Source organism: Carassius gibelio, chromosome B4, assembly GCF_023724105.1.
Source record: "Carassius gibelio isolate Cgi1373 ecotype wild population from Czech Republic chromosome B4, carGib1.2-hapl.c, whole genome shotgun sequence".
NCBI classification, from domain to species: Eukaryota; Metazoa; Chordata; class Actinopteri; order Cypriniformes; family Cyprinidae; genus Carassius; species Carassius gibelio.
Genome location: NC_068399.1, coordinates 22912150 through 22984238, shown reverse-complemented (window position 1 = coordinate 22984238; position 72089 = coordinate 22912150). Strand labels below are relative to the sequence as shown.

Sequence of the window (72089 nt, the reverse complement as noted above, 5' to 3'; positions counted from 1 at the left end):
GAGTGGGGCTGAAGCTGGACTTTTCTGCTCTGTGTCATTTGAGAGGTCTGATAAGTGTTGCATGTCCCATTGTTTGTGCCCTGAGACTGATGTCCAGCATTATGATTATTCTGAGGCTGGGTCGCTGATACACCTGGACCTGCATTTGACCTAAGTTCTGGCCAGTTCTGATCAACAGGTCTTTGGTTTAAATTATTGGAAGGCAATGAAACATTGCTCTGTGCTCCAGAAGGTGGTGTTGTAGAGTTGCATGAGGTACGATATGTCTCAGTTCTGCTCTGAGCTTGATTGTTAGGATTTTTTTGGAAGGTCTGAGAAGAGTATTGTTGGTTGCATCTTCGTTTTTTGCCTGAATATTGTCTAGAGAACTCTTGTTGTTGTTGTTGATGATGATGATGAGCAGCCTTTCTAGGAGCTTGAGATTGTTGCTGATTGTTCATGGAACAAGAGCTTCCTTTGTTGGAAATGTGGGAACTCCAACCTCTGGTGTTACCCACAGAGCTGCCATCGTCTGACTGTGGAGACCAATACATTGGAGCTTTACAGCCTGTGTTTCTGTGGTTCTGTGGGGAGAAATCATGCCATTGAACCATTTGGCCATGACATCTATATGCACTGGGGTTGTCAGATGGGTGTTGCTGCCATGTGTGGGCAGCTGCAAATGGTTGCTGGCAATGGATCTGGTTTGTCCGTTTTAACCAATCATATCCATTTGAGTTTTGTTGAAATGTAGAAGAATTTGCACTGCCTGAGCAAGCATTCCACTGATTTGCAGCCTCTTGTTGTCCATTGGAATATCTTGTCTCTAATGTGTTATGATGTTGCGGGATGAGATGTACCTGAAATGCACTGGATCGATCCTTTCTGACAGCACGGTAATTAGGTGGGAATTGTTCTTGGCACTGAGGTTGAGACCTTTCATGGTACTGAGGTGGAGACCGATCTTGGTATTGAGGTTGAAGGCATTCTTGGTATTGTGGTGGAGGCCGATCTTGGATTTGGGGTTGAAGTCGTTCTTGGTATTGTGGTGGAGGCCGATCTTGGTACCTTTGTGAAGGACGTTGATTTGAGCTCCATGTGTATCCCTGCATGGTAAAGGCTCCTCAGTGTCTGCTGACGTTTCTCTTTTGCGGAGTTATCCAATAAGACTTCTAAAAAAATAAAAATAATAATAATAATACAGAAATTAGGTCACATAACACTCAAAAATCTAAGAAAGAACATTTATGTCATATCAAGTCACATTTATTTCTATAGTGCTCTATAGTGCTGATGCAAAAAAGAGACTTCAATCCTGGTCAGACGGTGTGGTGTTTTTTAGTATGCAAATTTATTCAAAGAAAATAAGAAGTATGACAACAACTCATTTCTTGCAAACAGATTATTAAGTATTAAAATCAATTTCAAATATAGAAAATGCAAATCCAAAATTAATATAGTTTTAAAAGCAATCCATATATAGTGGATTTTACTCATTTAAAATTAATGCAATACCCTTGATTACAATATGCAAAAGCAATTCAAAATATTAGTAAAATAATACAAAGTATATAACAAGCATATAAAATACCTGCATTTCAAGATAACAACAATAAAGACAATGTATCTGATATGAATAAAAACCTGTAAGATGATCAAAGAGTTCAAGTGAGCCCCAGAATATGGGAAGAAAAAGGTGAGAAAAGACTAAGTACAGCTAGAAGGGTCTAGTCTGAACTCAGTCTGAGCTGAGCAAAGAGGGGTGAATTGCCTCCTCTTATAGTCCTGCAGATCCGTATCAAACCAATGCCACGTCTCTGCAGCCACGTCTCAAACAGATATCAAAGCATTCGTCATCTTTCTCCGAAAATACATACTAGCCCTTGCAGCCTAATTTCAGCTCCCTATTTCTGAAGGTCAACAGATTGTTTGTTCAAAGTCCAACTGTCCTACCTCAGAAGGCCAATCATCTTGTTCTCTCTTATTAAGAACCCACAGGGGGGATTAAAATAACTCCAAATAACAGACGTGCGATGAAATATGAACGCCTCCGAATCATGCGGTTTATAAGTATAGAAGTCTTCTAAGTCTAAAGTTCAGCTGAGACCTTACTTTTAACTTCTTAGAAAATGTACACATGACAGAAGTCAAAATTTGGGTTACACCAAGTGCTTTATACAATACAGATTGTGTCAAAACAGCTTCACAGTGATAAACAAGAAAATAACAGAGATATTAGCATAGGAATAAGGATGTCATCATGTTTGCATAATGATGACACTATGGTGTATTCATGCTATGGTTTTTTTTAGCTAATCCTCTTTATTAGTTTAACTAATACTTCTATGTTATTTATTTATATATATATATATATATATATATATATATATATATATATATATATATATATATATATATATATATATATATATATATATATATATATATATATGTATATAAATCCACAAAAATCTATAAATTGCAGTATTGACAGGTCACACTGACCCAGTCATAAGATGCATGACCTTTATATTATCTGATTAGAACAAGGGTCTAAACAGTGTTTAGTTATCATGAGTGCAACACTTTCTACTCTGTATCAAGGGGTCCTTTTGTCTATTGCTTTTTCGGCTAGATACTACATATTCTTTTACTCACTTTTTTTTCTTTGCATTTAATCTCATTGGTAAAAAAATGGTGATTGCAATCAATCACCTCTCCACTGTCAATAGTTATTTTTGATTTACTATAAGTTTGACTCATTTTACTCAAATGCATTTTTTATTTGTTATTTGTTATTCGTTTCTTTATATGACTGGATCTCTCAATGCGTGACAATAAATCACAGATTTCACTTTTAACATACATATTTAGCCAATGTATGCAATCTCAGCAGATCTTTGTTAAATGAAATATTAAAATTAAAAAGTTCACACTACTCCTCTTTGAACTTCATATCACATTGAAATTAGCTTTTTAATGTCCTGGCCAATCTTAAAAATTTCACTAAAAAAATGTCACTGAATGTCACTTAAAGGGACAATAAGTAACTTTTTAGGTATTTTATTATCTAAAATCAATATTTTTATTCATAAATATGCCCTCAATGGTGTACAAATACCTATGCCAATGTTTAAACTAATCCTCGTAAATGAAGAATTTATTATCTTTATATACATGGGACGGGTAGGTCGACGGAGGCTTCCATGTAGTTCGCCCATCTTGCAAAACTATAATAGCAGAGAGGGACAAAAAGTACTAAGCCAACGCGTTTTCGGTCAGAGCCAGAAACGCAGGTGCAGAGCAGTGAGAGGCGCTTGAAACTGCACCGGCAAGTTTAAAAGTCTGGATTGCATTCTTATTATGGACCATACATATGCCGCGCCACAGGAGAAGAAAACATCGTCGCCAAAACAGTCAAAAATAGAACGTAAAAGGAAACGTGACCCTAGATTACAGAAAACAAGAGTTAATGTCGGGGAAGCTTTTTCTAGGTGGAAAGAGCTAATGCTGGATAAAGATTTCAAAAGAGACGCTGAAGTGGCCAGTTTTCTTCTCGACAGGTAAGTCAGTGTTACAATCTATATTACAATATTTTTTTTATATCTAACAATGCACATTATTCAGAAAATATAACGAATAAAGAAGACATAACTACTACAATATTTCATGTTTTCCACAGTCAGTAATTCATACTGTAACATTCGTTTGTTTATGGTCATGTTGCAGTTTGTTTGAAATAACACACCTGTTCAACTGAAGGAAAACTCGACGAAGTGCTATTAGAAGACATCCCGTCAAAGCTTTTTGGTACATATCGCCTACCGTAGATGCAACACGCATTTGAAAAGCGAGGCGCTGGAGAGCTAAATTAGTTTGAATGCAAAATACAATTTCACCACTAGATGGGAGTAATTCCTACTTAGTGTCCCTTTAAAATAAATGACAGCCTTAGACTCAAAAACAGCTAAAAAAAAATCATAATGTATATATAATAGTAGTAATATATATATATATATATATATATATATATATATATATATATATATATATATATATATATATATATATATATATATTTATTTATTACAGTATATAAGTTGTTACTTTGTGCCCCTTTACATCAGAACTAGGCTAATTAATTGCACACAGATGGTGCAATAAACCCCCCTCAAACACAGACAGCTGTTGTTCATAGCTCACAGGAGCTCTGGCTCATATAGTGCAATATGAGACCTCTGAACTTGTGTCATGTGGAAATGAAAGCACAAAAGAAACCCATTTAATTCAATGTTATTGGCAGAGAATACAAACATCCTCGTCTCATTTGCGTTTAAGTAATTATTGCAAAACCACCCCGTTTTAACCTTTATTGGTTCATTTTGAATTAATAAAATAAGAACTTATTTTTTAATTACAAGCAAGTAACACCAAAGTAGCCTATAAAAACTAATTAATAAGAAGTACCAATATTTTAGGGGGGGCTATAATGATGAGTTTATTCCTGTGACGGTGAAGCAGGATTTTAGCAGCCATTACTCCTGTCCAAAATAACACGGTATTGTCTTTACCTGCGAACATTTTTTCATCGCTTACATGATGTAGAGTTGGTTTCAACAAACTGTAGGTGCTGCTCTTTACTTTGTCTCTGTTAAAAAATATCCCATTCAACCCCTAAACAATTCGGAGCGAATCATGTTTCGTTTGTACTAATTAACAGATTAAAAATACGAAACAAAAGGCGTCGTTACAACATTGTCATTTCTAAGCTCATTTAATACATAAGTAATTACATTTAAATACATCCATGCGACGGATAACGGTGTCTGCAGGGGCGCCACTGGGTTTTCTGGACCCCCACAAATCACTCCCTATCAGGAGAACTGTTTTCTGAACGCCCCTGGACCGTTTGCATCTAATAAACACATAACCTACTACTTTGAACCAACTATTTACTATAGAATAGCATACTGTTTTTTTTTTTTTTAAGTATGCGCTTAACATAAAACATATAGCCGGTTAAAGCGTCTTTTTGCAACTTGCAAAGGGTGTGACCTGAAGTGGGTGTTTAATGTAAAAATGCATGAACAAAGAAGCGAGAAAACAGAGCAGCGCACTAAAAACAACACATACTACGAATTATTTAAAAGACAGAAACTGTAGGTAAACAAAAAAAGAGGCGCTAACTAAGTCACATCTAAGTTTTAATATTCTTAACTCCGTATATATATAGCTCAGTAGGGCTACTCACGATTTACAACGCATCTCCACATCGACTCCGTGTCCAAACTTCTCCTGTTCAAAACAAATGTTTAATCCGCGTTAGAATCCTGGAGACTCTTTGTTTTAACGCATTGAACTTGCAAAACGCGCATCCAGTAATGCCATCAAAGTTTAAGGCTCACGGATGAAACTCAAACCGCTTCGCAATCTTCTGAAGCTGCGATGCACGCTCATGCTGTGAAATGCCAGTGCATGACAAAAGAAGGGGCTGTCTTAAGACACATCCTCCGCCCACTACCCATCAAAAAAAATTTTTTTTAAATACCCACATTGAAGGTATTAAGCTTCTTTTTGTTTTAAATTGTGATATGCTCTCAACATTGTAACATTCACCCTGCAGAGACGGCGATCAAATATTCATTCACAATCTCTTAACACTTTTATTTTATTGTTTACTCGACCTATAATTGATATGCAGAACATATTACTAAATTTAGTTTTGATTCTGCGTTTGGCAGTAATAATCAGCCTTATTATTAAACAAAAGCAATATAAAAAAATATATACATAGAGGTGTAAAGTATTGGAGTAGTTACTGTACTTGATTATCTTTTTGGATACTTGTTAGTATCAAAGATATTAGCAACTTTTACTTTCTACTTCACTACATATTGAATGAGTATTTGTACTCTTTACTACACTTCAAAATGAGTGTTGCAATGACACATTACATTTTGCATTGACCTAGTTTTTCATGCAGCAGTTTATTTCTGCTATGAAAGACGTGATACTGCCTATTGCAAGTCACTGAAAGTACTGCTCCTTGTGCATTTTGCATGCCCTTACTCATCCAAACTTTTCAACAAGGCTACTTTACGTGAATGTGAGTTCCTTAGCAAGTATTTGTGAATCACAGATGTTTTATATATGAGATAATGACATGACTGCAGATGGTGTGGTGTATTTTGCCCGTTCTCCCAAGAATCGAACTCAGTCAGGGATTTTTTCTCTCAGAAGAAAATACTTTATTTTAAGCAAAACAAAGCCGAGAGCTCGTTTTTCCTTATATACACTATATGGGGCGGTTCCACATAGTCAACAACTTTATCTTTAGTCTACACATTTCATACATCCCTAGAGGAGAGGCCCTCTGCTTGATTTACGCAGGCCCTCAATGTATATCTGACCCTGTGTTTCTTATCAGTTTGGTACATTCCAGGGCGTAGGCAACTTTCTATTAGATTTTAATAGAATAATAACTTAAAGCAAAAATGGCTAGATTCACATTGATTATATACTTGATTAATTAAAACCTTACTACTAAAAATCTTCCACAATGGCAATGAGGCCCAGCTGTGCCTTGCCCTAGACTTTCATGTCACTTCCTGTCTCCCGTGGTGTTTGTAGTCAGTTTGTAGTCCATTTGTTCATTAGTCTCCCCTGGTGTGGTGTGATATCGTTAAGCTTGTTAGCCCCTTGTGTGTATAGTCCTAGTTTTTCTTTAGTTCCTTGTGAGTTGTTGAATGTAATGGTTTTCAGTTTGTCAGTCATTATGTTCTTTGTTCCCTTTGTTTACTAGCTTATTGATTTTTTTTTCCTTTTCATTAAATTCCTGCACATAGATCATTGCTTCTGCCTTTTCCCCCGGCTTCTCCACAACAACACAGTTTTCCACTGTAATGGCTCTTTGACTAGTGTATTTTTTAGCCAGTATAAGAAAAATACTTAAGTAGCCTATTGTTAAACTGATGTGACATACAGCCAATTATGGTGACCCATACTCAGAATTCATGCTCTGCATTTAACCCACCCAAAGTGCACACAAAGCAGTGGGCAGCCATTTATTGGGGTTCGGTGCCATGCTCAAGGGCACCTCAGTTGTGCTATTGCCAGCCCGAGATTCAAACCCACAACCTAGGGTTAAGAGTCAAATTCTCTAACCACTAGGCCACGACTTCCCATCATATTAAATCAGATACTGTGTGTCTTTAACTCAAGTTGTTTTAGAATTAGTGACTTGTAGTATGTAGCAGAGTAATTTTCACTGTAAGGAACTGTACTTTTACTCAAGTAGGGTTTTTATGTACTCTTAACACATCTGAATATGCATTGTGATAGAAAGTACATGTTTTCTAAAGAGGAAAAAAAAACCTCAAAGTTACTTCCAGATGCCATATGTCAGAGATTCAGAGATCCAGACACAGAGCTGAGATGCCTTCAGAACATCTATTACTTTTGCAGCTTTTATACAGTACCAAAGATCTCATTGCAGTTTCATCTTGCAATCTCCCCAATACTCCCAATACTAAATTTTGTTGCAAAAAGATAAAAAAGGAAATTGTTCTGCAAGGCATTGAAGCACAGCTATATGAAACCCACAACATCCTCTGCAGAGCTAGAATTAGTGTGCATTGACATCATCACAGCCCAAACACCACCTGAGGTGACGATATCACCCCTGACAACAACATTAACCACTAGGGTTGCATTATATAAAGTTGGACACCAATGCTGTTCTTATTGTTGTTGCAACAGTGCAATGCATCACAAAGGATCCCACATCAGTGAACTGCACAATTGCATTTAAGAAGTTTTCCGAACACTTTCTTAAACTCCCAGCCTCATGAGTCATATGTTCTGTATCATGCAAATGAATATGAAACTTTAGGTAACCATGATGACGCTGCTCAGGGGGTGACAGGAAACTACTGAGATGGTTTTAGTTTGAATAAGACAGCAAGAGCTTTGTTTCAAATTCTCCTTGAAGCAAATTCACGAAACAAAGACAGTGTTGAATGAAGTTTTGTTTCTATTACACATTTACACATTGATAATGCATAATCAGCTGGTTTACTGTAATGATAATAATCTAATTATGAAACAATGCTTTATTAAGTACATTTTCATGTCCACATAATGTGTTAATATTTTAGATTATATTCACAATTTATTAAAAAGATCAGCACTGAAATCTATTGTGTGATTTTGGTGTATTTGACTCACTATAGTTTTTATAATGCAACACGCTGCATTAAGTAGAATATGGTTTTCAGTTTAAGATCTAGTGAAGTGAAGTGAAGTGAAGTGAAGTGACATTCAGCCAAATATGGTGACCCATACTCAGAATTTGTGCTCTGCATTTAACCCATCCGAAATGCACACACACAGAGCAGTGAACACACACACACACTGTGAGCACACACCCGGAGCAGTGGGCAGCCATTTATACTGCGGCGCCCGGGGAGCAGTTGGGGGTTCGATGCCTTGCTCAAGGGCACCTAAGTCGTGGTATTGAAGGTGGAGAGAGAGCTGTTCGTGCACTACCCCCACCCACAATTCCGTCCGGCCCGAGACTAAAACCCACAACCCTCCGATTGGGAATCCAACCCTCTAACCATTAGGCCACGACATCCCCCATTCTAAAGAATGTAATGCACTTGGAAACGATGCCCTACATGTCTGCTGTCACTGTTTAATGTATGATTTACTGCTTTATCTTGGGCACTTTGTACACTTGTGATTTATTTTGAAACAAGAGTTTAGTTCCTCTCAGCTCTTGTTGTCTTGACATGAATGCAATACATCTCTCACCGTTTTTGCTGTAGAAAGTCTTCACTCTTTTCCAAAAAAAATCTCTAAAGACAAGAATATCCAGATCCTTTCAAGAGTTTATTCATCCAGCCAAGATGCCATCTAACAGTCACACTTGCAACTCACACTTTTATATAATTCTTTACCATAGATCTCATTGCAGGTGCTCCTTTTTGGAATTTCCCCAATATTCATGCCACAGTTATTTCATTAATCTTCTGGCTTGTTTTTAATCATGGCATACATTCAATCAGATTAAGGAGGTGCAACATGAGTGAGTGCATAAACATTGAGTAACTAACCTCACAATGTCCTAGATTTGCTTAGTGCTTTTAAAATGTTGTGCATGAAAAATAATTAAAACTATTTGCACTGCAAAAACTCCTGGAGGATATCACTCATTAACAATACTGGTTAAATTAATAGGGTAATTACAATAGGTACATGGCAAAAAATAAAGGCCTACTTATGCAGTGAAATTGCAGTATTTCTAATTCACCATATGCATTTACAGCAGACAAAAAAAATTGATTATTTTACATAACAGTTTAAAATAAATTTACATTTTTAAAAGGAAGTTTACAAAAAAACAGCAATAAATTTTTGGATACATTTTAATATGATTTGTGATGCACATTTGATATAATTTTCAAATGCATTATTTAAGACACAAATAGCAGTGTCATTGCTTTTTTGTCCATGCTCCTTTCACTTTTCCTGTGGGCATGTCCCATGAGTGAATGGGGGATGGGGACTACATTCTTCAGCGATCTGGTGGTCATTGCCTGCCCTAAATCATCTGAAGTGACAACGAGGGGCCATTTGCATCAGTACTGGCGCCCTTTTGCTAGCCAATTGCTCTGTAATGTTTATGACCTGCAGGATCTGCATTATTTATTACCACATTGGTATTTTACACGATTCATAAATCTGCTCGTGATTAGTCGTATTCGCAAACATCAAATACATGCCGCTAAATGTATGCTAAATATGCTGTTTACTTATACTTTAGCTCCGTTTTGCTTTAATTGAGAAGTGTTTACTTTAACCCCTGTAAAACAATAATGTTTTAGTCGCAAATGTGGTTCCCTGGTTAATTTGACATCTGTGTCTGATTCGACTAGGAATCATTCAAGTGATTCGATTCTTTTCAGTGAATTGGTATAATAGATAAGTGTAATGAAAAAATTATTTAAATCGTTTTGTGGATTTTTTATTATTATTATGTAAACATGTTAAAGGGATACTCTACACCAAAATGTAAATTTAAATTAATCCCTTAACTCCCCTATCGTTTCAAACCCGTAAAAGCTTTGTTTGTCTTCGGAAAAACTTTTTTGTATAAAAATATCCATAACACATCTTAAGCATTTATAAGTATTTTCAACTACCAAAGTCACACTTGCATGCTGATAGAGGTTCAATCTCACAAAATTATTGTGAGATGCATCCCCTTCCTTTCCACTGTGTAAATAAACATAGCACACATCAAGTTAAACCGCTAAGTTTAATACTTATAGAAATGGGAAACAGAGGTGCGATCGAAACATACACTTGGAGCTTCTGTATTTTCAGAGCTGGAGCTTTAATTTTTAATGACTCTAAGTCATCTTTTATCGCTTGCAGTTGCAGCTCAAGATTAATCCTATTACACTCAGCCATTTCTCTTATCAGTTTCTTTATTCTCTTTTGCAAAGTTTCCTGTTTTCACATTATCACAGTTCTCAACTTGAATTCATATTGTGCTGGTATTCCTGCTTTCTTCTTTGTCGGGTGATGTTTCTCCACTTTCGCTTGCTTTTTGCCTTTTCGACTTTCTTCCACTTGGAGTCCTTTAATGATGAGATCACCAAAGTCAACATTTATTTTATTTGCTTCACAGTCTCTGTTCCTTATAGAAATTGGTCCAGCAGGGGATTGGTCAGAAAATCACGTACCTATATTATTAACCGGATACTTAATAGCATACAACAAATTTTACAACAAATAGTGGAGCTTTTTAGATTACAGTGAGAGTGCTATACAGATGTTTCTGTATTTATATGTGCGAGAAACGTTAGAACCAAAAGTGACAACTTTTGAGGTCTGGGACTTGTTTAAGCAAACTGGTATTTTCAAAGGTGCATTCTGGTTTCTGCCACGTGTTAATTTGCTACGTGCTTAAAGGCACATCGCTTCAATAACAGTCTCTTCCAGAGGCTTTAGAGGACCTCTGCAGCCATATAGAGACAGAAATAGATATAGCAGTGGCTTTACATTTAGTTACACAATGTTTGTATCTTGAGCTATTATGGTTCTCTATGTCCGGGTTTTAATGAGAAACAATAAATTAAAAAAATTGGTAATCATAGGACGTTCTAAACATTGGTTAACCATAGGATGTTCTGACCTTCCAAAATGTGGGAGCGAAACTGAACCGCAAGGCATAATCCTGGGTATTGGATTGAAATTTTTTGCATCACACATACTGGATACTACAGATACTATTACAGTGACACCTGACTCAGAGGGAACGCAAGCAGGATCATTGATGTACTGTACATAGTGAGATTTAGGTAATTTTTCTGTAATCTTTAATATGTTAATAAAATGATTAGGGTTATTACAAGATTAAAATGGTAAAGTGAGAAAAAAAAAAAGAAAAAAAAAAAAGATTAAAATGGTAAAGTAATATTTTTTTTTATAATTTAGTTTTTCCTCAGCCACTTTGGAACATTAACAATCAGAATCTTAACATTTGCAAATCATTGTGTATTTCTCAAAACAATTAAAACCAACATCACAACACAATGGATTAACTGCAACTTTATGGATTTAATTTACTGGTATAACCCAAATTTTGACCTCTGTCTTGAGGGCATTTGATACGTGCTTAAAAGTACAGAACCAGTCTGTTCTGAAGGTCTCAGTTGAACTTTAGACCTTAGAAGACGTCTGCAGAAATTGAAGAAAACAAGCTGAGTATGTGCATCATGTATTTAAATTTGAGGTTAATTTACAGTCTTCTGAGCAATGCTCAAAGTCCAACAGCAACAACTATCTGCTGACTATTCTGAAATAGGGAACTGAAACGAGACTGCAGAGCTCATCTGATATTTTTGGATTAATGATTTAACACCTCTTGAAATTTGCTGCAGAGACGGTTTTTAGTTTTGATCACGAGTTCCTTTGTTTGGCAGAGCTATAAGAGGACGCAATGCACCCCTCCTGGTTTAACTCAGGCTGAGTTCAGACTAGACCCTTCTAGCTGGACTTAGTCTTTTCTCACCTTTTTCTTCTCATATTCCAGGGGCTCACTTGAACTCTTTGATCTACTTACAGGTTTTATTCAAATCAGAAACATTGACTTTTTATTGTTATCTTGAAATGCAGGTATTTTATATACTGGTTATATACTTTGTATTATTTTACTAACAGTTTGAATTGCTTTTGAACATTCTAACCAAGGGTATTGCATTAATCTTAGATGAGTAAAATCCACCATATATGGATTGCTTTTAAAACTATATTAATTTTGGATTTACATTTTCTATATTTGAAGTTGATATTAACCCTTTCGAGTCGATTAACGCATATATGCGTTTTGAGTCATTTTCACCTGATAACCCCGAAAAGAACTTAAATTACACTCTCAGTTTTAATCGTACAGATAAGAGCAATACATCAATCGAATCTGTAAAGGGTCTAGTTTTTTTTGGATACAGACATAATAACAAAAAACCTTTGTGCACTTATAAAATAAAGATAACAAACAAGGTGCGCTGTCTACAGTCTTTGTCTCCGCTGATCGTCATGTACAAACATTTCATTAAAATGTAACTCCGTGAATACTCAACGAAGAGACATGAGAGAGATATCTATAGAAAGCCTGGAATGTCTACTTTTAAACTAAACAAGTGCTGCCGAAAACAAATATTCTGAGATAAAGTAATCCATATGAAAACAACGCGATGTCTATTTTTCATATCTCCGCTCATTATATTTAATGTGACCACGCCCCCGCGCTGAGCGCGCTATTCAGATTCAAACAGAAGCGCGCGGCTTGCATACGCCCACACAGAAGAAAAAGCAGCGAGACTGTTCTTCAAGTTTTTATTTTATTTTACTGTTTGCTTCGCGATGAGAGGACTAAGACATAATTCACCCCAAAAAGATGTGATGTGGTTGAGGATTTGAGAAATGGATTTCCTCAGAAAAAAGAATGAAGCACTTTATTCAGCAGAGATCATAAACAGAGTAAGTCTCTCTTTATTTATTTGTACTAGTTTTCACATAACGTGTAAACATTTTACTAGTTAGACTTTTTCCAAATACTTTTTCCAAACTATAATTCCTGACTAAATGTATAATCAAGTGAAACATTATGAAGTTTCAATAACAATATACAATACTATACCATTCAAAAGCTTGATGTAAATAATATAAATGTGACAAATAGAGATAACTCTAACAAATGTAAAAACAATGCAGTTCTTTCGATTTATTCCCCCTTAAAAAAACCTGAAAAATATTATCAGCTCTTTTCAACATTAATAATAATAATAATAATAATAATAATGATGATGATAATAAATGGGGTTTATTTGGTAGAAAATAAGATTGTTAAAAGGATTTCTGAAGGATTGTGTGACTAGAGAAAGGATGCCAAAAAATTTGAAAGTCAGCTTTGATTGTTCCTAATAAACCGTTTAACTGCTCCCCCAAGTGGATATTAAATTATGTTGTGGGATAATTAAATATATTCTTAATAAACTACAAACATAAAATTATATACTTTTATTTTGTTCTCTTTCTTGTAAGTCCTCCCTCACAGTGGCACAGTTGAATGAGAGGCTCATTATGCAGCTCATTATGCAGGCCTTTGTCCTCTCAGGTGTAAATCACAATGATATTCATGATAGTTGACGCCTACTCGCATATGACTTTTACCAACAAAAAGTGTTTTAGAAAATTTAAATCAATATATTGTTTTCTGTGAGTGAGTAAACAAGATGATTTTCACATCATTCAGAAAGAAAAATTCTAGGCTACAAGCTCCAGTTCTCAACTTTTCCGGGAACCAATGTTATGTATGTGTTTTATGGCCTTATTCAAGTGATTTAACATTTTTAGTTTTTCACTAACCATGCATAACATTTTTTTTCTCAAAAATACAATCATGCACATGCATGGGTTTCACATATTATTATAGCCCAGTTTGTGCTGATTACAGTGATATTAGACTTTACCCATTTAGATATTTATAAGAAACTGAAAAAAGCACAAATGTCAGGGCATGACAAAACTTCTCAAGGCCCCAAAAATACCCTTAGACTCCAGAGGGTTAATACTTAATAATCTGTTTGTAAGAGATGAGTTTTTGTCTTACTTCCTATATTCTTTGAATAAATTTGCATATTGAAAAACCCTACACCGTCTGACCAGGATTGAAGTCTCTTTTTTGCATCATTTACCCAAAATCCTAAAATCATCTCTCAAAAGAAAGAGTTTATGTCAATGAATGTATCAGTGCCATTAATGACATGTCATGGGCCTCTTCTGCTTCTTCCACTTTTTGTTGTCTCTTTACCCTTCTTCCGCCGCGCATCCTTCTCTTCTTTGTCCTGGCTGTTGAGTCTGTTTGTTTTCTTATTGTTCCATTATAAGATATTGTAACACTGTTTTGCTCTGTCTATATATATATATATAGACAAATTAAGTTTCATGAGATGCACCTCCAAGTTAATAAAGTAAAAGTGACAAAAGAACTGGTTCGACTTTGGTTGATCTAATGCTTTAAATTTCCTTTCATTAGTGAAACTCAAGATTCACCTGTGCAAGTCATTAATTCAGGACATATATGCAAATAGAGTCTAGTGAAAATGAATAGAAAACATGCTTCACGGCTAGTTCAGCCATTTTGCATTTAATGACTCGTGCAAGGAACCGAAACCAGAATAATATATTTTGATCAACATGACAAAAGCATTTGACAATGTAGGAAACAGCAGATATTAGTGCATAATCATCTGCATGAATGTACAAAAGCATTTTCATTTTGTTCAAAAGAATATGCTTTTATGTTGTGCACAAGTGACTGTATGATGTGGCTGATCAACAAGTAGTTTTGATGATCTGAGAAATGTACTTGGAAAAACTACTTGGCATTCAATATATTTTATAATATATATTTTAAAAATTGTAAATGTTAGATATTTGTATTTTTCTTTTTCCTTTTGAAGTGGAGGAAACATTTCCCTTTTTTTCAGCAGGCCTAAACTTATGTTAAAAAAATCAGAGATGTTCTAACACTTAGTAGTGTTTCAATAATGAAACATGGACAAAGGTGAGAAGGCTAGACGTCTGTCTGACAATAGTAATCTCATGATTTGGTAAAAAGGTAATTTGCCATATAAGTGAACAATATGATGTAATGTGACTGGTGAATCGAATTCTGACTTTTACCATATATTAACTTGCTACGTGTTCAAATACACCTCAGCTTAAATAACAGGTTCTTCCCAGAGATCCCTGTAGACCTCTGCAGCCATGTGAAGAGAGACAGATTAATCAGTTGATCTTCCAAAAGGCTTCTTATCTTAGGTTATTTATTATTTAGCTATGTCTGGGTTTTTAATGAGAAGCACATTCTCTTGACGTATTTGTAACCCCGTATTTAACTGAGCCTACTCCCTTCGAGGAAATTAATTTTAAATATTGACAGTCATAGACACTTAGACCTTCCAAAACGTGGAAGCGAAACTGGACCACAAGGCACATCTTGATATTTTTGTATAGACTGGAGACATATGACCAATATCTCTTATCTATTTAAGACATGAGTTCAACCCAGATCACAAGATCTTTTGTTAGGAAGGGATATAAAAGAGGTGCAGACACCCTCCCTTTTTCAGACTTTAATTTCTCATCTTTGATTTCTCTTCTCGCTTTTGCATCTTCAATTTACTTTACTTTTATTACGGGCTCACTTTGAAGACTCCGACTAAGAACTTTTACAGGTTTATTCAACTCAGATACTTTGAATTTTTGATACTTTGACTTTTTGAGATACTTAGTATTCTTATATACTTTGTATTATTATTTACTTTGTATTTTAACAGTATGGATACTTTTGATATAGATATTTTTTTACTAAGATAGATGGGCACAATTCATTATATATGGATTGCTTTTAAAACTATATTAATTTTGGATTTGTATTTTCTATATTTGAAGCTGGTTATGATAATTAATAATTTTGTTTGCAAGTTATGATTTGTAGTTTCTGAATAAATGTGTAAACCAAACCACCACCAACCCTCTGACCTGGATTGATTTCTGCATCAGTGACATATGATGTTACCTTTGCTATGGACTTTTCTTTTTCATTATTATTGACTTAATTCTCATTTTTGGGTGAACTATCCCTTTAAGTCAAGTGGCTAGGGAAATTTCTAACACACAGTAAAAAAGAGTTTACAGTATTGTGAAATATCATTACAATTGTAAATTACTACTTTCTATTTTATTATATAAAAATGTATAGCAATGTACGGAAAGTTTCACTGTGAAAATAAACTAAATAATAAAATACATGAAACCTGAGGTGAGAAGCCTTATGGAAATCTGTGCATGGATACTGATGCTATACACAGCTGATTACTCCTTGGAAAAGAGGTGAACTTAATTTCACAACATAACCAGTGTATGCTGTGGTGTAGATGGATAGATTGAAACGGCAGTGCATAAAGCCTCACCTCAAACAGTTTCCATGGCTACTGCAGATACTGGCACTCAAACATGGGGATAAATCCACAGTGAATCTGATGGGAAACAAAACCATCAGAGATTTTTTTGTACCGGTTATGAGAAAATGTCACAATGTCCTGCTTGTTTCCGCTATTTTCTGAGGAAAACAAGATATCACGAGAAAGCTTGAATGATGCTACGTGGCAACTGAACTTAACCATATGGCAATATTATGGAGACTTCTTGTGAAAACAATGGAGCAAAAGGGTATATAATCAGAAAACCATGCTCACTTGTCTTGGTCACATGTTCAGCAGAACTGCTGTACTGTTTCACCTTCTTCCAAGAATAAAGATTTGAAAAGGATCTGTCTCTGACCGTGTAAGATCATTGAAAAACACACTTCAGATCACCGTAATAATGTGAATGATCATTATTTCATTCTCTTTTTAAATATTTTAATATGTTGTTTATTCTCGCGATGTCAGCTGAATCATTGCTCCAGTCTGCAGTGTCACATGATCCATCAGAAATCATTCTGCTGATTTGCTGCTCATGGAAAATTATCTGATCAAACCCTGACTTCGGTCTCTTTCTCTTTCTTTTTTTCGATATGAACTCAATAACCCTGGAGAACAGGAAAAGAATGGAGACTGGGAATTTGGTCCAAACACAAATTTTTTTTGGCTTGGCTATACTGGAAATCTGCCTAGAAAAGAAAAAAAATCCAGTCGAGGATATCAGATTACATGACACATCTGCTCTTTACAATATAAAGTCGATGTAATGTAGAAACCCCTCCCACTTGACAGTGTATAAAGCTGATGCTTGGAAAGAAACTCAGAAGTAGCTGGTGGAAAAAGACTTTGTGTTCCTTACTATTTCAGACTGAGAAGTGTCTGACGGTACAGAGAAAAGAAGAAATACTCTTACATTATCAATGTTAAAAACAGTGGGGCTGCTTTAGAATCTTTTTAGATTTTTTTTCACGATTTACTTTAATAAAAAGAAAGCTCAAAAGAACAGCCTTTATTTGATGTCATTACAGTCATTTTGATAAATCCTTGCTGTATAAAACTATTAATGGTCAAGTTTTTAGCATTGTCTACATATCTGTCTGGTGTTTTTAATAAGCTGAAAGAAAAACCATTCGGAAACTGCATTGTACCATTATTATCTATACTGGTCATTTGTTTCTATTTACAATGTGTTTTTGCAGCATTGAGAATTGTAACCAATCACAGATAGATATATATATAAAATATACATATTATATATATATATATATATATATATATATATATATATATATATATATATATATATATATATATATATATATATATATACTAAATCTAAGAGGAAATTTTAACAGAAAAACATGGAAATACTGCACAACTAGGTTGACTTTAACAGAAGAAGTGCTTTATAGTGACATAAGAAATTCTTTAATGACAATGACGACAAAGAAAAAAAATGATAAGGGAGAAACAATGTAGTAGGTAAAGAAATGAATGACTTTTAAAGATGCAGTAGTTTCTTCCTCGAGTCTGTGTGAAGGGGTTTGTTTTATCGCAGTGTTTTGTTTCAGTGAGTTGGAAATAGTCAGCCTGAAGGGACTATTACTAGTTTTGAATGTAACTATAAACCTTCAGGGAGTGTCTTAGTGGGAAATATGCAAGGGAGGGTAGCTCCCAACTATAAAAACCTTCTTTTGAGAAGTACAACAGGCAAACTTTTTGTGCTTCTCCTTCAGTAGACTTTAGTCAGGGAAGCTGCAGAGTTAATATTTGACCGGAATGAAGTACAAGTGTGTTCAATGGATTGTTTTGTTGTTTAAAAGAATTGTTCACCCAGAAATGAAAATTTGCCCTTATGCAGTCCAAGATGCAGATGAGTTTGTTTGTCCATCTGAAGAGATTTGGAAAAAAATCAGCATTATATCACTGTTAAATTAACACATTTCGTTGTCTTTGTCTTCCGATGCCATCCGACCATTCTCAGTCCTTGCATGAGCTCATGGACAGAATTATGAACATGAAGCCATTTAGCCTGTTCACAAACTTCTTCAAAGTTTATTATTACATTCACACAGTTGCATTGCAATGGGTTGTGTAGTAGTTTATTCAATAAGAATTGTAAACTACATCATATACATAGGAATTTCTAGCAAACAAAGGGTTTTCCTTCCTGCTACCTCTAGAGCCGATAGGATGTAGATTAAACCTCTATGTTATATAGAATGGAAGTATGGCCAGGAAGTTCTGGACATATTAGGAGCACACTTTGCCAAAGATTGAGGTAACAGACCGAACTCAATAATCTTCGGGCCTATAGCCCCCCTTCGTGATCTGAACTCATGAGGAAATATACATGTGTGCGCATGTGTGTATACATTGAGGTAGAGAGAGACAAGGGAGGAAGGATTTCAAAGAGACAAACCCACAAAAATATCTGATAGAAGCCATGATAGAATCTAACAATCACTCAATCAACAATGGATCCTCTGCAATGAGTGGGAGTGTTTTTTTTTTGTTTTTTTTACAAACAGATTTTCAGTCCACATGATGTTAATTGATGAACTAGAGTGGTGAAATGTGCAGTCATTACAAAATACAGTAAATGGTGAAGATGCACATCCTATTTTGACATTAAATATATAATTAGGCGTCACAGTTAATATAATTGGAGTCACAGCCAAAAAAAATAAAAATTGGATTAACAATGACCACAATGTATGAAATGTATTAAACAGGTTTTGGAGGAAAAACTGTATGGAGTGTGCAGACACAGACTCTCTGGGCTTCAATATCTCTGAAAATAAAGTCTATCTTCTGGCATCAAAACCTCAAGACTTCTGTAGTGATTTCTCACAGAAGCGACATACCACTGCAGACTTCATAAAAGAGTTTTGAAAGTTGTTATAGGTTATGTCCAGAAGTCCAGTGGACCGAATATTTGTGACATTTTTAAGTTGTACTTTTCATGTAATTCTGTGGCACTACAGACTCAGTACAGAAATACCTTCTGTACCTTTGGGGTGCTCTCTTGCGGTCTAATTATATAGTTGAGGTTGTTTGTGATATTTGTGTCCAGACCGCGATCAGGTTCCAAGGTCAAGTGGTTATCCAATCCTCTGATATTACCATTGACAAATAAGGCTGTCAAGCAATTCATTTTTTTTTTAAATCTAATTCATTACATAATGTACATAATTAATCGAAATGTTGTAATTTCCACTGACTGAGCTAATTCTCAAAGATTTCATATCCTATCCATTAATCAACAAAATGTTTAATTCGATTTTCAGTGGTTTAGTTTTGAATGCGTATAACCAACAAGAGAAAACTGAGAAAAACACAATAAATACCATATGATGGTAACAGATGTATTTAAATTTCCAATATTGTAAGTTTTCATATTTACAGAAATATTATGCCTTATGAATTAGTCTTTATGATGTTTTTTTTAATATTACTTTTCAGTATATTCAAAAATACAATATTTAAATCTATGTTTTACATTATTCATCTTTCCTATGATTCTTAGTATAAGTGTAAGACAAAAAATTTGCACTTTAGATCCATTTCTCATGTCAACAATTTTAGGGTCAGGGACAGATGTTCCTTCCATTGTCCTTGTCATTTCAATTATTTCAACTGTTATCTATATTTAAGTGATATCACAAGAAATAAGATTTGATGTATTTCTATGAAACCAAATAACAAGATGTTTTGTGTCAAGAAATATAGCTTGTCTAACTATTTATCTATATATCTTTGCCCAACTAACAGTGTATAAAACCACAATGTCTGTGCAAGTTTTGCAATCTATGATGCTGCAAGATCAACATGACTCCTGTTGTGCAAAGTGTATAGCCAACAAGAATATAGGGGCTCACCGTATGCATATCAGATCTTAACATGTACCATGAACTTCCTGATTTATACTTCTATTTCTTCTTCTCTTGCTTATCTTTGCTCTAGCAGTTTGGGCGGTGTCACGGTTTACGCTGCCGGAAGAAACACGGAGCCGAGGATAAACGAAATAAGGCTTTTAATATATTCAACTCATGGAGCACAGCGGTAGACACACGTAAGTGAGTGAGTTAGTAGACCCGACAACACAGAACTGAAAGGACAAGGCTTATGTACAAAGGATAATAGGGAAACACAGGTGGATGGAATCACTAAATTAACCGGGACATGGAACACATGAGGAATAGAATAGACACACCTGGGAACTAATCAAACTAACCACGGAAGACAGAAACTGTGTCACAGGGGCAAGGACATACTAAATGAGTCCACGTATGTGACAGTACTCCCCCCTCCCGGTAGGTGCGTCCTCGCACCGTAGAAACAACCGAGGGAGGCGTGTGTGGGAACTTGGGAGGAGGTTCCGGTGGAGGACAGACTCCCAGGAGGGGGCCAGCAGACGGGGACCATGGAGGAAGGAGTCAGGAGCCAGGGAGGAGACGACGGAGGGAGGAGCCAGGGAGGAGACAGGAGCAGGAGGAGCCAGATGGTCCACCAGAGACCAGCCAGGACGGAGATCCAAGGTGGAGTCGACGGTGGGAGGAGCCATGGTGAAGGAGGGGTCGACGACACCAGGGGGCCGACAGGCGGAGACTGCACCAGTGGGTGAGGAGCCCAAGATGGAGCAGCACAGCCGCAGAGCCAGGGTGACGTCGAGGATCCGGAGGGCCTAGGTGGAGCAGAAGGCTCAGGCGACCAAGGCGGAGGCAGGGTCCTGGCAGACCGCTGTGGAGCCGGAGCGACCGAGGATGGAGGTGGAACCGGAGGGAAGGAGGAGCCTGACAGAGCCGGAGGGATGGAGTGACGAGGTGGAACCAGAGGAGTGGAGTCCCGAGGCAGCGGATGGTCGACGACTGACCAAGGTGGAGCCGGAGGGACGAGGGAGCCCGGTGGAGCAGGTGGGATGACAGGCCACGGTGGAGACGAGGGAGCTAAGAGCCAAGGCGGAGCCGCTGGGTCGAAGGACCGAGGAGGAGCACATGAGGAATAGAATAGACACACCTGGGAACTAATCAAACTAACCACTGAAGACAGAAACTGGGTCACAGGGGCAAGGACATACTAAATGAGTCCACGTATGTGACAGGCGGTTTGAGGTTTATGATTTCTTTAAGGTAGTATTATTTTATTTAGAAATTAAGATGATTAACTGATGATTATTAAAGGGCCCAACACTTTTGGGGCCCCAAGAGATCTGTTTCATTAGTAGTAACAGTAGTACAGTAGTAATGTAATAGAAATGTATCTATGTAAATGTATCAACCAAAGAATTAAATATAAAACAAAATTACAGCTTATTTCTGCATTTCTGGCAAAACATCTCCCCCATTCACTGCAGGGTTTCATCCCGTCCTACGTAGAGTCACTGAGGCAGATCAGACGGTAAACTGTCAAATTAGAGATGACTTCGAGTTCAAGGGGGGCAAAACGAATTACAGCCACACTTCTATTTTGCCATACTTAACTTAGTAATAAACATGTTGAAAATAATACACAATAAATATGTTTGTCAAAACGATCTCAAAAGAGACTTTTATTAAGCAAATCAAGGAGTAAATTATTCATCTACTGTTTAAACAATACTTTAGCTGGGTTTCCACAGGCAGTGTCACAATTTTTTTTGATTTGTAATTCGTTTGGATAAAAGTTTCTGCTAAATGATTAAATGTAAATGTAAATTATCTACAGTGTATGAAGGTAAAGGGTTTTGGGTTAAGGTTAATAATGTAGATTTTTTTTGACATTGTATGCTGTATGTATATAATCACATTTAGCAGATGATGGATAAATGTTGGCTTCTGCTGGAAAGGCTGTAATAGAGTATCCTATGTACTATTTTAATAGTTTCTTTTTTTACCCCATTGAAGCATTTCTATTAATATAACTTATGTTGTCAAACTCAATCAGTTTAAGCAGAATAGTGTGGTAAAGAAAGTCTATGTCAATAGAAAAGGTTCTGAATGAATTATGTCACTGATACATGGTGAAAAGCAGTAGGTTAATATTACTAAACTGGAGATTTTGAATAGCTAGGTTGGCTTGTACACTATACTGTCAAAAGTATTGGGACACCACCTCCAAAACGAACAGGTTTCACTACTTTAATATTTAAGCATATAATGATATTCAAATATTATAGCAACAGTTTGGACAGGACCCTTTTCTATTCTAACACGACAATGTCTCTTTGACAATGTTTTTTAATAATAAAAAAGCCAAGTCCCATTGCCCGCTAAACACCTCTGACTTTAAATGCAGACATTGAGCCAAAAACATATCACCAAACACAGCTGAGAGTGGTTAACTAAGTTAACAACTTTCACTTGTCACTGCACTGATTAGCAAGATTATTTATTTTATTCGCCCTCCTTCATTTTTCATATCACTTTTAAATTTGTCATATTCTTCAATGTCTTAACCTTAAACTTGCTTTGTGTTGCAAGGCTCGTGATTGGCTGTTCGCCAGTGATGTCACACATTCATGTGCACGTGCTCCACAAACTCAGGATCAAAGCCTGAGTTGACAAAGAAAGTTGATGATCAGCTTCATGGTACCAACAAAGCCAGATTGGAGAGGTTTATCTATACTATACCATACAATACAATAAAATTGATTTCTTATCCAAATTACACAAAAGAGGAAACCTAGGGTGCCTAGAAGTACACACATCACATGAATTGAGTTAGCTGTTATTTCCAATTGTTGAATTTAATGATAATAATAATAATTGAATAAATGATAATTTACGATACTCTTTGTTAGTAGCTTGTACCTGCGATTCTTGATCAGTTAGTACACTGTAAGGAAAATGGAAAAGATACTAATGATTTTCCAGGACACTATCCATTGTAACCCTGTAACCCGAAAAAGAAATGTGTAATTTAAAATGCAGGTAAAAAAATATATAATAATAATAATAATAATAATAATAATAATAAAACAATAATGAAAATTCTTTAATATTAACAAAGTAGATTGTACCCTGTTTTTACAAACGTTTCTCACAGTGTAGCATATGAACTACTTAAAACACTGCTCAAAGCAAAATTGTTGAAAATGTGTAGAATTTCAAGTTTACCATCTATTACACAATTTTTCTTTTTTAATCATTCAAAAATGTTTAAGTATTCAGTAATTGTGAGATTCTACTCGTCTACATGAACATCCTGTGTTAAAGGACATTGTGTAATGAAAATATGATGAGCTCATTTGAATTTATTCTTGATACCTGATTACCCAATATAGTCTGTTATGCTTGTTCAGCTATTATTTGCCAGACATTCCATTGTTTCATTCCCCTATAAAAGTGACAACCCTTGTGCAATAAAGCTGAACTTAGAATGAACTGCACCACTTGTGTGTCTCATTCTTTGGTCCCGGGTACCTGCTCTTCTCTGCTCAGATAACCCAACCTGAACCAAAATTATATTTGCGATCTCGAATTTCTGTGCTCCATCGCTCAACCAGATTAGATCTTCTCTAAAATGTTATTTTACGTTTCTATATGTCTATGTGAAAATCTACTCCTTGTTTGTTGAACTGTTGTGTACAATCAAAACCACATTTGCAATCATGAAAATATTTGGGGAAATGTGCATTTTGGCTCGTGTGATATTGATTAACTATATTATATGATATAAATCTAAAAACTTTTGCCCAGACATGACCTAGCCAGGACTTTTTCAGTTCTCAGTTCAATAGCAAAGTACTGGCTGTGTATATTGTGCGTCACTAGCCCCCCAACCCCACCCCCGCTCCTGATCTAGAGACATAACAAAACCCTTGGTACTACCCTGTGTCCCAGAATTACCTTGAAGAAGTGGATCATCAGATCTACAGTAGCATCCACTTATATCCTTTCAATATATAACTTCAATACATATTTAAATCAAGTTATTAATTAGTAAATAATTAGATTCCATTGATTGAATGATGTTTGACTTGTTAGGTAAAAACACTTTAATCTACACTATTCTATTCTATTCTAACACACGGTAAACACATTTTTACTTTCCAGGACTCTCTTAACAATCCAAGAGACCAGGGGAAAAGAAGGGTCTCAGGTAAACGTGGTCGACTAATAATTAGGCTTTTACTTGTCCTTCCTTTCAAACATTAAAGAATAAAAAATGAATACTGCCTATAATCTTCTCTCTCTCTGCAACCAGTATCTGTCTGTTTTGGGAGTAGTAACCGATAAGAATGAGAGCCTAGCTACTCAACCTTGAAGTGTTTTGTCATGCTTTTGATGAAAGTATTTTTCCCTCATTACCTTGAGCAACTTGGAAAACAAAGCCAAAAGCCAAGATGTTTAAGGAAATAAAAAAATCCCAGCCAGAACATGTCCATGAAAAAAAGGAAGTCATTTTAATTATACACTACAAATAATATAAGGCATAATAATAAAGCTTAATATTTTATACTTCACTTTAGAGCCATCTTTTGTGGAGAATGCTGTGCTAATCAGACTGTTTTGTGTACATCCATTGATAGGAATTCCTTGATGCAGTGTTGGTGAAACAAATTTTGAGAAGGCACATGTTTCAATGTACCCTGCCCTTTAATACAGGATTTATTATGTACATTAATCATTATAATGTAGTCTAAGCTATCTAATAACTTTATAATGATTATTTCTGGCTGTGTTCAATAGTTTAGTATGTGCAGAATCTTTGCAGACCTTCTCTGCAGGCATACAATAACAGTATGCTTATGCCAAATGTCTTAAGGTCAATGCTTTATCATCTGTATAGTCTATGAAATCTTAAAGACTTACAATGCTTCTTCCTAATGTTTGTTTAGCAGTCTGGACTGTGAGGAAGAAAAAATGTACATGTTTCTAACTGTGTATTCAGTGAGCTTACTTTAGATGGGAGAGTGATTCTTGGCACAGAACGTTCTGGACTTTAGAAAGAGGAAGAGAAACTAGACTGCAGAGCATATCAGGTTATTTTCATAAAGGCTGGATGCATATGATTGATGTCATTCATCTATATTTGAGACATGACTTCAGCTCATTTCACAACATCTTTTGTTCTGAAGTGATATACTGATATACCCTCCCTGTTCAGTTTATTTCTCATCCTTGTCTTCTCCTCTCTCGCTTTTGCATCTTCGATTTACTTTATCTTTTGTTACGGGCTCACTTGCACACTCTGACTTAGAACTTTTACAGATCTTTATTCAACTCAGATACTTTGTATTTTTTGAGATTCTTAGTATTTTAGATATTTTGTATTCTTATTTACTTTGTATTTTTAATAGGTTGAATACATTTTTGGATACAGTTCTTATTTTTATTAATCTTAGATGGGCATAATCCATCTTATATGGATTGCTTTTAAAATATATCAACATTAGATCTGTATTTTCTATATTTGAAGCTGGTTGTGATACTTAATGTTGTTTCCAAGTTATGATTTGTAGTTTCATTTTTCTGAATAAATTTGCATACTAAACCACCCCCACTGTCTGACCTGGATTGAATTCTGCATCAAGTGTGAAATGTCTTCTTTAAAAATATGCACAGTAATTGTGTGAAAAGTCACAAGAAAAAAAAAACACACTAAAAGGTATATCTGGAACTTATTTCTAAAAAGTAAATTTAATATACTAAAATGTCATATTTACTATAGATAATATTATACATAATATATTATAATATAATACGTAGTTATTAGAAATAGGGCAGAACGCGAAAGCAACTACTACAGTTATACAGAATATTACACTAGAAAAGCAGAAATAAGCAGTAGGTTGGGGATAACATTTATTCATATTTAATTTTTTATGCTTATGTTGAAATCCAAAGTTGTGAAATGTACTTTGCATGTCCAGGAAGGTCAAAAGTGCATCTAACAAGAATAAAGGAAGGGAAACAAATGTTTAGATCTGTCTTATGATTAAGACGTCTACAAAATCTGTGCAGTCATTACATTGGTTACAAATATGTATGCAACTTTTGGTTCACTGCTTCCATTACTCCTAGACATTCCTCCAATAAAGTATGTTTTAACCCAGCATCTTTAGTCAGATAAAAGTTGGTGAAAATTGCCATTCCAGTCCCGTACATGTTCATTTTTTTTCCAGCACAATGAACATATAGACACTCACCTCTCCAGTCTCTGTAGGTAACGTCTGATGAACTATGGGAGCTCAGTCTGTAGATGCAAGGTTTTAGGGAGCCACAGAGCCTCTAAAGTTTGCAGGACAGCTGGCTCTACCTCTAGGCTGCAAATATTACATAACTAGCAAGAATTAAACCATAAATTGCATGAACCAAAGTGTGATAGATAAAGCAACCACAGAGCAAATGATACACAGTGTGTGTTAAGCATTAAAGTGATTGTTGTGGTGGACTGAGGGTAAAGTGATTTCATGCTTGCTTCCAAACTCTGTGCTTAAAATCTTTGGTGCCATCGAGAATACTTCCTTATCTCTAAGTGCAAAATATCTAAATACTTGACAGCTTTGAAGATTTGTTTTCAACTACAACTCTGAACATACAAACACACACTAACCCAAAAAGAAAGCATTTAGCATTTTTTAAAGTATGTAAATTAAAATAATAATAATAAAATAAATGATTGAATGTTTTGTCCAACTGAGAACATCCTTAAATATCACTGAATTAATATTACAATATTACTGAATCAAAATGTTGTCCACAAAAAGCACCCAGGCATTTTAATACAAGCCACATAGATAAACAAAAGATACACATTTCCAAAGCAAACAATATTTTAAGAATAATTAAATTCACTCACTTCATATTAAAGGAAAGATGGTTCTTGGACGTCATCGCTCACGGCCTCAAGCTCATCAGGCAGCCATGGTAAGATCTCCTCACCAAAGAGTCTGTCTCCCCATATGCAAAATCATGCGTCACTTCATTTGATAAATGTTAAAACTCTCATTAAATCAAAAACTTCTATTAAAATAAAACCATTAAAAACATTACTACACTATGCTTTAATGCTTAAAGAATCCTTAGTCAATGTACTTCAAAACAGAAACATGATTTTGTCTGACATTTATATATATGCATGATGAGCCTTACTTGTTAACCCTATAAAGCCTACTGTATCATATTTTACATGCAAAATTGTTTTTGCTGACATGAGGTAAAATATGATCTCATATCAATGGTGTCAAAACCACAAGAACCTACAGTATTTGCTCAGCAAATTATCACCTCCAACCGGTCACAAGGGAACCCATTTCTGCAATTAGATTAAAAAAAAGGGTAATTGTAACTTTTTGCACACAATCCTGACTTTCACATCTCACAATTCAGTGTTTTTTTCTGTCACAGAATAAAAAATACAATGCAAATGCGACATTTTCTCAGAATTGTGAGATATAAATATGATGACACAGAGAGGCGAGCAAGTTCAAACATAGGTCAGAGGAGCACTAAAGAGACTTCCCCTCTCTATCTTGGGCTTGTAGATAAAAACAAACTATTCTCAACTAGAATTCAACATTCTGCAGTTCCCAGGGCCCTGCTGGCTACTTTCTCTTTTTAACTAGTGAATGTGACGTGACGTGGCCAAGTATGGTTACCCACACTAATATGTGTGGTAATCCAATACTTTGTAATTATTATCAATATTCTAAGCTTTATTAAAATTCCAGTCACTTCTTATTTTACTAAAATACGTTATTCATTATGCAATAAACCTCTTTGATATTTTCTCATCTGGCTAGATCTATCTGCATCTAAGTATCAGGATTTTGTCATACTATTATAAAGATCTCATTGATTTGCTTTTACAAACTATTTCATTTCACTTAGTTTGTGGCCATGATCAAATATGCCAGGCTTCAGAGAGTTTTATCAGGATCAAAGAACTGCTAAGAAGCCAAGCAGTAAACGACTTGCGAGATGGTGTGACCGATAACCTCCATTGTTTTCTGTGGGGTGTAAGCCAATAGCCTTTTAAATGATAAAGGTCCTGTTAACATCTGACATTAAGACCGGTCTTAGGTTGCCAGTTGAATTTTTGACTGCAAACCTAATGGAGCATCTTTGGTCTGTTTTTTATCATGATGTGTAAAAAAGGTCATTTCCATGTGGGGTGCAGCCTGTGTTGTAATCCCCTTGGTTCCCTGTGGAGTGTTAAGGGCCGGAAGATAAAAATCTCTTTGATCTTGTCATTCAAGAAAAAAATTAAGTGTAGTATCTGTTTTTTAAAGCATGCAGTAATTGCACAAACAGCTATCTGCCTGTTGAAGACGTAAAAAAAAAACACTTGACAAAAGGAGATTGTTTTCTTATCCGTTGTGTTGTTTAAATACAACCTGGTTTATCATTCCTGCACAAACTTAGCACTGAAAACCTGTAATGTACACTTACTTTTAAAAGTGTGGGGTCACATACTTTTAAAAAAAAAGTATTATTTTTTTCTTCGAGAATGCAATAAATTGATCAAAAAGTGACCGTAAAGTTTTTTATAATGTTACAAAAAAATATCAACTTCAAATGTTCTATATAAAGATCTCTGAAAAAGATATAACTTTTGTTTACATTGATAATTTTAAAGCATAAGAAAACAGCTATTTAAAATGGCAATGACATAATACTTCGTTTTTTTTTTTGGATATTTTAAACAAATACATGCTGCCTTGATGAGCACTAAGAAAAAAAGTTAACTCCACACTTTTAAACAGTAGTGTACAGGACCTTACATAAGATCAGGAAGTTATAAGATTTTCAGAACTATACCAAAGCAAAGCAAGAAGTAGAATTTCACAAATGATCCAATTCAACACTCCAGAACCATAAAATAAGAGATCCTGTCAATGTGATACTAGCAAGTCCAATTTAACTTTTTAATTCTCAACGGACTATGAGTTGTGTGCATCCAGCACAGCCAACTTTAAGCAGTTAACTCAAGATAAATGGGCCAGAAGAGGGCACATTCCAGCTATCACATAAAGAAAACATGACTGAAGACAAAAGCAGCAGATTGCCCTCCCAAGTCTTAAAACCAAAAAACAGACTCCCCTTTGAGACCCTTTGGTGTAACCCAAATTTGGACCTCTGTCTTGAGGGCATTTGCTACGTGCTTAACCTCTGTCTTGAGGGCATTTGCTACGTGCTTAAAAGTACAAAACAGTCTGTTTCTGAAGGTCTCAGTTGAACTTTAGACCTTAGAAGACGTATATGCATCATGTATTTAAATTTGAGGTTAATCTACAGCCTTCTGAGCAATGCTCAAAGTCCAGCAAGCAACAACTAATCTGCTGACTGATCTGAAATAGGGAACTGAAACCAGACTGCAGAGCTCATCTGATATTTTTGGATTAATGATTTAACACCTCTTAATATTTGCTGCAGATACAGTTTTAGTTTTAATCACGAGTTCCTTTGTTTGGCAGAGCTATAAGAGGAGACAATGCACCCCTCCTTTATTACTCTCAGGCTGAGTTCAGACTAGACCCTTCTAGCTGGACTTAGTCTTTTCTCACCTTTTCCTTCTCATATTCCGGGGGCTCACTTGAACTCTTTGATCTACTTACAGGTTTTATTCAACTCAGATACATTGACTTTTATTATTATCTTGAAATGCAGGTATTTTATATACTGGTTATATACTTTGTATTATTTTACTAACAATTTGAATTGCTTTTGAGTATTCTAACCAAAGGTATTGTATTAACCTTAGATGAGCAGAATCCGCCATATATGGATTGCTTTTAAAACTATATTAATTTTGGATTTGCATTTTCTATATTTGAAGCTGATATTAATACTTCATAATCTGTTTGTAAGAGATGAGTTTTTGTCTTACTTCCTATATTCTTTGAATAAATTTGCATATTGAAAAACCCTACACCGTCTGACCAGGATTGAAGTCTCTTTTTTGCATCACCCTTTGACCCCACTCCAGACTCAAATCCTCTTCAAACCACTTTCTAGATGGCACAGAGACTGCCTTTAGGAAAACAAAAGACATTAGTGTGAGATTCTGCTCGTGCACGTGAACATCTTGTGTTAAAGGAGATTGGGTGATGAAAGTATGATGTGCTAAGATTTGAGCCTTGCTCTTGTTTCATGGTACTGTATTTTCCAGACATTTCCATTGCCTCACTTCCTCTAAGATGATGTATAAAAGTGCCACCCTGATGCAAAAAAAGAGACTTCAATCCTGGTCAGACGGTGGGGTGGTATTTTAGTATGCAAATTTATTCAAAGAATATAGAATATAGAAAATACAAATCCCAAAATTAATATAGTTTTAAAAGCAATCCATGTATGATGGATGTTGCCCAATTAAAAGTAATACAAAATGCATTATAATATTCAAAAGTAATCAAGATGTTAAAAATAATAATACAAAGTATACAACAATACCCTGTATATCAAAAGTCAAAAGTTATAATAGTATTCATATAATAACAAATAATATAATAATAATCATATCTGAGATGAATAAAACCTGAGAGAAGTTCAAAGTATTCAAGTGAGCCCGGAATCACTTGAAAAGGGCAGAAAAGAAAAGGCTAAGTCCAGCTAGAAGGGTCTAGGCTGAACTCAGTCTGAGCTGAGAAAAGAGGGGTGAATTGCCTCCTCTTATAGTCCTGCAGATCCATATCAAACTAATGCCACTTTTAAGCACGTAGCAAATGCACACATGACAGAAGTCAAAATTTGGGTTACACCACACCCCATGCACAACAAAGTTGAGCTTCGAATGAATGCACCACTTGTGTGTCTCATTCTTTGGTCCCTGGTACCAGCTCTCCTCTGCCAGAACCCAACCTGAACCAAAATTATATTTGCGATCTCAAAGGCAAGAATATACAATTTATTCTAACAATTAGAACATTTTAAAATGAAATATCACTCTGTTGTATAACTCAATATTATACCACCGTGTTTGCCTACTATGAATCCTAACCAGTCTAGTCGTTTTTAGTTTCATTTAGGTTTTCATTCTGATATGGAATATTATATCTATTCAGAACATAATCACAATAAAAAAATCAACACATGTATAAAGTTTGTATCATTAATAAAAGTAATAACACAACGCCATGAACAATTTTGGGAATACCCCACCTGGTGGCTGAGAAAATAGAAAATACTGTACATAGGTTACATGCAGACATTTTTTTTTTACATGGATTTGTTTTTTGTAAAAAAACAAAAAAGAAGAAAAGAAAAACCCCTGCTGTTTCTACAGAAGATTCTTTTCAGGCCTCCAAGGATTGGGTGAACTTGGGAAATCCCTTTCAGAGAATCTTGCAGCAAAAAAAAACAGTTCAAAGTGCAAGAAACAAACCTCAATATTTTTCATAGCCCCACTGAAAACTCAATTCAAGGATTAAATTAAGGATTAAGGTCAGTGATTTTGTCAAAATTATCTTAATTATACCTGTTTTGCTTACAGTGGCACATCAGTAATAATAATAAAAAAAAATAATAAAATGATCATACATTTATTTTTTGATTTAGAATGACTTCTGGGACTGGAATAAAATTTGGATCTCAATGGGCACAGAAGTAGAACATTGAAAGGAACCAATTATCAATATCAACTTAATATTAACATCAATACAACAGATAGAGAACAGGTTATTATACTATATCAGATATATTTAAGGAACTGTGCTGCTTTGGCAGAGAACTTGGATATTAAGGATTGTTTAATTTTTCATGCCATACACAGTATTTGGGCTGCTGTACCATTAACATATTCCACTGGCAAGACAATTAACACAAATTATATTGAGGATGACTATATGGCTTTGTGCCAAATATTTTATTATTGCTATCACTATAACCTGGTGTGTTGATAACTTGACTCTTCACATGTCTTGGTCCATCTATATTAAAATATTTCTTATCTCTTCAGCTTCACTCCTCGTGTAAGACTGTCCTTGTGTAACTTCCTCTCACTATGTGCACATCAATGACACACCTGGACAAAACAAGAAATTTACCTTGGTCACATTTACACAACTGCACAAAAACGGAAACCAAGTAGACACACCCAGAACACACCCACACTCAAGAACACTTACTTGTCACTATTCCTCATAATATTGATATAGGCCAATGTTTGACCTCTGAAAACTTGGATTGGATGCCTAGGACATTCTGTATGTTATTGCATGAATCTGTGTTGTATAAATATGACCCATATTCCTTATTTAAGCTGACAATGTGGTCGTACATTAGCTTTCTGTGACTACTTAATCATTCTCCCAGAATCCCATGCTGCTGCTCTACATCAAAGGGGTTGACTCACTGGTTCACATCTGATGACTGAAAGCACTGAGATTACAAATAGTCTGATAATTATTCCAAGGGGCCTTAATCATGAAATGCTAGCTCACAACAAAATATCTCACCACTCTGTGAACCTGGCATAAAGCAGACAAAGTCAAGCAGGCAGCTCAAAAACAGTCTGCAGTCCATTAAGAAACAAGCATATAAAGCTTGTTATCAGAGTAGTTACGGACAGGCCATTTGCACTCATTTGTAAAACATCAATGAGCTTTGGAGTTGGGCCAAAAATCCTCACAACAACAATATTTTGTCCAAGTTGTTTTTTGTGTGTGTATAACAGTTCAATGAGAGAATTACAGAGCCCCGCATGCCAAGCACGAAAATATAAATAAATTGTGTGCACGATTTACTTATTCGTTCCCTCGTTGTACTAAAACGTGCACACGATTACTATTTTGTTCCCTTGATTTGCTAAATTGTCCGCACAATTGTCTAATTTGTTCTCTCGATTTATAAATTGTGGACACGATTTAGCAAATCGAAGGAACAAATAAGTAAATCGTGCAGGCAATTTATTAATTGAGGGAATGAAATAGTAAATCATGTGCACTATGGGCGTGACGAGACACTTATCACACGTAGGGCTGTGACGGTGGCTGATTTTTACCACCGCGGTAGTCCAACAACCGCCAGAGGCACAACTGCTGCTTCTGTCACTTTTCCTCATGACAAGAAGTGAATTTATTCAGTCGCAGAATGACTGAACAGGAGACGTTTCAGACACGCGCTTCTCTTCACTTTATTATCAGGTGCAAGTTAAGCGAGCGCGAAACGGTCCTGCCGGTGCGCGCTTTCTTTGTGCATATCCTTCCATATCTGCGAAATAAACTATGTGCAAGCAGTGTCGTGGTCAGTTAATTCATGGAATTACCAAAAAAAAGGTGATTAAAGCTGACTTAAACTGTGCACGCACGTAATATATTTTATATATATTATATACAGGATATATACATGTATGCACATGTCTATGAAATCAGCCCAGCACTGTCTCACTCATCTACCACATCGTCAGTTCGTGTTTATTTGAGAACTTCTGTCAGTGAACGCCGCCTGCAAAACACTAAAATAAAAAAATAAATAAAAAAATAAATGCAATTGAACAAGAAAGACGCCTAAATAAGAAAATTAAATACACCCTGTCTAACGGACGCGAGCGGGCAGCGTGACAAAATACTCATTATAGTCAGTGATGCTACACTGGATGCAGCACAACACGACATGATAAATCCCGTCCGGTCTGTGAGGTACTGACACAGAGTTTAAATGTCCTGTATAGACACTAAACAGATTAAACCTGTCGCAACGCGGTGGTGTTGCGTCCGGTTTACTTTTCCGCCACCAAGCGAGCTCAATAACTCCTCATCTGCACGCGCTCTCTTTGAAATAGAAATCATTGCCATATTTCTTGTTACCATTTTTACTTATCGCTGTCTTGTTTATATTTGGAGAGTTTGGAGAAAGCCTCACCAAACCTGACCAGCCAGCGTTTGCGTTCACGAGAACTTGTGCAAAGGCGGATGGGTGACATGAAGGCTCAACACTAAATTAATGTGCTGAATGCATAAACTATTTTCCTACGCTCAAATATCTCAATCTAAAGGAAACGCTGTATCTGAGGTAATTTGTTTATTACCATAGACTTAGAATTTGAAACTATTACAGTTATTACACTTATATACAACATTTTGTATTATGCTTGCTATAGAGTGTGTGACGTCACATGCACTACCGCTGGTGACAGTAGACAACCGCGGTTGTCACAGCAACCGTCACAGCCCTAATCACAGGAGACCGGGTTCACGAGAATGAGACAAGACGAGAAGAGATTTTTTTATTTTTTAAGAAATTATTAAGAAATCCTCAATGATTAAATATATAGGGAAAATAGTCTTATTCAACCGAAAAACAAAAAATGCTAAAAATATACACTGTAAAAAAATAATTGTTCACTCAACTTACATTTTTTTGTTATCTTTTTGCTTTGACTCAGTTAAGTTTTAACGACTTAATCTACCAAGTTTGTTTAACTTAAAAAAGTTTAATTGATATAGTTAAAATAGTTGACACAACAACGTATTTCAAGTAACCTGGAGTTGTAAAGATTAGTTGAAATTCGATAACTTACATTTTCAAGTTATCTGAAGCATAATAAAATCTTTTTTCATTGAACTACATTTTTTTCTCAACTTGCAATAACACATTCAACCAAATAATTAACCGATAATTCAATACAAACAATTTTATTTTTCCTTACAATTCAATAAATGTTAAGGGCAAACTCAGTTAACATAGTCAAAGGACTGTCAAAGGCTTGACTTCCATGGTATATATTTTTTCCTACTATGGAAGTCAATGGGACCAGTTAACTGTCTGATTACTGACATTTTTCAAAATATCTTCCTTTGTGTTCAGCAGAAGAAAGAAATTCATACAGGTTTAAAACAACATGAGGGTGAGAATATGATCACAGAATTTCCATTTCTGTATCCTCAGTAATAAACAATATGTAAACACTGCAGAAGGTTTTGCCACAAACTCAACTGACAGGCAAGTAATTCCACAAAAATTATAAATAGTAAATAAAAATAAAGAGAAATGGAAGTGAAGCAGTCAGTCAAGTTTATTATTAAGTAAACTGATTTCCACTTTAATAAAATGTATATATTGGTGCATCGAAATTCTGATTTCTGCCATGTGTAAACTTGCTACGTGCTCAACAGAACAGCACAGCCTGTTCCAAAGGCCTTACCCAGCTGTTGCACACCTTAGAAGACTTCTGCAGCAATATAGATAGAAATAGAGAATGCAGTGGCTTTCCACTTAGTTCCACAATGTTTGTATCTTGAGCTTTTATGATTTTGTATGTCTGGGTTTTATTTCCACAATGTCTGCATCTTGAGTTATTTATGATCCTTCTGGGTTTTGATGAGGGAGAAAATACAGCCAGTCTCTTGAGGTATTTGTAAACCTGTATTCAACTGAGCCTAGTCTATTCAAGGAATTCAAGTCTAAACATCAGTAATCATATGATTGGTAACCATAAGACGTTCTGACCTTCCAAAATGTGGAAGCGAAACCAAACCACACGGCTGGGCTGAAGGACACAGCAAGGCTGAAGGATATAGGGCCCTATGAAATCCATTTGATTTTTTCCTAGATTTTTTTTTTATTATTATTATTATTTTTTTTTTTTAAATTTCCTCAACCTCTTTTTAATAGTTAAATAAAAATTTATTAATTAAAAAGCTTGTCTAATGAATTAAAATCACAAAATTTTGTGTTTTAGCATGTCTAATTATTTGAATGTATAAAAAAACGATTTATATGATTAAGCAAGCTTTTTTATAGCAAAGGGGATTTACTATTACAATTAAAACATGGAAGAAAAGTTTTTGTGTGATTAATCCTTAAATAATTCAGATTTATTTTCAATTTAGTAGTAGCAGAAGTAGAAATAGGCTATGTACATTCGGCAAAAAAAGAAAACTTTTATTTTACCGGACTTTTATTTTGACGGATTTGCCGTTTTTCTTATATGTTGTAACACTTTCTGGGAAACTAGCTTTCTTTTAATGTCGTATATGGAAATTACGCCTCTTGAATTTACAATTGTGCCCACAGAGATCATGTTTGGATATTATCTACGGGCACAGTAGAAAAGCATGTAACATAACATAAGGTTATTTTTGCTATTTTTGATTGGACTGAGCATATGTACCTAGCTCAATATGTCTAGTTTAGTCATATTTTTGTGACCAGGCTGGTTGAATCTTTGTAGAAAGAAGAAACTTTTAAAGAACCTGATTAATACAAAATATATTTAAGATCATCCAGAATATTTCTACCATATGAAGTGGTAGGGAACACTATTTAAAATGTCAAGCATTATTGCACTAATCAAACATTTAAATAAATGTAGAACATTCAAAATGTACACTTTTGAAGAAGTGAACTGACTCAATTAACATCTGGTCTGTGTCTCCTCCCTCACCCGTCCTGTCTCTCTGTGAGGGTTTGAAGCAGTCAGACCCTCAGTTTCACAATGGACACCGCAAGGGTCTGTGAGTTCTGTTTAAGATTCAACTTAAACTGTATGCACTTTTGGATCACTAATCCATGTTTGGACATCATTGAGAACAGATCTACCTTTAAGCGCTCTGAAAAATGTAAGCCTTTTTTTTCTTTCACATTTACTGTAACCTTAAACTATAGTAAATATTTCGCTGTGTTTAAGAGCCATGTTTATTTTTATATTGTTTTTTATTGTTATATATAGTCACATATTTTATTTATGATAAACCTAATCCATATGTAGTATATGAGTTTCTATGATCAATCGAAGAGTAAGCAGCTGCCTGGGTGTTGTTTTTTAAAGATTTGTATCCTATTGTGACAGCGCATGTCAAGGGGGGTGAATATATTCAGACGTAACTTAATATTTACTTCCTAAATTCAGATTTTTGTTGAACTACTGTGGTAGCCTTTCCAATATAAGCATGTAAAACCAGACATGACAACCATCTTTTTTTTCTTTCTCCATCTCAATCTCTTTCACGCTGCTCGAGGATCACCCGTCTCCAGCATCTATCACACACAGAAGTCTTGTGTTCAGGTTTAATTTACAATTCCATTCCTTGGTAAGCATACCACGTATTGTCCTGGGTGAAGCTGTAGAAAGAAGAAACATTTAATGAACCTAAAGTGTTTAAAGCAGACTTAACCTAATATAAATGATAACTTAAGAATATTTCTACCGTAGGACTGAAGTGGTAAACACTGTATAACAAAACATTACAAAAAGTTTTATAGAGCCCCTCTTAGTCTGCTGGTGTGAGTCTTCATAAAGTATTTCTTGAGCCATAAAATGGTTATATTTAGTCATTAAAGCTGCAGGTAACTTTTGTAAAAATATATTTTTTACATATTTGTTAAACCTGTCATTATGTCCTGACAGTAGAATATGAGACAGACAATCTGTGAAAAAATCAAGCTCCTCTTGCTCCTCCCAGTGGTCTTATTGCCATTTGCAGAAACTCCATCGCTCCCGGTAAAAAATAACCAATCAGAGCTGCGGTCCGTAACCTTGGTTGTGTTCAAAATGTAGAAAAATGTATATAATAAGCGAATACACCATGAATCCATTTTCCAAACCGTGTTTTTAGCTTGTCCTGAATCGCTAGGGTGCACCTATAATAAGTGTTTATATTCGGACTATTTTAGATTGCTTCGGGGGTACCGCGGCGGAGTAACCCAGTAACTTTGTGATTCTTCATAGACATAAACAGAGAGAAGTAGTTCCGGCAACGATGTTCTTCCGCAAGACGCAAGCAGTTCTGTTTATTAACCGCTAGAGCGTCAAAAGTTCACTACCGCAGCTTTAACTATGCATTTTTTGGGTGGTGTAATAATATATGTTTTAAGATAACTTTTGCTATTTCAGGATGTATGATACAACAACAAAACCAAGTGCACTTTTTATAGAGGTGCACTGTAAATAACACAATTTTAGTAAAAATCTATGACTGGGAGACCTGTATGTTTTATTGAAAATCTATTGTGTACATTTGAAAAACAGCCATGGGTAAAAAAAATTTTTTTTACAAAGTTGACATTTTTTGAGGAAAATATACAGGTGGGTTCTGTGGTGGCTTCTGCCACTTTTACAAGAAATCATTCTCCAAGTCTTGAGGTTTTGATGCCAGAAGATAGAATTTATTATTGAAGAAAATGAAGCCTAGAGACTCTAGAGAGGGAAGTGTAGTGTCATCTGCCGCTGATCTGAAGAATAACACTCAGTCTTGGGGTTTTGTTTCCAGAAGATTCTGCCTCTCCTTTTTCTGTTTATACAGGGTAAGGCGTGTTCTATACATTTCATAGAGTTTTCCTTATGCAATTTGATTCTTCCCTAGAGAGAAGGGGCCCCAAGACTTGTTATGGTAAAGAACAAGGCCCACTTTTATGTTTCCAGATGTTTCTCATCTGAGGGTCTGTACATTTTCTGCTGTATGCAGGCTTTTTCTTTTTACACACAGACATATGATTATAATAGAATAATAACTGGAAATATAAACAGCTAGATTCACCTTGATTACACTTGATTAATACATATTTTGATTAATAAAAATCGACACTCTCACTCTTTTAAACAGTTTTTCCTTTAAGGCGTGTTCCATACATTTCCTAAATCCTGTCATTGTTTATGTTAAAATAACACATTTCTTTGTCTTTATCTTTCGATGCCGTCTGACCATTCTCAGTCCTAGCGTGGGCCCATGGGAAGAAGTAAATCAACATCAAGCCAAGTCTGCTCACAAACTTCTAAGTTTATTATTACATTCACACATTACATATTTGCATTGCAAGGGGTTGTGCTTTAGTTTATCCAATGAGATATGGATTACATATGTGTTGAGTATGAGCCAAAACAACAAGTTATATAAAGCATACCTGTGATCAGGAATTACTTGACATATAAGGAATAATAATGGCACTGAGCTTTTTAACTTTTTGTAAAGGACAAACTAAACTCAACAACCTGGGCCTCTAGGTATCATCTGCGCTTGCGGGGATAAATTGAGGTAAAGAGACATAAGACTAAAGCATAGAGAGAAAACACAGATGGGAGGACAAGGAAAGGGAGGACAGGAGATAAAGAGAAGACAAAAACACTTTTATGTAGCAAAAACAGGAAACATCTGTGGAAGGAGTAAGTAAGAAGGGAGGAGGGATTGCAACCTCCCATTAATATCTGACAGAGATCATGAAAAAAATCTAACAGTTGACCTTTTTTTTTTTTTTGCTATGCCTCCAGTCTGCTTCCTGCAAGCAGATAAGTTGTCCCAATTTATGTTATGTTAAAGGAAGAGGCCCTATCATATTTTTCTCTGACCGGCAATAACACAACCTTGAGCAAGACACTCAACCCCCAAATAGTCCCCAGGTGCCGCAGCATAAATGGCTGCCCACTGCTCCGGGTGTGTGTTCAAGGGTTCAAGGGTCCAAGGGTCCGAGGGTCCAAGGGTGGTGTTGGCGCAGTGGGTAAGACACATGCTTTTGGTGTGAGAGACCCAGGTTTGAATCCACTGTGAGACACCAATGTGTCCCTGAGCAAGACACTTAACCCCTAGTTGCTCCAGAGGTGTGCAACCTCTGACATATATAGCAATTGTAAGTCGCTTTGGATAAAAGCGTCAGCTTTTATATATATACAATATATTCTGGGATGTCTGTACTATCACTACATTTAATTTTCACAACATTTATTATAAAAAAGTACCTGAAAGTTGCATTGTACTAAAAATGACTACTTGCTTTGTTACTGTAAATGGATATGCAGATTTCTGATCAGTACCCTACTGCGCCAATCTAGGAAATAGAGATCATGAAACAAATAAAATAGATGTTGATTTTGGTGACCTCATCATTAAAGGACTGCAAGTGGAAGAAAGCCGAAAAGTTAAAAAAAACGTGGAGAGGTGCCGCCAGACAAAGAAGAAACCTGGAATACCAGCACATTCACATGAATTTCAAGAACAACAATTAAGTTGATGTGAAAAAAGGAGACTTTGAATAAGAAAATAATGAAACTGATAAGAGAGATGGCTGAATACAATAAGATTTATGTTGAATTACCAGTATTAATGAGTGACTTAGAATCATTGAAACTTAAAGCTCCAACTCTAAAGTTATTGAAGTTTCAGATGTATGTTTCGATCACACCTTCTGTTCCCCATTTCTATAAATGTTAATGTTTGAGGCTAAAGTTGCTATGTGTTTTGTTTATTTAGACGGTGGAAAGGAAAGGGCTGCATCTGACAATGAACTTGTGAGATGGAATCTCTATCTAGCAGTACTAATTTTATTATAATCTGCATACAAGTGTGACTTTTGTGGTTGAGAAAATGTATAGTTGAACTATGCTTTAGAGGTGTTATGTTGGCTTGAAATAATATGAGGATTTACACGTTTTACTAATAGTCCCTGCAATTCTTAAGTGTGTTAAAGGTCATGTACCCTGACTGTGCATGAATGTACAAGGCTATCAAATAAGGAGAAATACAGAGAAGTTAATGTACATTTTGTGCAGTTCTATAAAGAGCTTTGTGCCGGGCCGCACTCCAATGGAGAAGACTTTACTCGCTGTTACTTTCCTTTTTATTACTTAAGAGTTATTGTATATTAATAAAGCAAAGCCAAATGGTGATGCATTAAAACATTTATTATACGTGTTAATATGTGTAACATTATTTTGAAACTGAAAAATTCCTTAGAGCCTCAAGAATCCCGAACTCAGCTGAGCAGACTCAGACACCAGGGAGGATTCCCGATCTTTTTGCCACATTCCTGGATCTCAGAGATAAGGGTAAATTAATTGCAGCTGTTAATGAGAATAAGGGATGTGCATTAGATGCTATATGGAATTCCCTCAGGATAGGTAACTCAACATTATGCATATTTTTGTGTATGCATAACTCCACATAATTCTCCAGGTCTTGTAGTGGCCACAGCACTGAGTAAGCAATCTGTTTTGGAGCGTAGAACAGAGGAGCCATACAACAAGTAGGCTGGGAAGAATGCTGAACACGAGATCCAAATTCATCCATGATATACCACACAGGCACCTTTTCTTCTGACTGCAACATCGTCCTTCTCAACAAACCGAATGCAGCAGCAACATATCATCTCAGAATGCACACTAGAATAGATTAACTCAAAGATGACCTAAGATGTAGAGGAGTTTCTTCATCAGAACAGATTTGGAGAAATGTAGTGTTAGGGGAATTTACAGTTATAACTCAAGGACCAGGTGTTGTCACAATGAAGACCAGGAGTCAGAGATGAGTTCAATTAATAATAATAATTTTACTTGAAGAAAATAGTTTGCAGTTTGATAAGCAGAAGTCAGCTTCAATACTCTTGACGGAGTTCGTATGCCGCCCCCTACAATACAAAATCAACCACAGTTATACTCCAGACAGAAGACATTAGTTGCATCAAAGCGCTGGTCAGCAGCAATCTGATTGGTTCCAAAACATAGATAAACTTAGACAATCTTCACATATGGGCATAAACATCTTCAGCATATCTCCAGTGATTGTAGCCGGTGTCAGCATGGGTGAAGAGGACACCTCATCTAAGGTCCAGATGTCAGCAATGTTGTAGCAGTACATAATTTATAATAATACTTTCTCCAGGGAAAAAAGTCCACCTTCTGTCCTCTCACATTCAAAATCCATTAATATATTTGTTGAGAAATGTTTTGGACTGTCCTAATGTGGATGAGATTACTTTTTCCACTTGAGAAGGCAATATTAGGCATAAAAGACTCTATGCTAGAATGCTAGGCTAGTGGTGAATCGAGTTCTGAGAATCTATGCATTCAAATATATCTTAAACATAATGAGTTTCATTTATATACTCTTGATTATAATGATAATTTTCACTTAAACATATATTCTAAAATGTCTTGTAGACTTATACTAACTTTAATGAGCATTTCTAACCGTGTATATGTCTGAGTTTGTTTATAAGGGGAAGAGAGTCTATGCCATATGCTTTTCTAACTGCAAAGTCAGCCGAGTCTGCTACATGTGGGGAAGTTTAACTATAATTATTCGCTCTGTTGTGTTACTATTTCTGCAAACTATCTGTTAGTAAGAATATTCTTGGCTTCAGAAAGAGGAAGCGGTACAAAACTGTGAAGCACACTAAGGCTATTTCTTAAAGGTCATGGTGTATTGATTATTATAGGCTTTCTGTGTTTTTAGATGACGACTTCAGTTCTGTACCCGCCCTACTCGCTCTTGCTCCTTCTCTCTGATACTTCAAGGTTTCACTTCCCTTTTTTTTTTTGTCTTTTGGCTTCACTTGAAAACTCAGACTCAGACTTAAACTCTTTACAGGTTTTTATTCAATTCAGATACTTTTTATTTAAAATACTTTGTATTTCAGATACTTTTTAATACAGATACTTTTTATTCGGACAGGATAATTGTTCATTTTTTATTATAATTTTTAATAAAAATAGATGGGCACAATCCGAAGTAAATGGATAGCTATTAAAATATATTAACAGTGGATTTGTATTTTCTATATTTGAAGCTGGTTATGATAGTTAAGAATTTTGTTTGCAAGTTATGATTTGTAGTTTCTTCTTTCTATATTTTTCTGAATAAATTTACATATTATTCCACCTCGACCGTCTGGCTTGGATTCGATTCTGCGGCGCCCAGTTGGGGGATCGGTGCCTTGCACAATGGCACCACAGTCATGGTATTGCCAGCCCGAGACTCGAACCCACAATCTTAGGAGTCAAACTCTATAACCATTAGGTCATGACTTTCCCCATTAACAGAAAGTCAACTGTTAGCCACATATATTTATTTTAGTGCATAATTAGCCGCCTGCATGTTTCCTCTTTATCTGCAGTCCCCAGTAAGAACGTTCAATGTACCTTGACCTTCTTCTTTATTATCCCAATAATTTCCCTAGTAAACGTCAGAAATCCTATACATATGTACCAGATATTTTCCTTTATCCTTTCGTCACCACAAACCTCAAAATGCTTCCAAAAAGATGACTTGACTGCCTGCCTGATGGCTCACTGCTGCCCTCACCTGGTGGGATCAGCTGCCTGCAGGCAATTTTCTCTGCTCACAGTCTCTTCAGAAGTCAGCTTCTTCTCCAGGATTGACTCTATTTTACATTCTCGTTCTCACCCTCTACTTTTTCCACTTGCATGAACCCAAACAATTCACCGGCATCAAATACCTAAAAGAGAAAATAAGTGGATACGTTATAATTATTATACATTATAATCAGATATATCAGTCCCTAATCGTTAACAAACTCTGTTTAGTCTGTATTTGGTTGGTTTTATGTTGTTAAAGTTAACATTATGAAAATAAATATGACTGTTTGTTAAAGGAAAATATTCAATTAGTTTTTATATTGTTATTAATTTGAATCAGATTTGGTCAGATGCTCATTTTACACCCAGAGTCAATTTTACACCCAGGGTCACCTTACACCTAACCCAGGGCAAACTGAGCCATATATATATATATAAGAAACAATATTTTTTAAACCCTTTGTCATACATTCTGATCATTTAAAATGACAGGAAAACTTTCATTTGGATAGGATAGATACTTTCATTGTATTTCTGTATCATTTTCTCTATCTTGAGGACCACATAAGTTAAAAAAAATGGCTAATCTTACCCCACTCTCCCTTATAAGTATTAGACATTTAATTTAATTAATTTACAGCATAAATATGATATGTAAAAAAAAACAAAACAAAAAAAACATTATTTTTATTACATGCCCTGCCTCACTCAAACGCGTTGTTTTCTACAAAGCCCCTACTTCCATTAGCGCAATCTGCTCTGATTGGCCGACTCACTCAGTGCAGTATGATTGGCCAACTCACACAGTGCAGTGAAAAATGTAACGCCGCTTTGCATAACCGTTATCGCGAGATTCACCTTTCAAAAATAAAATGTAAACTTTACAGTAAAGACAGTTAATAATGTCCTTAATCTTATCATCAGTTCAAGCCCAAAAGGAGAACAGAGTCACGTGACAGACACAGTGATGAAGCTCATGTGTCAGGCCATGGCTTGGCTGTATGATCTCTCTCTCTCTCTCTCTCTCTCTCTCTCTCTCTCTCTCTCTCTCTCTCACACACACACACACACACACACACACAAAACAATGAATTTGAACAGTCAATAGCAAATACTTAAACTAAAAACAAAACACACTTACAGTAGCTGATTCAGAAGCACAAGATTGTCGTAGCAAAGTCAGAATTATTGAACGAGTACTGTGCGAGTCTGAACTGATTGGACTGTATTTTACGTATTCACTGAATTTTATGTAAAATCATATTCCATTTTTAACTGTTTTAAATTCATTTTAAAAAAGTGAATTTTTTTATAATTTCCAAAGTTTTAAAATTGCTTGTTTTTATTTTTGTTATTATTTTCTTCACGATTATTTTACATTCTTTTATGTAAAGCACTTTGAAAATTACCATTGTGTAGGAAATGTGCTATATAAATAAACTTGCCTTGCCTTGCCTTACCTTACCTTCTCTCCTACATTAACAAAACGGTCATCCATAAAATGCGTTGCTGTTCTGTTGTAAGTAATCTTAAAGATTCCTAAACCAAGCCATCTTTCTTTGTGTCCACATTTGGAGGCATTACGCAAATATTTCAAGTATAGGTCTCTGCAGGAAAGTAATGGGAGTTACCAGATCAGGGTGTTTTAGGTCTTTCTGCATAGGTGTGTGTAATTTGCATTGTACAGTAGAACAAAATGTCAAACTTCGTCAAGTTGTTTACATTATTTTACTCAATAACTGAATAAAATATAGAAAATCTTGAGGGAAGCAGTGAAGAATTGGAGGAGAGTTTATTTGTCAGGTTATGTCATCTCAACTAAACCACTCCATTCCCAGGGAAAGCTAGAACTGAAATAAATGTGTATTTTGAGCTGAGATTGATTCAGAGGATATATATATATATATATATATATATATATATATATATATATATGCTCAGTTATTGAGATTCTCATGCACAACCATTTCTAGGGTTTACAAAGAATGGTGTGAAAAGGGAAAAATATCCAGTATGTGTCAGTCCTGTGGGTGAAAATGTCTTGTTGATGCTAGAGGTCAGAGGAGAATGAGCCGACTGATTCAAGCTGATAGAAGAGCAACTTTGACTGAAAAAAACATCCCTGAAAAGAGGCTACAATTTGCACAAGCTCACCAAAATTGGACAGTTGAAGACTGGAAAAATGTTGCCTGGTCTGATGAGTCTCGATTCAGACATTCAGATGGCGGAGTCAGAATTTGGAGTAAACAGAATGTGAACATGGATCCATCATGCCTTGTTACCACTGTGCAGGCTGGTGGTGGTGGTTAAATGGTGTGGGGGATGTTTTCTTGGCACACTTTAGGCCCCTTAGTGCCAATTGGGCATCGTTTAAATGCCATGGCCAACCTGAGCATTGTTTCTGACCATGTCCATCCCTTTATGACCACCATGTACCCATCCTCTGATGGCTACTTCCAGCAGGATAATACACCATGTCACAAAGCTCGGATCATTTCAAATTGGTTTCTTGATCATGACAATGAGTTCACTGTACTAAAATGGCCCCCACAGTCACCAGATCTCAACCCAATAGTGCATCTTCGGGTTGTGGTGGAAAGGGAGCTTTGTGCCCTGGATGTGCTCCATCAACTGCAAAATGCTATCCTATCAATATGGGCCAACATTTCTAAAGAATGCTTTCAGCACCTTGTTGAATCAATGCCACATAGAATTAAGGCAGATCTGAAGGCGAAAGGTGGTATATATATATATTACTTTACTTGTATATATTATATATTAATTAAACACAATTTGGAATTTGTGTCCACATTTTTTTTGTGTGTTGTGTCATTAGTTCTGTCTTAATTTGTTTAATAATTATTACACAAATACTATTATAAAACTCTACATTTCATGATTATTTATTTCACTTTATAATTTACTATTAATTTATTGTTTGTTGTGGAGTTTATCTGTAGGCTATCAAAATAAAAAGCAGACTACCAGTGTGTCACTTTTTGATCTGTATTCACTGGTTGTATTAAATTTTCTCAATGATGGTAAATTATTAGTGTTTAAAGATGTATTATTTAGTTTTTTTTTTTTACCAGTATTTCAAATGGAATGAGCTGTGTTCTGACCTGAAGCACAAAAAAGCTAAAATGTTGGGATTGAACGCAGAGAAAGCAATGAAACAACTTAATTTCATTTAATGTACATTCAAATTACATTAGATGTATATGTCACAATTATGCTACTTTAACATTAGAATTGTACACCGAAACAATCTACAAAATCAACAAGTGAGATTAGTATGAGCTTTCAAAATCTCTTATGAAAATGCATCATTTTCCAAACTAAATAACTGGAGGCAAAGTTATTTTTATCTGCATGTAGATCACAAACCTCTGAAATCAGTTGATAAATGTAAATGTTATCCTGTTTTTATCCAGAAAAATACGCAGCTCCCACATTTACTTCCATTTATTTTTAAGGCAGTCTTGCCCTCACAAACATGGCGGATGCGGTGAAGTATTGTAGCAATGGCTCAAAGCGGCCAATGAGGCGTCTAGGTATTTATGTCTATGATTGATGGGACTGTCCCGTGGGTCGACAGAGGAAGCTGAAGTCATCCGGAAAAGTCCAGTTGTAACTATCAAGGTTGCTGGCAGAATGAGGCATGTGCTCATAGTTTGAGACAGGCATTTGTAAATCTACCATTGGCATTTGTAAATCTACCATTGGTGGTTCACTCGCACATCTTCTCAAAGGGCCGCCACTGCAAAATAAACAAGACGACATTCAAGACATTTTGGCTGTTTTGTGGAAAAATATTGATCTCTTATTGCTTATTAGACTGTAGGTATAACTTATTTTTCATATATCTATGCTAATCTATAAATCCATGGACCTGGAATGATTCAAATTTGAGATTGCTGTGTAATTCCTACATCTAGATTTTCAGCATTGAATTAAATTGTGGGTGCCATCAGAATGAGAGTTAAAAACATCCGATCTGAGCATATTTAATTGATGGACTGTTTGGATTATTTGTAGATCATTGAGATGTTTTTATACAATATAATAACCTTGCTATGTGTGCTATGTTAGTACTACTTGCATATTATTGCTCTTTTGTTGGTTTTGATTGCTTCTTTTGTCATCATTTGTAACTCGCTTTGTATAAAAGTGTCTTCTAATTGACTAAATGTTTTTTTTATCAGCTGTTTGACGGCACCCATTCACTGCAGATGAGCAAGTGATGTAATGCTAAACTTCCGTAAATCTGTTCTGATGAAGAAACAAACTCAACTAAATCTTGGATGGCCTGAGGGAGAGTACATTTACAGCATATTTACATTTTTAGTAAACCTCTTATTTAATAGTCCCCTTAAATAATTCCTGGGGGATTTTACCTGCTTGTCTCTGATGCTGTCCCTTTCCATGCCAGTCTATAAACACCGCCTGCTACCTCAGCAAGCCAGCGCACATCTGCAGGGACTTCTGGGATCCATTCCCAAAACCTTCCAAACACAGCCCAAATTAAGAACTCCTCTGGATACAACATTTGTGACATGCCCTCAAATATTTACAGTTGTGTTGCTTAATATTTCTGCAAAACTGTAATCATTTTTTTTTCAGGATTCCCTGATGAATAGAAAGTTCAAACGAACAGCATTTATTTGAAATATCAATATTTGAAATATTAATGTCAATCAAGATTTGTAACATTACAAATGTCTTCACTGTCACCCTCTTTTAATCAATTTAATGCAACCTTATTGATTTAAAGTTACATTTAAAAAGATTACTGACCCCAAACTTTTGAAAGGTAGTGTATGAAAAGTGCAATTAATAAAATAATTCTGTTCTGATTAGTAAACAATGTTAAATGATGACATCGACCTCTGAGCTGCAGAGTACGCTGATTCCACTGGCAGCGTGTAAGGCATCAGCATGTAGGATGCCACACGTAATGGTAGAAAACCAGACACTTGTGCCAGCAGGCCGTGCTTTTCTCTGCAGGCATCGCAAAAAACTGCAAATACATGCACATAGTACAGTATGAAGTTAACATTTATTTTAGCTTTAAAAGTACATTTAATTAAGTTTTATATATATATAATTTTATATATCCTAATTTTTTTTTATGACGGAGGAAAGTTTCGGAGGCAGTGTGTAAATGTGATTGACACAACGTGAGGTTGCATTCATTTTTTGAACGTGTGAAACTTTCAGACTCTGTGTGCAAAAACCTTTACTCTACCTTTCTTAATGGGGGTTGGCAGGTTATTGACAAGTTGTTCGTCCAACCACCAGTGGTGTTTTCTCAAGAGGCGGAGTCTCCGCAGCACCCACTCTTTTGTGGTTTCCATCATGACTGGATTCCTTTTGCCTGGACAGCAGCAGGGGGTGGTGGTCTGAATCAAAGCCACGTCTGCTCTTGGACATGCTGCCTGTAGCAAGTCTATAAAGAGACATCACCGTTTCTTCTAAACCGCAGCACATATCATATTTGACATAACGCATAAACGAGCATTAGGGATAAAGTGACATGAGAAATAAAGAGCACTCACTGTTTTCCTGGAGAAATCGGAGGGCGTCTTTATACCCGCTTTGACACATTTCTGCCAGCACCTGCCAATCACATGAACTCACATTTTATTGTGTGATAGATATGATTTAATTAGTTATTGTGCTGTGTCAAGTTTCCTGGTCAGAAATGACCGGCCTTTTAAAAATTGCTTTTAAATTTCTCATTACTCTATATTACCACCACAGCTTAGATTCAATCTTTTTATCAACTTGTTTTCTTTCAATAAGCACAGGTTGGTAAGTCTTTTTTGGAAATGACTGCTTATAGGCCTCATTGATCTGAGCTTATTTTGCCAATGTTTACTGAAAAACTGAGGTGCATAATCTCTGATCAGTAAGACATATTATATGACTGGACCAAAAAATTAAAAGACATTATGAGGGTTAAAATACTGTAAATACTGTAGGTCAAACACTATAGGGATTTTCTTACTATACTTAACTCATTTAAAACCAAACAGAAATAAAAGAAATGATCACAACAAGTTAAAAGTCATGGGAAGTTGGGGCCTAGTGGTTAGAGAGTTTGACTCCTTACCCTAGGGTTGTGGGTTCGAATCTCGGACTGGCAATACCACGGCTTAGGTGCCCTTGAGCAAGGCATCGAACCCCCAACTGCTCCCTGGGTGCCGCAGAATAAATGGCTGCCCACTGCTCCGGGTGTGTGTTCACAGTGTGTGTGTGTGTTCACTGCTGTGTGTGTGTGCACTTTGCTTTGGATGGGCTAAATGCAGAGCATGAATTCTGAGTATGGGTCATGCTGAGTGTCACGTCACTTAAAAGGATGAAAGTTACTCCACATTATATTCATATGACTGTCTTATGTTACTCTTATCTCAAGTTCTCTTTTATTATTATTAATAACATTCATACTTTTCTATTGATGTAGTATCTTCTTTTAAATTTGACATATAAAGGTACATCTTGTTATGATTAAAAGGTGTTTATAGGATGATGGAAAATAATTCTCTACATTTTTTTTTATGCAAGGATATATCTTTTTTTTTTTGGTATCAAGTGTTCTTTTCCAAGAGCTGGTATTTGCAAAAGGAAATCTGAAGACTGCAAAGATTTGCTATTTCTGCTCTAAAGGTGTAAAACCACGGCACAATCTTTTTATCTGATCTTATCTATTGCGTATTGACGTCATGTCAATGTGACCTTTGACCCCATGTTAATTTAGATGGAGAAAAACATTTCTTTCAAGACATATGTTGTGACACAATAGATAAATTATTTTGATCAAACATAAATATCTTGTTATGCTTTAAGAGGATGTAAGTCTGATGATGTAATGAGGATGTAATATATATATATATATATCTAACTGGACCGAAAGTCTTCATCTGCAGCTCATGTACACCACTCTTACCTCACTTGTGAATGTGTGTGTGTTTGGTGTTCTTACTTTAGGCTCTGGGGGAAACAATGCTTTGCTCAGTCTGTACATGTTGTCTAGATTGACTTGTATGCTGGTGTTTGTGAAACGCAGTTCGTGGAAGCTGGTGGAATTGTCTTTTGGACAGATGTCGCTCTCTCCTGAGAATGGAGAAATGGTGATGGTGTTCTTCAGCTCGGACTGGGGCAGATTATCACTGATCCCACCATCCACATAGCGCTGATCAGAAAGAAAAAGTGAGAGATATGGGTATGCATAAAAAAAACGTATGTACAATTTTTTTTTACATTCTTCTAAGTCTTTATATATGTAAGTTTTCTAAAATACAAATACTTCTAATATGAAAATATAAGTAGAAATCAGGACTGACCAGCAGTAAGGTGGCGGTGTGGTCAGACCAAAGGACTTGCATAACAGCCTTTATTTGTGATTTTAATAGACCAACTTCACAGCCAAACGTTACTCAATGGACCACTTTAGTCAAAGCCTAATCTACTTAAAGTTTTGATAGATTCATTAAATCTGGGTTTAATTTTTCAATGTAAGTCATGATTAGTAATTGGCATGTGTATGAATAAAGTATCATCTGTATTACCTAATTAAGTAATGAAACAATTATTCCATATAGTAACCTAATAATGAACACTACTGGATTATAAATGTTAATACAAACAGAGCTGAACCTTTATTTGAACTATTTGACCTCTCAAATATTTCTATGCTTTGAAGTCTCCTCCCCTTTCTAAAGATCAAGGACACAATGTACAGGCTATGGAGTCGAGGGTGTGTTCATTCAGACACACTCAGTAACAGCTCTACAAGAAAATCTTGATCAAAGCAATTAGTGGATTTAATTCTCTTATTGAGGCCAGTGGTAGTTCACTTTGCCTCAGTGACTGAATTCTTTGAAGTGCAATGAACTTGTTGCAATATCCTAATTCTCCCATGTGAAATAATCCAACTGCCCAGCCGTGTCACCTCATACAATGCCTCATGGATTGGCTTTAAAGTTATTAACTTTGATACTTACCACACCACGGAAGGCAGGAGGAATTAAACCACAATATACAGGAATGAAACAGCTGCAAATAAGAGCCTGGGAATGAAAAGAAAGCAGAAAGCAAAAATAGAGAGAGCAACACAGAAGCAAAACAAAGACAAAGTTAAGACACTAGTATTATTTATATACTATTTATTAATATTCCGAATGAGCTTTTATTTTTATTTATATTCATTTGAATTTTAAGTTATGAGTATATTTTGCTTTTGTATTTTTAATAATTGTAAAAAATATTCAGCTTTATTTTATTTATTTTTTTACTCATTTTTACTTCAGTTTTATTTTAATAAAGCCACATTTCTAATTTGTAGGGTTTTGTTTAAATTGAGCTTTTCATTAAATATTTTTTAGGAATTTTATTTCATTCCTCCTTTATTTCAATTAACTCTCTCTCCCTCTCTATATAATTTTTAAATACATTTTTAATGCATATTTTAGTGAAAAATTAGCAGTTATTTTAAATCCAAATTCCAAAAATTTAAATTTTGCACTGCTTTTATGGGAAACCTGATTCTGTGGATTCAAACATGATAAGATGTGTTAACTTGAGCTCTTATTGATAGCTATAACCACAGTATTTAATAAATTAACATGCAAGGGGTTTTGGCTGATGACTCTTGGGGACTCCTTTAATAAAATGTTACGACCTCATTTTTTTTACAGAGAATTTACCAGAATATGAAGTATATAGTGTGATGTCATGTTATGGCCCCATTAAATCATGTAGATGAAAGAATATAAACATGGGTTATCAGAATAATAAACTGTTTCTATGGTAAGGTGATGCTCTAACCTGGATGAGTTCATCTTTGGAGCTGAAGTCTGACACCAGGACATTTTGGCCGTCCATGACGCGTGTGAGGGATATACAGAGTCGACCAGAGGCCAGCGTGTGTGCATCGGACGGCAGGTCGCGATACAGGCCTTCACGTATCACTTTGACTATGTTGAATGTTGGGTGCAAAGGGCCCAGATTACGCTTCCGTGCCTCCTTGGCAACATTGATTACCTCTTCACAACATTTCTCTACATCAGTAGAAAGAGACAGACACAAATAATGAACTAAGCAATACGCAGGCAAGATGAAAAGGAAGTCAGGAACACTGACAGAGAATGCAGATATATTAAACTTTTTTTTTTATCTTTAATCTTGACAATACACACAATCTCTGAACCTGTAATAAACCAAAGGTTGATTAGAGTCTGAATTATCTTTCTAGTTCAGATATTACATGAAAGTGAAAGAATGAAGTCATGCAGATATCACACAGACACGCACAAACAACAGCACAATTTACAGTTCTTGGTTCAATACTGCAATAAGAAAACCCAGTGACCCATGTCTACACTTTCCACTGGTCTTCCTCGCAGTCTTGCTTAAATACAAAATGGAAACAGCTATTGGATTACACACCCTGAGGATCAGCTATAAAATGAAATGCTAGAGTAAAATTCAGACAGCATAGTTCGAATATTTTGGGCTTGAAACTTGAGGTCATTAAATAAATAAGTTAACTAAAATAAATGCTAAATAATACTAAAATGGCTAAACATATTTCAAAGCAATATAGGAATGTAAAACAAACAAACAGATTTGAAGAATGCATGTAACAAAATTAATGAATTTTTAGCTGAAATCAAAATGAAAACTTAAAATATACACCTAAATCTGATTCAAAATATGAATCAATAAATTAATACATTGATAAATAAATTTTATTTGTTACACACCTTTCCTAGCCATAACATTGAATAAATAATATAATAGCATAGAAATAATAACACTAAAATAACACTGCTTCAACATAAACAATGGTGTTGACAGGTACTTACTAATTTGGGCGGTTTGTTACATGAATATTTAAAATTTTAATATATCTTCATTTTATTTGAATATAATTTTGTATTTCTTTATCAGAATAATAAATGAATGACTATTACAGAACTGTAGCAACTCACAATGTAATACCTGCACATAATGTATTATTTCATTATTATTGTTATAAAATATTCACAATATCATAATTTTCTCAAAGTGTAATAAAAGTTTGAGCTCATAATGTAATAATAGTTATTACACTATAATAAATGTATTGCATTATAAACTCACCGAAAATATTGTAATATTGTCATAATTATATAATTATACTTTAAGACTAGCAATGTGCACTAACAAAATAAATATTGTCAATTTTGATTTCATGTGGACTTTAACATCTCAGGTAATGTCTGTGGTATGATCACAATGACATCATATAAATAGATTTTAATTGATCAAAATTATTGCTTGGAACAATTCAGTTTTGCCCATACTCAATTATATGTCCTTGAATTTTTTATTGAACACATTTGAAAAAACAAATAAAAGTTTCCAAAGTCTAATGTAGTCTGGGACAGATTGTGTTTTCTGCCTCAGGCAACAGCAGCACGGAGCACAAGTTAAATGAACAATTCTTCACTTTAATACAAATTATAATGTGAATGTACATCAGAGGATATAAATAAAGTACAACTTACAATCACACATCATTTCTGTGATTATAAGCGGTTTTAACCAGAGAAATCATCAGTATAACAGCCTGGGAAGAATGTGTCAGTTATGTGACATTTATATCAGAAAGATAAAACCGTCTAACCATATTACAAAAATTATAAATACATTAGGCCTATGCATATGTGTAGAATATTAACAAGTTTTTATAACAACCATTTAATTGACTATCCCCTGGTCTCAAAGAAAAGGCCTAAGCCTAATGTCAGACTAAAATGTAAATCTGAGCAATAAAAATTACTTAAATGTCCTAATTGAACTATGGCCTAATCCTGGCTTAGTCTAAGTCCTGTCTGTGAAAGCAGGCCTATATCTCAAAAATTAAGCATGTCATAACCACATAATTAGTAAGCTTTTTATATAAAAAAATAATAATAAAATCACAATGTAGCATAATAACCCTGATTAAAAAAAACTATGATTGTCTTGTGCTCAAAATTATTAAATTGAAAGATAATTATGATAATGTAAACATAAAAATAATTGTTTTAAATCATGTGCTGGTATTACCTTATGAACTGTTATTGCATTATAAGTTGCCACAGTGTGTTCATAATGTATAAATAATGTAAAAATAAAAAACTTTTGAGTAAGCTATCTGAGGAAAAAAAAAAAAGCTAAATATATCTGTAAGCTACACATAAAAATATTAGTCGTAAAACACTGGTGAGGTTCTATATTTAACCACCTCCCTAAATATGGTTATAGTTACAATAAAATATTTACTTAAAGGAAGAAAGTGCAAAAGTCCCCTAATTACCAGAGGATACTACAGAAGATCGACTCAAAAACCTAGCAAGCGGTCTACACAAAAACAGCCTTTTCGAACACCATCTAGTCAGGGTTTTGAAACACTACCGTGTTGTGATCTTCATACCTAAACATGCCTCGGTAGTGATCACGGACGCAGTGAGAGCTCCTGCAGAGGCTCCACAGATCTTAGTGGCCCCACGGATCAGATAAGGCGCTTGCTCCAGAAGACAGCTCGCGACACCGATGTGATAGACCCCTAAAAAGCCGCATCCAGCGAACGAGAGATTCCAGCCTCCCTTTAATTTTAGATCAAACATGACTGCGGCAAAGTCTCAGGCTGCTCCTGCTCGCGCTGGAATTAATATCATACCTTCTGTAGAGGTGTTTGACTATCTTTGTGCAGGAGGGATTGTTACTGTCGTGTTAGCACTGGAGCCAATGGGAAAGTTGCAGCGGTCGTGTAGAAACAGAAACTTTGTTACCAAATTCCAAAAAAGGCGGGGCTTACACGTGATGTATATACACTGTTATATATTCTGTTCAACGTTGTCACGTGGTTAGTGCTACTTTTCTCAAGATTCGTCGTGACAACCCAATCACAATTGTTTAAGATGATGACATTTAAAACAATTAAGGCTTCCACGAGCAGATTATTAATTATTCATGTACCAAATACTTGTAATGAGGAGATTTAAACAAGTATATTTCCAACAGTAAATTGATTTCAGTGTGGGAAAAATCAATAAGATTTTACTATTTTTCTACTACGAGACACTCAACGTTATTCGTGTTTAACACTATAATTTGATATTCATTTATAACAAACATTGGTCTGCATTATATAAGTACTAAAATACATACAAATATAGGCTATTTGATTTTATACTACTATACGTGGCTATTACACATTCATATTTCAGTCTATATCCACAATGCAATATTTGCTAATGACTTATCAATTAAAATTTAAATGCCATGTCATGGTTATGAGAAAGCAGACAAACGTGATAAACAGATTATAGCATTAATGCAAAATTGGATTCATATTCCTCAGTTAGCAACCACATCTTTATAGTTTAACTTTTAGAAACGTGTTGTTTATTTACATATGCGATGAACATCCGGCCCGCTCGAGGAACCGCCCAGACGACTGGTGCTGATGTTGAGAGAATCCCATTACATCATCTCTCCTCCTCCTGATTGGCTGAAGGTCAAGGCGCACGCTAAGCGGCACGTCTTTGCCAAACAATCAGAGGCTGCTGGATATCAAATGCATCCTCTTCTCCCCAAATCTTTTTAAAAATCAATCCCTTCAAGCCTTTCGTGTTGTAATCTTTTAAAACGATGGCGGAAAGCGAGGTGGACACGCCGAGCACCCCGATTGAATACGAGAGCAAATACTTCGAGTATCATGGAGTTCGACTCCCTCCTTTCTGCAGGGGCAAGATGGACGAGATCGCCAACTTTTCGTTAAGAAGTAGCGACATATGGATCGTTACATACCCCAAATCAGGTATTAAAACGCACACGACAGAATACGGCTTACATGTGCAAGCTTTTCCTTCATATAGAGGATGCATGTATTTGAGGTGTTTACCAAAATAAAGGATGATCTGAGATCTTTAGCATCACTGCACCTCACTTTTGTTTTGCATATTTACATATTTGTTTGTAGACAATATGATGTAGAATTATGCCAACACGTTTAAGATGTCTTGTTAATATAATAAATGCAAAAACCTAAACATGTATATGCATATTTATATAGTATGCTTGTTTAAGTAAAATAGCACTTTCTAAATTATAGACAGATAAATACATGTTTACCTTTATGGATGGTCCATCAACAGCCTGCATGACATTGGTAATATTATTAATTTCAAATAAGCATTTTCAAAGTCCTATGAAAGCAGCCTGGCCCACCTAATCATATCCAGTCCTCCCTGAGAGTCGTGCATCTGAGCCAGGCCTATATGAAACAGATGAGTTTGATTAAAATAATAATATTTTTAGACATATTGTGATCTGTGGTCGGCACAAATGAAAAATCAGAAGTGGGAGTGTTTGTATTGTGTGTTGATGTGAAATTAAAAACAAAGCAAGGTGAAATGTTTGCATGCCCAAACGTGTTCATTCACTGCAGGGGCGCTGTTTCCTATTAGGATGGATGCATCAATCCCTCTCCCACGCATGCTTGTTGCTATGTCGATTTACTTGTGTAATAAGTCAGCTGAAAACAAATGTATATTTACAGATCTGTTTCCTGTAATGAAAAAAGCAATTTAGACTGGATTGTTCATATGCATAAAATATTTATTGATATATTGTTGCTTTCTCACCTGCTTAAACATGAGAAACCAAAAAGAAAACAGTAAAACTTTATATTAAGGTTTCATTACTTTAGTGCATATTAACTCAAATGAACAAATAATGAGCAATTTACTTTGTTAAAGGAGTAATTCACCCAAAATGAAAATTTGCTGAAAGTTTTCTCACCCTAAGGCTATTCAAGACGTTTTTATCTACAAACTGTTGCTTACAACTGTAAGTTCAAGTTTTTTAGGCTTACTATTGCCTACTACAGAGTTCTGACAAAAGTCAGAAATATGCACATATCAAGCACCATTTACTAGCAGAAACAGTCCAAAACAGTTCTAAACAAATACTTTGGGAGATTTTGATGTGAGAGGACACATTTTTCACTAGAGGAAGTGTTATTATGGAATATGGATATTTTGGCCAGAAGTGATAGGCTAAAATTTAAAGACCTTAATGATGAATTTCTTCTTTCTGACAAATCTCATTCTGACGGCACCTATTCACTGCAGAGAATCCATTGGTGAGCAAGTTATGTAATGCTAAATTTCTCCAAATCTGCTCTGATGAAGAAACAAACTCCTCTACATATTGAATGGCAGCAAATTTTCATTTTTTGGGGTGGTCTGTTCCTTTTAATGTTTGTTAATAAAAATACAACTGTCCATTGTTACTTCATTTCAGCTCAGGGCCTTTAAATAATGAAAACAAATACCTTTAATTTTAGTAATGTATGTGTTGAAATTAACATTGGTTAAGCTTAATAAATGCTTTAGAATTATTTCTCATTGTTAATATTAACTAATGTTCACAAATGGAACCTCATTGTAAAGTTTTACTAAGAAAACCTTCCAAGGCCTAAACAACATTAGTACAGTCACGGGTGTCTACATGGATGCAGCTGTTTACATAACATGATACAGATACCACTGTGCGGTTATGAAGAGATGAACTGAGCGTTCAACAGACAGCAGGACAGTAAGAATGATAGCGTGAGGGTCTGAAAAGGGTCTGAAAGGGTCTGAAATCGATTGGCTTTGCAGAGGACGTTGTGTCGCACCAGAATTGGTGTAATTGAGTTTGGAGCGCCGAGGTAAGGCCGAGCTCTACTGAGTGTTACACACTAAAATGTGTGTCTCCAGCGGACTATGATGGATGACAGGTCAATAGAGTCACACGGTGGACTGCCAGTCAAATCTGCGGAGTAAACAGACATTGCCTTGCTGATAGTTGTTATGGGAATGGCAGTGTCAAATATTACATGCTTGATATTTCTCAGGCTTCTTATGAAACAATTAAGCTCCATTTTGTCCACATTAAACATTTTCATAATTTTAAACTGTCTGAACAAATGTATTTCAATACATTTTGATATTTCCTATATATAATGCCTGTAAATATATAAATTGAGTGCAAATAAAAATTATCATTCGGGGAAATTTTGTTAGAGCACCAGTTGTGGTTGGAAGACACCTTTTCACTTGATGTGGCTTTATTTTGTTTTGCAGTCCAGTGGGAGGAAGTAGCCAGAGGGTCATGTGACCCCGATGATGTGTTTTCTTGAAAACTGATTTAAAATCAAATGTCATCATCATCCTGAAAGATAAAACCGCCTTGTATTCGTTGTCATGCCCTTAAAATTTCAATTTGTTCCAGATCTTTAAAGTAGCTTACACAAGACTGTTTCTGTGCAGCAAATCAAGATTATTAAACCTAACTTAAAAGGAGAAGCCCTATGCGGGTTGTTTTTCTATAGATATTTCTATGCATATTGTTCATGTTAAAGTTGGCATACGTGTGCTCTGATGCCAGCCAAGAGTAATCAAAACTGCTGAATGAGAGTGAAAGAGGCTCTTTATAATATATAATTTCAAGGTCATGCTTGTATTTTACCTTTGTTTTGTACTCTTGAAAACTCTTATGTAGTCAACAAATAAGAGTTCTGCTGAGGTGGCAGTATAATTGCTTCTCCTCAACTAAACAGAAGTAGTTTCATCTGAAATGGGCAAAAAATAAGAAGTGAAACTGATATGCCTCAACAGTCATACGATACAAAAAAGTGAGAAAAAAAGATCAATGTTATTGATATATGTGTACAATCTACAAACTTGCATTTTTCATGATCTTCAGAGCATCCAAATAAGACTTGTTGGTGTTTAAAGGCTCCTTTGTCAAAGGTTTAATGGTAGTCATGTGTTTAAACCAGATTCATTACAATTCATTTGTTAAGGCTAATTAACATTTTTCTTGAAAGGTTTTCTTAGAATGTGTCGTGTTCCTGTTGATAAGTAGCGTGTAAAGAATATTAACAGCAAATGAACAAAATACCCTTTTATAAATGTCTGAACTAACTGACATTAACTTAGAAAAATAAGTTAAAAACAAATAAATATTTTTTGAAAGAAAATGTTGATGTGTTAGATTTGCAGGGAACACTGCGAAGAATGTGGAAGATATAAATATCAGGGCATGTACCCAAAACATTTGATGCAGCAGGGTGAAATTTCATTATCAGGGCTCCCTGGATAATCAAATCACCATTGTACTGTTGGGCAGTTTGACAAAGCAGAAGCCTGACAAAACAATTAACACATGAAAAATGCCAAAGCTCTTATAAAATGGAGTGCCCAAAATCAGGGGCAAGACGTCATTTTAGCTCCTCACCCAATAAACTCAGCATGTTCTGTGAAGCATAGGAGCATCTGCATCAGATGGATGGGTTGCTCCTTGTTAGCTGTGGTGATCAAAACTGAAAAAAACAAATGCTTCACCAAAAAAAATGGTTTTAAATCATTGATGTTGCAGGCCAGGCTATATTGATGTGTTTACAGTTAAGTGCAGCTGGCAAAGTCATCGTTTTACCATCAATAATTCATCCAAAACAACTTTGCTTTCTTCATCTCATGCACGTAGGTACGAGTTTGTTACAGGAGGTGGTGTATCTGGTGAGTCAGGGTGCCGACCCAGATGAGATCGGGCTCATGAATATTGATGAGCAGCTTCCTGTGTTGGAATATCCACAGCCGGGTCTGGAGATCATCCAGGTGTTAAATCTCTCACACGCACATATTTACTGAAACTTCAGCATGGGAATTACGTTTATTTTGCTCCTGACCTCTTGGACTGATACAGTTTTGTGTTTCTGTAGGAACTGACCTCGCCTCGTCTGATCAAAAGCCACCTGCCGTATCGTTTCCTGCCCACAGCCATGCACAATGGAGAAGGCAAGGTCAGCTGGAAAACACACTAAACATATTAATCATGACCTCCAACTGTCCATTAAGGACAATTCATGAAATTGATTTCCATTAAACTGACCAAAATTGACAGTAGCGACATTCATAATGTTAAAAAAAGATTTCTACTTAAAAAAAATGCAGTTCTTTGAACTTTCTATACATCAAAGGATCCTGAAAAATATGTATTACAGTTTCCACAAAAAATATTGATAATAACAAGAAAGGTTTCTTTAGCACAGAATCAGCTAGTTAAATGATTTCTGAAGGATCATGTGACACTGAAGACTGCAGTAAAGGCTGATGAAAATGTTTAAATATATTATAACACATTTTAAATTGTAGTAATATTTCACAATATTACTATTTTCGATCAAATAAATAGAGCATTAGTGAACATAAGAATAGAATAGTAGTGAATAATGAAAAATATTTGACTTTTTACCACTATGCTTAAGCTGTGAACAGATCTTTGAAAAGAGTATCATTTTTGGTATGAATATGCCTTCACTCAAGCCCATCATGCATGTCCTCTAGGTGATCTACATGGCCAGGAACCCTAAAGACCTGGTGGTGTCCTACTACCAGTTCCATCGCTCTTTACGAACCATGAGCTACCGGGGAACGTTCCAGGAGTTCTGCAGGCGATTTATGAACGACAAGTGTAAGTGAGACAGATTTGACACAAAAATTAAATATTTGATCAAGAGGAAAGTGTCTTAAAGCTGCAGTCGGTAACTTTTGACGCTCTAGCGGTTAATAAACAGAACTGCTTGCGTGTTGCGGAAGGACATTGTAGCCGGAACTACTTCTCTCTGTTTATGTCTATGAAGAATCACAAAGGTACTGGGTTACTCTGCCGCGGTACCCCCGAAGCAATCTAAAATAGTCTGAATATAAACACTTATTATAGGTGCACCCTAGTGATTCAGGACAGGCTAAAAACAGGGGGTGGGAAATGGATTCATGGTGTACTCGCTTATTATATACATTTTGTATACTTTGAACACCAAAAAAAGTTACGGACCGCAGCTCTGATTGGTTGTTTTTTACCGGGAGCGGTGTATTTCTGCATATGGTAATAGGACCACTGGGAGGAGCCAGAGGAGCTTGATTTTTTCACAGATTATCTGTCTCATATTCTACTGTCGACATAATGACAGGTTTTACAAATATGTAAAAAAATTTTTTTTTACAAAAGTTACCAACTGCAGCTTTAATCTTGTTTTTTGTGTCATGTATGTGCGACCCTGTAGTGGGATACGGCTCCTGGTTTGAGCATGTTCAGGAGTTCTGGGACCATCGCATGGACTCTAATGTTCTCTTCTTGAAATATGAAGATATGTACAAGGTACTGACTGAAACATACACGCACACGCACGCACGCACACACACACACACACACACACACACACACACTTTCACCTCATGCTTATTTTATGGCTATGTTTGAAATAGTAGAGCTTTACCCTTCTTGTTTTTGTGTTTTTTGTAATGGATTTGAAAGCATTTACTGCTCAGTTTTATTACTTAGTTTTTTTTTATTCTGTTTGAGATTGTATCCGTGTTAATTTCAGATTTTTCAAAATATTTGTAATCTTAGTTTATTTTAGCGATTCTGTTATGTGCTTTTGCCACTTTTATTACTTCTATTTCAATTTGAGAACTTTTTGTACTTCAACAAACTTATTTTGGTTCTAATATTTCAATATATTTATATATTTATATTATATATATTTTAATCTAATATTTTATTTCAGCAATATTTCAATTACTAAAATTATTTTAAAGTTTCACATTAAAAATACCTTCTGCTTTAATTCAGTTTCCTATGCAGTGATGGTCTTAAACTCATTGCATGTGTTCTGCTTCAAATACTCAATATAGTATACTTTACTTTAGAGTATAGTCATGTATAGCTTTTGAACATCCTTTTCCTCTCACTCTATGATTCTTTTTAACCTCCACACATCCACTATTTGTCCACGAAGTATCAGTACAAAGAGGCCCCCAATCACCCATAATCACTCTCAGCACAGCTGTATTTATGTCTCAAGGGCAACAGTTTTTAGACATTGTGATAGTAGAATGTTATGTAATCACTGATTGTCAGTCTGCTTAAGTATGTTGTTTCCATATCTTTAAGGAGTAATGTCATTAGGAGAGCTCAGAGTCCAGCAGGAAAGCACAAACTGCATGTGACAGAGGCATAACCTCTGAATGTAATAGACTAATGTATAGAAACAGAACATATAGATACTACACCATGTTCCAGTAGTCAGTAGTTCATTAAACAGCCAGTCTATTTGCTGAACATAAAGGATATTATATAAACTAAGTAAAATAATACAATTTAATTCTTATTTATTTTATTTTTACAAAACTGTTGTTCCTTAATTCTGTTGTTTCAACAACACTAAATACGTTAAAAATAAAATAAATGTTTGACTTTTAAATGTTAAAGAAGAATCATTATTGATTTAAAGTTTATAAATAATAAACTAAAATAAACATAAAATAAAAAAAATTATTAAAAGTTGTTGTTGTTCCAAACGTTGATTATCAAAACTTATTTAAAATCATTTTCTCGTACCATATATGATAAACTAAAATAATAAATTAATCAAATGTGCATTTTCTTCATTTTGTTTGTATGCGTTATTTATATACAGTAATATACAATCTAATTCATTTATTTGACTTGTATTTATTGAAATGATTAATGAAACTATCTATTATTTAAATAAGGTATATCAGTGCAACTAATCTGACAGAAAATAAACAGATGCACATACTTGAGTTGGTTGCTTTGAAAAAACTACTTTTAGCAATTTTTTTTTTTTTTTTGGATTCATAACATCTGGTAGAAAAAAAATTCACCTGCACCCGAGGTCCCTGAAATCATTTAAAAACTAAAGTTAATTATGTAAGCTAGTTATGTTTTCATGTGTCCATCAGTGTAAGAGCAAGGCGTGAGTCATGATTACATAACCAAATGATTGTAAAAAAACCAAATGATTGTAATCTCTGTCTCCCCACCTTTCCTGCCTGTAATTTCTCTCTCTGGAGGATCTGGGGACCCTGGTGGAGCAGCTGGCTCGCTTTCTGGGCATTTCGTGTGATAAAGCCCAGCTGGAGAGCATGGTGGAGAGCTGTAACCAACTCATCGAGCAGTGCAGCAACTCTGAGGCCTTGTCCATCTGCCGGGGTAAGAAAGAGAAGACTGAAAAAAAAAAAAACTTTTAATTAATCATAACTTGATGTGCATTACAAAATAGCAAAAAACACTTGAAACTAGGAAAAAAAAATATTAGAAGTCTGCCACTGCATGTTCTGTTCCCTGAGAAACATGACCGGAAGCACACTGACCCTATACCTTTATTTAGCCTTTCATTAGAGGAATTATAAAAATGGATTCCTAGAGATTTCTTCTTAGGCAAGAGTCATTCCCAAGGAAGGATACATACAGTAATAAGAGCTGGCCAAAAGTGAGAGTTAACTTTAACACATTTTACATGCATGTATATGTCTGCCAGACAGAAATCTAGCCCCTTGTATTACTGATGACAAAACTTTTAGATAAATCTTATGTGCCTTATCGTTCATACAAAGGAAGGATTGTTGGGCAGCGCCACCATGTGGGGAATATGTGAGGTGCATCTTTATTTCTGTGGAAATTTCCGTTGCGGTTTGACGTCTTTGTGCTGTTATTTTATTTTTATTTGATTTTAGATTATGTTATCATTTGCACTTTAGTTTGGTTTTGTTGCTGTTTTCTTGTGTCTTGTTCATTTTTCTTTTAGTGCATGGATTCTTGGCTTGGCATGATGCTGAAAGATCTCACTCCATACAGTAGGGATTTATTATATAAGGGTAGATGAAGATATACTGCGAACATGAAGATGGAAAATGTGTAAGAAAGGTGAGTCTGGGTGAGGCTAAGTCTTTAAGGAGTGTTCTGGGTTTGACTGTCAAAAAAATTAAAAATAAAATAAAATAAAATGGTAAAATAATACTGGGCTGGTCCACTTTTCTGGAGGGTATGACGCAGAAATGTGAACTAAACTTATATTTTTGTTGATACACTTAAGAGAAAACAAATTATTAGGCTAGGCAAATTTTTTTATTTTATTTTATGAGCTGTAAATGTGTCTACATTTATATATTTTAATACTATTTGGATGTCTTATAGATGTAATTCCTGTAAGTGGTATCCTTGGTTGTATCAGTATTAGCATTATGTGCATAATATTTACAGTAAGTTGAAAGATTGAATTACATTTTAAACAGTCAGTTCTTTTTAAAATACAGCTAAGAGATGAATTCTTCTCTTCTCTAAAACAAATTATTCCACAAATGCTTAAAGAAAAAATGTGTAAAACTGCTCTGAAAACTCTTGTTTTCATCTGCTTCAGGTCGTGTTGGGCTTTGGAAGGACATTTTCACTGTGTCCATGAATGAAAAGTTTGATGCTGTTTACCGACAGAAGATGGCAAAGTCTGACCTGACCTTTGACTTTACCCTGTGAGGAAGCGACACTGAACTATCTGTTAACTGCTCAAGAACCAACCAACCAACCAATCAGTTCACCTGCTGTGCTTAATGTCACCTGATGGACATTCCCCATCCAGATTTTCTCTCTCTATCTCCACCATCTCTTGCTCATCAATGCTTTCCTTATTAACTCAAAAGTTACTTCTTAGTACAGATACACGGTCAGTACTAAGAGGCCTTTTTTTCAGTGCATCAGCAGTGCTAGTCCAAAGTGTAAGCACAGTGCTTGTTGCGTTTGCACATTGTACAGAGCTATTCCATATCCCAAAGGCGCTTATGAAAAGTGTATTTATTAAAAATCAGAAATGAAAAATGATTTAGACTATATTATATACTGTATGCTAACGCCCTTACGACAAACTCTCAGAAAAAATCGTTGTCGTTTCTCAGGAGGATTCTTGAAATCATTGGCTAAAACATGCACCAAATATGCAGTCATCCAATCACAGTTCAGGTTGCAAAGGCCTGAGCATCATGATGAATGCTGATTGGCTCCTGGCCAAAAGATCTTAAAGTGTTTGTTGAAATACATATTGCTTCTTCTAGTGGCTTCTAGATGCTTTGACTTACATTCCAATATAGTTATTCATAAATACCATAGATATGTAACTTTTTTTTACATTTACTCTCATGTGCATCCATCATTTTTGAGTGTATCATGTCTGCGTATTTGCATAAGTGAGAAATATCAGTCACATGAACGTATTCAATCTTTGTGTAATGGAATGGGAAAGATAACATTTTATATTAATAACATGCACATCATAATAATATAATGTATCTGAAAGCATTATCATTATGTCTTGGTAAAAAAAGCATAAAAGATGCATAAGGTGAATTCAAATATCAAAGTGATTTATAACCTCACATATCCAACAATTGCTGTGTTTAGAATGGAACACTAGCATACTACATAGTGTACTATTTTTAAAAATTATTATTATTATTATTTTGAATTTTTTATCCAATTTTGTGTGGCAGTCTGATCAAATAATGAGACATTAAGATATTACATCTGGTTAATTTGTGACACTGAGGGTTAGTTGAGTGCATTGCATTGTGGGATTGAGTTTACTGTGCATTGTGCACTAATACAATGAAAAGGTACTAAGCAAAGGTTAAAAAAACTGAATGAGTAAATAAAACAAAGATCGCTGAAGTGAATACGATTTCAGTCTTTCTACTCATAAAATATCTTTTTTTAAATTCAATGTTACTTGCCAGTTCTCTGTATATAATTGACAAATTTACTTGAAATTTCTGAGTAAAAAGTTCTACATGCATCTTTTTCAGTGTAGTATGCAACCTAATAATGAAAATGTGCATACTGTGTACTGTAGAAATAGTGAGAGTAGTATATATGTTATTTTTTATCAGTTATCTTTTTTTTTATTATTGCAAAAATATTATGAATACACTGAAAAAAAAAATTAGTGTAGAAATTATTTTCACTCAGAAGTTGGTAGTAAATTTCACAATATTACAAAGAAAAGGCAAGTAAATGTGAAATTTTGAACTAGTATTCTCTTGTAAAACATAATCCAATAGTCTTTGTTTTATTTGCAACTGTGAATTTAAAAAAAAAAATTTAACAGTGTATTATGAATAGTATTCTATTCTGAATTCAGACAACCACTTTATTCAGGAAGAGAACTTCTGTTCAGACAGAAAAGAGGCTGTCATGTCATAAAGCTCTGAAACCTCACGTCCAATCAGGAGGCTGCGTCCTCACAGTCACTTAATTCATTCCTCTACACCATTTTCTCTTTATTTACCCTCACTATCATTTCCCTTCTTGTCTCTGGACACATTAGCCTGTTGCTCCGAATGTCACAGAAACTCAAAGGCTACTAGCAACATGTATTAGTACTGCTCATGTACATGGTCAGCTTGCACTGATTTAGTCCTGCTATGCTGTCTTATGGAACTCAACACTGGTTTCTTTTCAGCCTTGCTTGCTGGTTTATTAATAAATTGACATCTTTAAGCCTTGACGTTCAGATTGTCTACTGTGTGTTACTGCTATTTAGTTACTGGATGAGGATAATGATGTTTACTAATTGATTCTTCTGCTTCTTTCTTGCCTTAGAGCATAAATATAACACATCAGAATCAAAACGGCGGCTAATACGGCGGCTTAAATCTAAGATGCTGGATTAACAACAGTTGGATACTGAAGCTTGCTGAGTACAAAGAGGTTTCTGAAAAATCACAGATGGCACCGAAGGACAAATTAAGTTCCTACGGCAACAAATCAGTGCCTTTGATATACGTGTGTCCTTTAATCTGGCAGATATTAAAAATGAGATCAGTGTAATCAGTGCCACTTTGTATTTCAATGTTACAACATAGCATGGTCTCAAGGAATTTTGCTGTTAAAGAAAAAGTTCACCCAAAAATGTACTCACCCTCAGGTCATCCAAGATGAGTTGATAAAGATTATGTTTTTATCCGTTGTTTGGAATCTCATTCTGACGGCACCCATTCATTTACATTTTCAGCAAATTTTCATTTTTGCGTGAATAATGAATAAATCAAAAGTTGCAAGAAAAAAAGTAAAAAAAAAATGTATGTGACTTTTTTATTTAATACATATATATATATATATATATATATATGTATTAAATAAAAAAGTCACATACATTTTTTTTTTACTTTTTTTCTTGCAACTTTTGATTTATTCATTATTCACGCAAAAATGAAAATTTGCTGAAAATGTAATAATAAATAATAAATTATTAAATGCTAATATATATATATATATATATATATATATATATATATATATATATATATATATATATATATATATATATATATATATTAGCATTTAATAATTTATTATTTAATACTTAAAAAAATACTAATGCTTAAATTCCATTTGTTTAGTGAGTTCTGTAATGAACCTCCAGTGAGTTCATCTGCTGTGTTACTATTAACATGAGTACAAATGATATACCAACAGATGATATAAAGAAGGATCTATCTTAAAACATATTTAAAAAATCGCAGCATATATGCAAAAGAGCGCAATGCTGACCCACTAATCACTATTAATGATTAAAAGCGTGTCACATAATTTAGAACCACTAGAGGGCAATGCAGTCCATGGGAGAGTCTACTTTAAAAACGCATCATTTATCCTTTGGGTCATTCTATTAAACTAGTGTATCTTCCAGTTTGATAAGGTTGTTGGTAACACTGTATCATGTGTTTATTGTTAATAAACGGCATTGTACCATCTCAGGCTAAATGAAAGCAGAGATGAAAGTTCCACACTTTACTTTGTTAAATTTTGTTTTGTCAAAATGCAAATGATGTCTTTGCAAGAGAAAATGATTGACAAACACCAAAATATAAGATAACGTGATTAAAAAACACTAACTTGTCCTGTGGGAGTACTTGGAATGTTGATTAAATAACTGTGATTTTTTTTTTAAATGATAGATTATTTATTTATTTATTACTTATGATCAGATCAAATAAAATGATAAAATAAATGAATATACCAACCACTGACAAATGCAGACAATCACACAGCGAGTTACACAACACACTATTTTAACTTGCCCATTTTTACACTGCATTGTGATTGCTTTGTACTTCCACTCAGTTTTTCCGGTCCTCCCACTGGAGTCATGTGGAATACCTGAGAACGTGTGGGATCCAGGACTTCTTTCCAGACAGAATCTGCACGTGTCCGTATAACTGTCGGTATGTAACACACTGGTTGTATGAAGAACTCACGGGCGTTGACAGCCCTGGGCTTTTGGGGTTAAAATTGTGAATATTGTTCTTTTTTTGTCCTGAAGGAGAGGCTTTACAGACTTTTTCAACAAGTTCTACTGCAACTGAAAGTGCAACTAAGGAAGTCAGAGAGAGACAGAGAGAGATAGAGAGAGAAAGAGAGAGAGAGGGGTAACAGCTGTGATATTCTGTTTGCTGTGTCAGTCTGTAGAAGTGCCCATGGCTGCCCACCGCTGCTCTCTCTTTGTCAGTCATGAAACACTTGTTGAGTAATCACTGTCAGAAGACTGGTTGCTGCAATAGTGTTCTCTTGAGTGCTGGTCATGAAAACTGCACTGTATTTACAGGGCTCAACAGTAAGGATGGTCCGATGGCCCGGAGCTTGTTATAGAACCATCACTTGCTGTATCTTGCAAACTTGCAGAATTTTTTTGTTATATATTGAACATTGTTATTCTGTGAATTCTGCTGATGTAAAAAAATCACCTAACTGGAAAATGTTACATAAGTTTCTCAGCTATTACTGCCAAGATTACAAACATTACTATTGGATGAATATGAATTCCTGTCCATTTCACTTGTTTTTTTCTGATATTTAACATTCAGCTTTGGCTTCCTATTGCCTTATTCTGACTCAAATCTAAGTCCTTTTTAATCTCTGTATTGAAATGGGGCTACTAGCACACCTACACACATATGCGTAATTGCTCCACTCATTCCTTACGAAAGATTTGGAAACGCACACAAGGGCACATACAGTGCTTCTCCTGAAAAAAAAAACTCTTGAGAACAATCAGACGGGGTCCAGAATTATACAAAATATACATGCAAACATGATGATAAAACTCAATAGTTGCTGCTTAATTATATAAGTTTAAACAGACATTATTCTAGAAGCAATATAGGACATGTACATGATCTTCAATCACAACTGATGGCTCAGCTAGAAACCAGACTGAGCAGCTATAAAGACTGGGCAAATAAATGCCACCCACCCACTCACCTTAATCCATTTACTCATATCTGATAGGAAATCACGTGCTTGCATTAATAATATTAAGAACATTATATAAGACAAGGGCTCATGGCCTGTGACATACAGTATGTAATGAAAAGAAAGTTAACTAAAATGTGAAAGAAGATATTTTGGCATTGCAATGCAACACATTTAGGACAATTAACGTTAATTGTTCATTTAAGAACAATCTGGAAAGGTTATAAGTCCACTTATGTTGAACACATGCGCAACAAAATCCACATTTTTTCCTACTGAGGGTGACTTTTCCTTCCAATAAATTCCAACTGGGATAAAACGTATTGCAGAACATTGATCCCCGCTAAGGTTTCAAAGACAGAGTAGAAATATTTCCAATTATGCAGGTTCAGGTGTGCAATAATTTCCCTTTTCCAACCGCACTAGGCAAAATGTAGGTGCAAGCACAGAGTGTTTATGCGACATGCATCAGTGTCACGTCAAGTGTGCGTTTGTGTGATTCCACCGCGGCTCTGCTGCATGGTCATAATTGTCTTTCCGTTCGTCTTTGTTCCGTCTGGCCGCCTCCATCTGACAGTTTGACTGCTTGCTTCAGTCTGCCTCTCCATACTGATATCCTCCATAATATCAGCCCTCCTCCCTCGTATGAGGGAAGTTGGGGAAAGTTTACTTTATGGGCCCATATCCTCCTCGCTAACGTTAACAGCTGCTGCGCTCCTGACATTTTGATGCGTCTTATTGGAGTCGCTTTGCGCTTCGGGGAATGACATGCCAGTGGCATCTTGTTTCAGCCTTTATTATTATTTCTTTGATTTTTATAGCTCTCTCTTATGCTGTCGGGCACTCTAAGAAGAGATTGAGAGCTAGGTGCACTTCTCTGATCAATTATTTAACATGCAAGTCATTGCTATAGATGAGAAAAGAACACGTACACGAATAATCGCAGGGGGAGATGGAGGAAGAAAAAGAGAGGGAGCAAGGGAGTTTATGGTAGACAGAGAGAAAAATACTTTGACTACAGTGGATCTTAACCGGTGACCCTAAAATATGTTCTTGGCTGTAGAGAGAAGGGAAAAACAATGCTAAATTAAATTTATTTAAAAGCAACTTACAACGTAAGCATGTATAGTTAAGAGGTAAAAATTTAAATAGGAGGAGATAATGCTTCACATTAGCTTGTTTAGGCAACACCAAGGTCATAGGTTAAATTCCCTGTGAATTCATGAACAATCATGGCAAATGCATAAATGTAAATCTTTTGATGTCGAAGATTTTTGATTTTACAGTAGTTTGGCACAATGCATGCCAAAGCAATTTTAAAGTCATGTGTTCGATTCCCAGAGATTGCATGAACTGATAAAACGCAGACTTTGAGTGCACTTTATATACAAGCATCTGTCATATTCATAAATGGAAATCATTCTGCGCTCTATAAAAGTTCTAAAAATTAGACAGATAACAATATGGACAGCCTTCTAGCAACACCAAGGTAATGGGTTCAACTGTGAATGCATGAACTGATACAAATGTATGGCAAATGCATAAGCGAAAAACTTATGTTGTTCATGAAATTAGACAGATGACATGATATGGAAAGGCTGCGTGATGTCTACATCCTTAAATAAAATAATCAAAACTACACAAGGTAAAGAAAATATCACCCTATCTACAACACAGGTTCACCTGTAACAAGAATAAAGATGGTTTGTGCAATACAATATAGGCATGCATAGTTAAGACAGCTAAATGCTTTCCATTAGCCTGCTAGAACCACCAAGGTCATGGGTTTGATTCCCTATGCATGAACTGATACAAATGTATGGCAAATGCATAAACCTAAATCTTATGTTGTTGAGGTCATAAGTTGTGCAACTCTTTAGTATTTTGACACCCCTGTAACAGCTGACAAGCCCGAAGTCATGGGTTCAATACCCAGGAGAATGCATGAAATAGTAAAAATGATAACTAATTCATGCCAACTGCATAAACGCAAATCTTATGATGTTGAGATCAGGTTGTCCAACTCTGCAATAGATTGGCACAAAGTATTTCTGTAGCTAAAACAGTAAAGCATGACAAACTAAAGTTATTGGTTTGATTCCCAGGGAATGCATGAATTAATAAAATAGTTTTAAAAGAAAGGTCAGATGCCTATCAACAGATCAGCCTATCAATATAAAGAAAGTATCACCCTCAATACAATATAGTTTCACTTGCAACAAGAAGGTTTGTGCAACATTAAAACATTTAAATGTGTTATTTAAAGTTAATTCTGTTTACTTTTGTACGATAAACAATTTTGGACCACTTTGGCTCACAACTTAATGTCCAATCTGGGTCCTGAGGTAAACCCAGTAGAGAAGCGGCGTACTAGAGTAAAATGAGTGTTAATGCATTGTCTTGTCAGTCCTG

At 35.3% G+C, this 72089-nt stretch overlaps 3 protein-coding genes across 4 annotated transcripts in view; 1 reads left to right on the top strand and 2 right to left on the bottom strand.

Annotated features, from left to right (window-relative positions):
* The window catches only part of LOC127956217 (uncharacterized), a 19939-nt gene extending 14494 nt beyond the window's left edge, over window positions 1–5445 (bottom strand). The window contains exons 1-2 of one of the 2 annotated variants that reach the window (XM_052554008.1): window positions 5231–5445; window positions 1–1151 (exon numbers count right to left, since the gene is read on the bottom strand). The exon at window positions 1–1151 is cut by the window's left edge and continues 4635 nt beyond it. In XM_052554008.1, coding sequence (XP_052409968.1) covers window positions 1–1091 — 1091 coding nt within the window. In that variant the 5' untranslated portion in view covers window positions 1092–1151; window positions 5231–5445. The remainder of the gene's footprint in view (window positions 1152–5230) is intronic. The other variant, XR_008153514.1, reaches the window with a different exon arrangement.
* A 41216-nt stretch (window positions 5446–46661) lies between these two features.
* LOC127956748 (patatin-like phospholipase domain-containing protein 2) lies at window positions 46662–55641 on the bottom strand. The gene is made up of 9 exons (XM_052554924.1): window positions 54955–55641; window positions 52320–52552; window positions 51497–51562; window positions 50476–50685; window positions 49049–49109; window positions 48739–48939; window positions 48378–48510; window positions 47888–47995; window positions 46662–47250 (listed from the first exon to the last, which is right to left on the bottom strand). The coding sequence occupies exons 1-9, from the start codon at window positions 55145–55147 to the stop codon at window positions 47055–47057; spliced, it is 1401 nt and encodes a 466-aa protein (XP_052410884.1). The 5' UTR covers window positions 55148–55641; the 3' UTR covers window positions 46662–47054.
* A 394-nt stretch (window positions 55642–56035) lies between these two features.
* LOC127956749 (sulfotransferase 4A1-like) lies at window positions 56036–66936 on the top strand. The gene is made up of 7 exons (XM_052554925.1): window positions 56036–56343; window positions 60060–60190; window positions 60295–60375; window positions 60920–61046; window positions 61639–61733; window positions 63452–63590; window positions 64798–66936. Exons 1-7 carry the CDS (start codon window positions 56175–56177, stop codon window positions 64908–64910), a joined length of 855 nt encoding a protein of 284 aa, XP_052410885.1. The 5' UTR covers window positions 56036–56174; the 3' UTR covers window positions 64911–66936.
* The last annotated feature ends 5153 nt before the right edge of the window (window positions 66937–72089 follow it).

Excerpts from the sequence above, each read along its gene's own strand:
- LOC127956749 (XM_052554925.1), top strand. The coding sequence starts at position 56,175 with ATGGCGGAAAGCGAGGTGGACACGCCGAGCACCCCGATTGAATACGAG. Across the intron at positions 61,047-61,638 it reads GCGATTTATGAACGACAAGT|TGGGATACGGCTCCTGGTTT; the intron begins GTAAGTGAGACA and ends GCGACCCTGTAG. Across the intron at positions 61,734-63,451 it reads AATATGAAGATATGTACAAG|GATCTGGGGACCCTGGTGGA; the intron begins GTACTGACTGAA and ends CTCTCTCTGGAG.
- LOC127956748 (XM_052554924.1), bottom strand. The coding sequence starts at position 55,147 with ATGTTTGATCTAAAATTAAAGGGAGGCTGGAATCTCTCGTTCGCTGGA. Across the intron at positions 48,511-48,738 it reads GCCAACCCCCATTAAGAAAG|TTTTTTGCGATGCCTGCAGA; the intron begins GTAGAGTAAAGG and ends ATGTATTTGCAG. Across the intron at positions 47,996-48,377 it reads GCGTACTCTGCAGCTCAGAG|GTTTTGGGAATGGATCCCAG; the intron begins GTCGATGTCATC and ends TGTGTTTGGAAG.